Below are 71,519 nucleotides of genomic sequence, written 5' to 3'. Positions count from 1 at the left end.
GACTGTCCAGCATGTCTCCTATCAGGAGGTGGTGAGAGTAAGGTCTGTCGAACATGTCTCCTATCAGGAGGTGTTGAGAATAAGGGCTGTCCAGCATGTCTCCTATCAGGAGATGTTGAGAATAAGGGCTGTCCAGCATGTCTCCTATCAGGAGGTGGTGAGAATAAGGACTGTCCAGCATGTCTCCTATCAGGAGGTGGTGAGAATAAGGACTGTCCAGCATGTCTCCTATCAGGAGGTGGTGAGAGTAAGGGCTGTCCAGCATGTCTCCTATCAGGAGGGTGAGAGTAAGGGCTGTCCAGCATGTCTCCTATCAGGAGGTGGTGAGAATAAGGACTGTCCAGCATGTCTCCTATCAGGAGGTGGTGAGAGTAAGGGCTGTCCAGCATGTCTCCTATCAGGAGGGTGAGAATAAGAGCTGTCCAGCATGTCTCCTATCAGGAGGTGGTGAGAATAAGGACTGTCCAGCATGTCTCCTCTCTGGAGGTGGTGAGAATAAGGGCTGTCCAGCATGTCTCCTATCAGGAGGTGGTGAGAGTAAGGGCTGTCCAGCATGTCTCCTAACAGGAGGGTGAGAATAAGGGCTGTCCAGCATGTCTCCTATCAGGAGGTGGTGAGAGTAAGGGCTGTCCAGCATGTCTCCTATCAGGAGGTGGTGAGAATAAGGGCTGTCCAGCATGTCTCCTCTCTGGAGGTGGTGAGAATAAGGGCTGTCCAGCATGTCTCCTATCAGGAGGTGGTGAGAGTAAGGGCTGTCCAACATGTCTCCTATCAGGAGGTGGTGAGAATAAGGGCTGTCCAGCATGTCTCCTCTCTGGAGGTGTTGATAATAAGGGCTGTCCAGCATGTCTCCTCTCTGGAGGTGTTGAGAATAAGGGCTGTCCAGCATGTCTCCTCTCTGGAGGTGGTGAGAATAAGGGCTGTCCAGCATGTCTCCTATCAGGAGGTGGTGAGAGTAAGGTCTGTCGAACATGTCTCCTATCAGGAGGTGTTGAGAATAAGGGCTGTCGAACATGTCTCCTATCAGGAGGTGTTGAGAATAAGGGCTGTCCAGCATGTCTCCTATCAGGAGATGTTGAGAATAAGGGCTGTCCAGCATGTCTCCTATCAGGAGGTGGTGAGAGTAAGGGCTGTCCAGCATGTCTCCTATCAGGAGGTGGTGAGAATAAGGGCTGTCCAGCATGTGTCCTATCAGGAGGTGGTGAGAGTAAGGGCTGTCCAGCATGTCTCCTAACAGGAGGGTGAGAATAAGGGCTGTCCAGCATGTCTCCTCTCTGGAGGTGGTGAGAATAAGGGCTGTCCAGCATGTCTCCTATCAGGAGATGTTGAGAATAAGGGCTGTCCAGCATGTCTCCTATCAGGAGGTGGTGAGAGTAAGGGCTGTCCAGCATGTCTCCTATCAGGAGGTGGTGAGAATAAGGGCTGTCCAGCATGTCTCCTATCAGGAGGTGGTGAGAGTAAGGGCTGTCCAGCATGTCCCCTATCAGGAGGAGGTGAGAATAAGGGCTGTCCAGCATGTCTCCTCTCTGGAGGTGGTGAGAATAAGGGCTGTCCAGCATGTCTCCTATCAGGAGGTGGTGAGAATAAGGACTGTCCAGCATGTCTTCTATCAGGAGGTGTTGAGAATAAGGGCTGTCCAGCATGTCTCCTATCAGGAGGTGGTGAGAATAAGGACTGTCCAGCATGTCTCCTATCAGGAGGTGGTGAGAGTAAGGGCTGTCCAGCATGTCTCCTATCAGGAGGGTGAGAGTAAGGGCTGTCCAGCATGTCTCCTATCAGGAGGTGGTGAGAATAAGGACTGTCCAGCATGTCTCCTATCAGGAGGTGGTGAGAGTAAGGGCTGTCCAGCATGTCTCCTATCAGGAGGGTGAGAATAAGAGCTGTCCAGCATGTCTCCTATCAGGAGGTGGTGAGAGTAAGGACTGTCCAGCATGTCTCCTATCAGGAGGGTGAGAATAAGGACTGTCCAGCATGTCTCCTATCAGGAGGTGTTGAGAATAAGGGCTGTCCAGCATCTCCTATCAGGAGGTGGTGAGAGTAAGGGCTGTCCAGCATGTCTCCTATCAGGAGGTGGTGAGAATAAGGGCTGTCCAGCATGTCTCCTATCAGGAGGGTGAGAATAAGGACTGTCCAGCATGTGTCCTATCAGGAGGTGGTGAGAGTAAGGGCTGTCCAGCATGTCTCCTATCAGGAGGGTGAGAGTAAGGGCTGTCCAGCATGTCTCCTATCAGGAGGTGGTGAGAATAAGGACTGTCCAGCATGTCTCCTATCAGGAGGTGGTGAGAATAAGGACTGTCCAGCATGTCTCCTATCAGGAGGTGGTGAGAGTAAGGGCTGTCCAGCATGTCTCCTATCAGGAGGTGGTGAGAATAAGGGCTGTCCAGCATGTCTCCTCTCTGGAGGTGGTGAGAATAAGGGCTGTCCAGCATGTCTCCTATCAGGAGGTGGTGAGAATAAGGGCTGTCCAGCATGTCTCCTATCAGGAGGTGGTGAGAGTAAGGGCTGTCCAGCATGTCTCCTAACAGGAGGGTGAGAATAAGGGCTGTCCAGCATGTCTCCTATCAGGAGGTGGTGAGAGTAAGGGCTGTCCAGCATGTCTCCTATCAGGAGGTGGTGAGAATAAGGGCTGTCCAGCATGTCTCCTCTCTGGAGGTGGTGAGAATAAGGGCTGTCCAGCATGTCTCCTATCAGGAGGTGGTGAGAGTAAGGGCTGTCCAACATGTCTCCTATCAGGAGGTGGTGAGAATAAGGGCTGTCCAGCATGTCTCCTCTCTGGAGGTGTTGAGAATAAGGGCTGTCCAGCATGTCTCCTCTCTGGAGGTGTTGAGAATAAGGGCTGTCCAGCATGTCTCCTCTCTGGAGGTGGTGAGAATAAGGACTGTCCAGCATGTCTCCTATCAGGAGGTGGTGAGAGTAAGGTCTGTCGAACATGTCTCCTAACAGGAGGGTGAGAATAAGGGCTGTCCAGCATGTCTCCTATCAGGAGGTGGTGAGAGTAAGGGCTGTCCAGCATGTCCCCTATCAGGAGGAGGTGAGAATAAGGGCTGTCCAGCATGTCTCCTCTCTGGAGGTGGTGAGAATAAGGGCTGTCCAGCATGTCTCCTATCAGGAGGTGGTGAGAGTAAGGGCTGTCCAACATGTCTCCTATCAGGAGGTGGTGAGAATAAGGGCTGTCCAGCATGTCTCCTCTCTGGAGGTGTTGAGAATAAGGGCTGTCCAGCATGTCTCCTCTCTGGAGGTGTTGAGAATAAGGGCTGTCCAGCATGTCTCCTCTCTGGAGGTGGTGAGAATAAGGACTGTCCAGCATGTCTCCTATCAGGAGGTGGTGAGAGTAAGGTCTGTCGAACATGTCTCCTAACAGGAGGGTGAGAATAAGGGCTGTCCAGCATGTCTCCTATCAGGAGGTGGTGAGAGTAAGGTCTGTCGAACATGTCTCCTATCAGGAGGTGTTGAGAATAAGGGCTGTCCAGCATGTCTCCTATCAGGAGGTGGTGAGAATAAGGGCTGTCCAGCATGTCTCCTATCAGGAGGTGGCGAGAGTAAGGGCTGTCCAGCATGTCTCCTAACAGGAGGGTGAGAATAAGGGCTGTCCAGCATGTCTCCTATCAGGAGGTGGTGAGAGTAAGGGCTGTCCAGCATGTCTCCTATCAGGAGGTGGTGAGAATAAGGGCTGTCCAGCATGTCTCCTCTCTGGAGGTGGTGAGAATAAGGGCTGTCCAGCATGTCTCCTATCAGGAGGTGGTGAGAGTAAGGGCTGTCCAACATGTCTCCTATCAGGAGGTGGTGAGAATAAGGGCTGTCCAGCATGTGTCCTCTCTGGAGGTGTTGAGAATAAGGGCTGTCCAGCATGTCTCCTATCAGGAGGTGGTGAGAATAAGGGCTGTCCAGCATGTGTCCTATCAGGAGGTGGTGAGAGTAAGGGCTGTCCAGCATGTCTCCTATCAGGAGGTGGTGAGAATAAGGACTGTCCAGCATGTCTCCTATCAGGAGGTGGTGAGAGTAAGGGCTGTCCAGCATGTCTCCTATCAGGAGGTGGTGAGAATAAGGGCTGTCCAGCATGTCTCCTCTCTGGAGGTGGTGAGAATAAGGGCTGTCCAGCATGTCTCCTATCAGGAGGTGGTGAGAATAAGGGCTGTCCAGCATGTCTCCTATCAGGAGGTGGTGAGAGTAAGGGCTGTCTAGCATGTCTCCTAACAGGAGGGTGAGAATAAGGGCTGTCCAGCATGTCTCCTATCAGGAGGTGGTGAGAGTAAGGGCTGTCCAGCATGTCTCCTATCAGGAGGTGGTGAGAATAAGGGCTGTCCAGCATGTCTCCTCTCTGGAGGTGGTGAGAATAAGGGCTGTCCAGCATGTCTCCTATCAGGAGGTGGTGAGAATAAGGGCTGTCCAGCATGTCTCCTATCAGGAGGTGGTGAGAATAAGGGCTGTCCAGCATGTCTCCTCTCTGGAGGTGTTGAGAATAAGGGCTGTCCAGCATGTCTCCTCTCTGGAGGTGTTGAGAATAAGGGCTGTCCAGCATGTCTCCTCTCTGGAGGTGGTGAGAATAAGGACTGTCCAGCATGTCTCCTATCAGGAGGTGGTGAGAATAAGGGCTGTCCAGCATGTCTCCTATCAGGAGGTGGTGAGAATAAGGGCTGTCCAGCATGTCTCCTCTCTGGAGGTGTTGAGAATAAGGGCTGTCCAGCATGTCTCCTCTCTGGAGGTGTTGAGAATAAGGGCTGTCCAGCATGTCTCCTCTCTGGAGGTGGTGAGAATAAGGACTGTCCAGCATGTCTCCTATCAGGAGGTGGTGAGAGTAAGGTCTGTCGAACATGTCTCCTATCAGGAGGTGTTGAGAATAAGGGCTGTCCAGCATGTCTCCTATCAGGAGATGTTGAGAATAAGGGCTGTCCAGCATGTCTCCTATCAGGAGGTGGTGAGAATAAGGACTGTCCAGCATGTCTCCTATCAGGAGGTGGTGAGAGTAAGGGCTGTCCAGCATGTCTCCTATCAGGAGGTGGTGAGAATAAGGACTGTCCAGCATGTCTTCTATCAGGAGGTGTTGAGAATAAGGGCTGTCCAGCATGTCTCCTATCAGGAGGTGGTGAGAATAAGGACTGTCCAGCATGTCTCCTATCAGGAGGTGGTGAGAGTAAGGGCTGTCCAGCATGTCTCCTATCAGGAGGGTGAGAGTAAGGGCTGTCCAGCATGTCTCCTATCAGGAGGTGGTGAGAATAAGGACTGTCCAGCATGTCTCCTATCAGGAGGTGGTGAGAGTAAGGGCTGTCCAGCATGTCTCCTATCAGGAGGGTGAGAATAAGAGCTGTCCAGCATGTCTCCTATCAGGAGGTGGTGAGAATAAGGACTGTCCAGCATGTCTCCTCTCTGGAGGTGGTGAGAATAAGGGCTGTCCAGCATGTCTCCTATCAGGAGGTGGTGAGAGTAAGGGCTGTCCAGCATGTCTCCTAACAGGAGGGTGAGAATAAGGGCTGTCCAGCATGTCTCCTATCAGGAGGTGGTGAGAGTAAGGGCTGTCCAGCATGTCTCCTATCAGGAGGTGGTGAGAATAAGGGCTGTCCAGCATGTCTCCTCTCTGGAGGTGGTGAGAATAAGGGCTGTCCAGCATGTCTCCTATCAGGAGGTGGTGAGAGTAAGGGCTGTCCAACATGTCTCCTATCAGGAGTTGGTGAGAATAAGGGCTGTCCAGCATGTCTCCTCTCTGGAGGTGTTGATAATAAGGGCTGTCCAGCATGTCTCCTCTCTGGAGGTGTTGAGAATAAGGGCTGTCCAGCATGTCTCCTCTCTGGAGGTGGTGAGAATAAGGGCTGTCCAGCATGTCTCCTATCAGGAGGTGGTGAGAGTAAGGTCTGTCGAACATGTCTCCTATCAGGAGGTGTTGAGAATAAGGGCTGTCGAACATGTCTCCTATCAGGAGGTGTTGAGAATAAGGGCTGTCCAGCATGTCTCCTATCAGGAGATGTTGAGAATAAGGGCTGTCCAGCATGTCTCCTATCAGGAGGTGGTGAGAGTAAGGGCTGTCCAGCATGTCTCCTATCAGGAGGTGGTGAGAATAAGGGCTGTCCAGCATGTGTCCTATCAGGAGGTGGTGAGAGTAAGGGCTGTCCAGCATGTCTCCTAACAGGAGGGTGAGAATAAGGGCTGTCCAGCATGTCTCCTCTCTGGAGGTGGTGAGAATAAGGGCTGTCCAGCATGTCTCCTATCAGGAGATGTTGAGAATAAGGGCTGTCCAGCATGTCTCCTATCAGGAGGTGGTGAGAGTAAGGGCTGTCCAGCATGTCTCCTATCAGGAGGTGGTGAGAATAAGGGCTGTCCAGCATGTCTCCTATCAGGAGGTGGTGAGAGTAAGGGCTGTCCAGCATGTCCCCTATCAGGAGGAGGTGAGAATAAGGGCTGTCCAGCATGTCTCCTCTCTGGAGGTGGTGAGAATAAGGGCTGTCCAGCATGTCTCCTATCAGGAGGTGGTGAGAATAAGGACTGTCCAGCATGTCTTCTATCAGGAGGTGTTGAGAATAAGGGCTGTCCAGCATGTCTCCTATCAGGAGGTGGTGAGAATAAGGACTGTCCAGCATGTCTCCTATCAGGAGGTGGTGAGAGTAAGGGCTGTCCAGCATGTCTCCTATCAGGAGGGTGAGAGTAAGGGCTGTCCAGCATGTCTCCTATCAGGAGGTGGTGAGAATAAGGACTGTCCAGCATGTCTCCTATCAGGAGGTGGTGAGAGTAAGGGCTGTCCAGCATGTCTCCTATCAGGAGGGTGAGAATAAGAGCTGTCCAGCATGTCTCCTATCAGGAGGTGGTGAGAGTAAGGACTGTCCAGCATGTCTCCTATCAGGAGGGTGAGAATAAGGACTGTCCAGCATGTCTCCTATCAGGAGGTGTTGAGAATAAGGGCTGTCCAGCATCTCCTATCAGGAGGTGGTGAGAGTAAGGGCTGTCCAGCATGTCTCCTATCAGGAGGTGGTGAGAATAAGGGCTGTCCAGCATGTCTCCTATCAGGAGGGTGAGAATAAGGACTGTCCAGCATGTGTCCTATCAGGAGGTGGTGAGAGTAAGGGCTGTCCAGCATGTCTCCTATCAGGAGGGTGAGAGTAAGGGCTGTCCAGCATGTCTCCTATCAGGAGGTGGTGAGAATAAGGACTGTCCAGCATGTCTCCTATCAGGAGGTGGTGAGAATAAGGACTGTCCAGCATGTCTCCTATCAGGAGGTGGTGAGAGTAAGGGCTGTCCAGCATGTCTCCTATCAGGAGGTGGTGAGAATAAGGGCTGTCCAGCATGTCTCCTCTCTGGAGGTGGTGAGAATAAGGGCTGTCCAGCATGTCTCCTATCAGGAGGTGGTGAGAATAAGGGCTGTCCAGCATGTCTCCTATCAGGAGGTGGTGAGAGTAAGGGCTGTCCAGCATGTCTCCTAACAGGAGGGTGAGAATAAGGGCTGTCCAGCATGTCTCCTATCAGGAGGTGGTGAGAGTAAGGGCTGTCCAGCATGTCTCCTATCAGGAGGTGGTGAGAATAAGGGCTGTCCAGCATGTCTCCTCTCTGGAGGTGGTGAGAATAAGGGCTGTCCAGCATGTCTCCTATCAGGAGGTGGTGAGAGTAAGGGCTGTCCAACATGTCTCCTATCAGGAGGTGGTGAGAATAAGGGCTGTCCAGCATGTCTCCTCTCTGGAGGTGTTGAGAATAAGGGCTGTCCAGCATGTCTCCTCTCTGGAGGTGTTGAGAATAAGGGCTGTCCAGCATGTCTCCTCTCTGGAGGTGGTGAGAATAAGGACTGTCCAGCATGTCTCCTATCAGGAGGTGGTGAGAGTAAGGTCTGTCGAACATGTCTCCTAACAGGAGGGTGAGAATAAGGGCTGTCCAGCATGTCTCCTATCAGGAGGTGGTGAGAGTAAGGGCTGTCCAGCATGTCCCCTATCAGGAGGAGGTGAGAATAAGGGCTGTCCAGCATGTCTCCTCTCTGGAGGTGGTGAGAATAAGGGCTGTCCAGCATGTCTCCTATCAGGAGGTGGTGAGAGTAAGGCGCTGTCTAACATGTCTCCTATCAGGAGGTGGTGAGAATAAGGGCTGTCCAGCATGTCTCCTATCAGGAGGTGGTGAGAGTAAGGGCTGTCCAGCATGTCTCCTATCAGGAGGTGGTGAGAATAAGGGCTGTCCAGCATGTCTCCTCTCTGGAGTTGGTGAGAATAAGGGCTGTCCAGCATGTCTCCTATCAGGAGGTGGTGAGAGTAAGGGCTGTCCAACATGTCTCCTATCATGAGGTGGTGAGAATAAGGGCTGTCCAGCATGTCTCCTATCAGGAGGTGGTGAGAATAAGGGCTGTCCAGCATGTCTCCTATCAGGAGGTGGTGAGAATAAGGGCTGTCCAGCATTTCTCCTATCAGGAGGGTGAGAGTAAGGGCTGTCCAGCATGTCTCCTATCAGGAGGTGGTGAGAATAAGGACTGTCCAGCATGTCTCCTATCAGGAGGTGGTGAGAGTAAGGGCTGTCCAGCATGTCTCCTATCAGGAGGGTGAGAATAAGAGCTGTCCAGCATGTCTCCTATCAGGAGGTGGTGAGAGTAAGGACTGTCCAGCATGTCTCCTATCAGGAGGGTGAGAATAAGGACTGTCCAGCATGTCTCCTATCAGGAGGTGTTGAGAATAAGGGCTGTCCAGCATCTCCTATCAGGAGGTGGTGAGAGTAAGGGCTGTCCAGCATGTCTCCTATCAGGAGGGTTAGAATAAGGACTGTCCAGCATGTCTCCTATCAGGAGGTGGTGAGAGTAAGGGCTGTCCAGCATGTCTCCTATCAGGAGGTGGTGAGAATAAGGGCTGTCCAGCATGTCTCCTATCAGGAGGGTGAGAATAAGGACTGTCCAGCATGTGTCCTATCAGGAGGTGGTGAGAGTAAGGGCTGTCCAGCATGTGTCCTATCAGGAGGTGGTGAGAGTAAGGGCTGTCCAGCATGTCTCCTATCAGGAGGTGGTGAGAATAAGGGCTGTCCAGCATGTCTCCTATCAGGAGGTGGTGAGAATAAGGGCTGTCCAGCATCTCTTATCAGGAGGTGGTGAGAATAAAAGCTGTCCAGCATGTCTCCTATCAGGAGGTGGTGAGAGTACGGACTGTCCAGCATGTCTCCTATCAGGAGGTGGTGAGAATAAGGGCTGTCCAGCATGTCTCCTATCAGGAGGTGGTGAGAATAAGGGCTGTCCAGCATGTGTCCTATCAGGAGGTGGTGAGAATAAAAGCTGTCCAGCATGTCTCCTATCAGGAGGTGGTGAGAATAAGGGCTGTCCAGCATGTCTCCTATCAGGAGGTGGTGAGAATAAGGGCTGTCCAGCATGTCTCCTATCAGGAGGTGGTGAGAATAAGGGCTGTCCAGCATGTCTCCTATCAGGAGGTGGTGAGAATAAGGGCTGTCCAGCATGTGTCATATCAGGAGGGGGTGAGAATAAGGGCTGTCCAGCATGTGTCCTATCAGGAGGTGGTGAGAATAAAAGCTGTCCAGCATGTCTCCTATCAGGAGGTGTTGAGAGTAAGGGCTGTCCAGCATGTGTCCTATCAGGAGGTGTTGAGAATAAGGGCTGTCCAGCATGTCTCCTATCAGGAGGTGTTGAGAATAAGGGCTGTCCAGCATGTGTCCTATCAGGAGGTGGTGAGAATAAGGGCTTTCCAGCATGTCTCCTATCAGGAGGTGGTGAGAATAAGGGCTGTCCAGCATGTGTCCTATCAGGAGGTGGTGAGAATAAGGACTGTCCAGCATGTCTCCTATCAGGAGGTGGTGAGAATAAGGGCTGTCCAGCATGTGTCCTATCAGGAGGTGGTGAGAATAAGGGCTGTCCAGCATGTGTCCTATCAGGAGGTGGTGAGAATAAGGGCTGTCCAGCATGTCTCCTATCAGGAGGTGGTGAGAATAAGGGCTGTCCAGCATGTGTCCTATCAGTAGGTGGTGAGAATAAGGACTGTCCAGCATGTCTCCTATCAGGAGGTGGTGAGAGTAAGGGCTGTCCAGCATGTCTCCTATCAGGAGGGTGAGAGTAAGGGCTGTCCAGCATGTCTCCTATCAGGAGGTGGTGAGAGTAAGGGCTGTCCAGCATGTCTCCTATCAGGAGGGTGAGAATAAGAGCTGTCCAGCATGTCTCCTATCAGGAGGTGGTGAGAGTAAGGACTGTCCAGCATGTCTCCTATCAGGAGGGTGAGAATAAGGACTGTCCAGCATGTCTCCTATCAGGAGGTGGTGAGAATAAGGGCTGTCCAGCATGTGTCCTATCAGGAGGTGGTGAGAATAAGGACTGTCCAGCATGTCTCCTATCAGGAGGTGGTGAGAGTAAGGGCTGTCCAGCATGTCTCCTATCAGGAGGGTGAGAGTAAGGGCTGTCCAGCATGTCTCCTATCAGGAGGTGGTGAGAGTAAGGGCTGTCCAGCATGTCTCCTATCAGGAGGTGTTGAGAATAAGGGCTGTCCAGCATGTCTCCTATCAGGAGTTGTTGAGAATAAGGGCTGTCCAGCATGTGTCCTATCAGGAGGTGGTGAGAATAAGGGCTTTCCAGCATGTCTCCTATCAGGAGGTGGTGAGAATAAGGGCTGTCCAGCATGTGTCCTATCAGGAGGTGGTGAGAATAAGGACTGTCCAGCATGTCTCCTATCAGGAGGTGGTGAGAATAAGGGCTGTCCAGCATGTGTCCTATCAGGAGGTGGTGAGAATAAGGGCTGTCCAGCATGTGTCCTATCAGGAGGTGGTGAGAATAAGGGCTGTCCAGCATGTCTCCTATCAGGAGGTGGTGAGAATAAGGGCTGTCCAGCATGTGTCCTATCAGTAGGTGGTGAGAATAAGGACTGTCCAGCATGTCTCCTATCAGGAGGTGGTGAGAGTAAGGGCTGTCCAGCATGTCTCCTATCAGGAGGGTGAGAGTAAGGGCTGTCCAGCATGTCTCCTATCAGGAGGTGGTGAGAGTAAGGGCTGTCCAGCATGTCTCCTATCAGGAGGGTGAGAATAAGAGCTGTCCAGCATGTCTCCTATCAGGAGGTGGTGAGAGTAAGGACTGTCCAGCATGTCTCCTATCAGGAGGGTGAGAATAAGGACTGTCCAGCATGTCTCCTATCAGGAGGTGTTGAGAATAAGGGCTGTCCAGCATCTCCTTTCAGGAGGTGGTGAGAGTAAGGGCTGTCCAGAATGTCTCCTATCAGGAGGGTGAGAATAAGGACTGTCCAGCATGTCTCCTATCAGGAGGTGGTGAGAGTAAGGGCTGTCCAGCATGTCTCCTATCAGGAGGTGGTGAGAATAAGGGCTGTCCAGCATGTCTCCTATAAGGAGGGTGAGAATAAGGACTGTCCAGCATGTGTCCTATCAGGAGGTGGTGAGAGTAAGGGCTGTCCAGCATGTGTCCTATCAGGAGGTGGTGAGAGTAAGGGCTGTCCAGCATGTCTCCTATCAGGAGGTGGTGAGAATAAGGGCTGTCCAGCATGTCTCCTATCAGGAGGTGGTGAGAATAAGGGCTGTCCAGCATCTCTTATCAGGAGGTGGTGAGAATAAAAGCTGTCCAGCATGTCTCCTATCAGGAGGTGGTGAGAGTACGGACTGTCCAGCATGTCTCCTATCAGGAGGTGGTGAGAATAAGGGCTGTCCAGCATGTCTCCTATCAGGAGGTGGTGAGAATAAGGGCTGTCCAGCATGTCTCCTATCAGGAGGTGGTGAGAATAAGGGCTGTCCAGCATGTGTCCTATCAGGAGGTGGTGAGAATAAAAGCTGTCCAGCATGTCTCCTATCAGGAGGTGGTGAGAGTAAGGGCTGTCCAGCATGTCTCCTATCAGGAGGTGGTGAGAATAAGGGCTGTCCAGCATGTCTCCTATCAGGAGGGTGAGAATAAGGACTGTCCAGCATGTCTCCTATCAGGAGGTGGTGAGAGTAAGGGCTGTCCAGCATGTCTCCTATCAGGAGGTGGTGAGAATAAGGGCTGTCCAGCATGTCTCCTATCAGGAGGGTGAGAATAAGGACTGTCCAGCATGTGTCCTATCAGGAGGTGGTGAGAATAAGGGCTGTCCAGCATGTGTCCTATCAGGAGGTGGTGAGAGTAAGGGCTGTCCAGCATGTCTCCTATCAGGAGGTGGTGAGAATAAGGGCTGTCCAGCATGTCTCCTATCAGGAGGTGGTGAGAATAAGGGCTGTCCAGCATCTCTTATCAGGAGGTGGTGAGAATAAAAGCTGTCCAGCATGTCTCCTATCAGGAGGTGGTGAGAGTACGGACTGTCCAGCATGTCTCCTATCAGGAGGTGGTGAGAATAAGGGCTGTCCAGCATGTCTCCTATCAGGAGGTGGTGAGAATAAGGGCTGTCCAGCATGTGTCCTATCAGGAGGTGGTGAGAATAAGGGCTGTCCAGCATGTGTCCTATCAGGAGGTGGTGAGAATAAGGGCTGTCCAGCATGTGTCCTATCAGGAGGTGGTGAGAATAAAAGCTGTCCAGCATGTCTCCTATCAGGAGGTGTTGAGAGTAAGGGCTGTCTAGCATGTGTCCTATCAGGAGGTGTTGAGAATAAGGGCTGTCCAGCATGTCTCCTATCAGGAGGTGTTGAGAGTAAGGGCTGTCCAGCATGTGTCCTATCAGGAGGTGGTGAGAATAAGGGCTGTCCAGCATGTCTCCTATCAGGAGGTGGTGAGAGTAAGGGCTGTCCAGCATGTCTCCTATCAGGAGGTGGTGAGAATAAGGGCTGTCGAACATGTCTCCTATCAGGAGGTGGTGAGAATAAGGGCTGTCCAGCATGTCTCCTATCAGGAGGTGTTGAGAATAAGGGCTGTCCAGCATGTCTCCTATCAGGAGGTGGTGAGAGTAAGGGCTGTCCAGCATGTCTCCTATCAGGAGGTGGTGAGAATAAGGGCTGTCCAGCATGTCTCCTATCAGGAGGTGGTGAGAATAAGGGCTGTCGAACATGTCTCCTATCAGGAGGTGGTGAGAATAAGGGCTGTCCAGCATGTCTCCTATCAGGAGGTGTTGAGAATAATTGCTGTCCAGCATGTCTCCTATAAGGAGGTGGTGAGAGTAAGGGCTGTCCAGCATGTCTCCTATCAGGAGGTGGTGAGAATAAGGGCTGTCCAGCATGTCTCCTATCAGGAGGTGTTGAGAATAAGGGCTGTCCAGCATGTCTCCTATCAGGAGGTGGTGAGAATAAGGGCTGTCCAGCATGTCTCCTATCAGGAGGTGGTGAGAATAAGGGCTGTCGAACATGTCTCCTATCAGGAGTTGTTGAGAATAAGGGCTGTCCAGCATGTCTCCTATCAGGAGGTGTTGAGAATAAGGGCTGTCCAGCATGTCTCCTATCAGGAGGTGGTGAGAATAAGGGCTGTCGAACATGTCTCCTATCAGGAGATGGTGAGAATAAGGGCTGTCCAGCATGTGTCCTATCAGGAGATGGTGAGAATAAGGGCTGTCCAGCATGTCTCCTATCAGGAGGTGGTGAGAATAAGGGCTGTCCAGCATGTGTCCTACCAGGAGGTGGTGAGAATAAGGGCTGTCCAGCATGTCTCCTATCAGGAGGTGGTGAGAATAAGGGCTGTCCAGCATGTCTCCTATCAGGAGGTGTTGAGAATAAGGGCTGTCCAGCATGTCTCCTATCAGGAGGTGGTGAGAATAAGGGCTGTCCAGCATGTCTCCTATCAGGAGGTGTTGAGAATAAGGGCTGTCCAGCATGTCTCCTATAAGGAGGTGGTGAGAGTAAGGGCTGTCCATCATGTCTCCTATCAGGAGGTGGTGAGAATAAGGGCTGTCCAGCATGTCTCCTATCAGGAGGTGTTGAGAATAAGGGCTGTCCAGCATGTCTCCTATAAGGAGGTGGTGAGAGTAAGGGCTGTCCAGCATGTCTCCTATCAGGAGGTGGTGAGAATAAGGGCTGTCCAGCATGTCTCCTATCAGGAGGTGGTGAGAATAAGGGCTGTCGAACATGTCTCCTATCAGGAGGTGGTGAGAATAAGGGCTGTCCAGCATGTCTCCTATCAGGAGGTGTTGAGAATAAGGGCTGTCCAGCATGTCTCCTATAAGGAGGTGGTGAGAGTAAGGGCTGTCCAGCATGTCTCCTATCAGGAGGTGGTGAGAATAAGGGCTGTCCAGCATGTCTCCTATCAGGAGGTGTTGAGAATAAGGGCTGTCCAGCATGTCTCCTATTAGGAGGTGTTGAGAATAAGGGCTGTCCAGCATGTCTCCTATCAGGAGGTGGTGAGAGTAAGGGCTGTCCAGCATGTCTCCTATCAGGAGGTGGTGAGAATAAGGGCTGTCCAGCATGTCTCCTATCAGGAGGTGTTGAGAATAAGGGCTGTCCAGCATGTCTCCTATAAGGAGGTGGTGAGAGTAAGGGCTGTCCAGCATGTCTCCTATCAGGAGGTGGTGAGAATAAGGGTCCAGCATGTCTCCTATCAGGAGGTGTTGAGAATAAGGGCTGTCCAGCATGTCTCCTATCAGGAGGTGGTGAGAATAAGGGCTGTCCAGCATGTCTCCTATCAGGAGGTGGTGAGAATAATGGAAGAAAGGAGTAAAGTTGAAGAACAAATGGTAGTAGCAGTAGAGACACCAGATAATATTCTGTGTCAACAGAGGGATCATGTTGCATGTTAAGACGGTGAACTTTGTGATGTTTATTGCTACACAGTCGACCTTCTTAACATGCACAGCGCAAACAGAGAGGAAATCTGGGTAAACAGGCATTGTTTTTGGGACTCAGGGATTTTACAGTAGAGGCATTACAAGGAATCCTGTTGATGAATGCTCCATCTTCACAGGCACCTGAGCCTGTTTAGGGATGTGATTTGAACTGTGGAGTAGGAAGGAGTGGGATGGTTTTTGTATTTTTTGTATAATGTCAGGACCCCCCGTGCATTTGCCCTCTCTCACATTTGTAGGACTGTATGTTGGACTAGCTAGCCTCCATAGTTAGCAAGCTAGAAGATAGCTAGCTAACAAACCAACTAGCTAGCTATGCCAGGTAAATGTTTCTTCAACAATGCTTGGCTACACATGACGAAGTATGAGTTGTAGTTGGCTAAAGTTGAAAAAACATGCAAGATGTGCAGCAAAGATTTCAACATTTCGAACATGGGGGAGGCAGCGCGAACTTGCCACATGAAAGAGAAGAAAAATACCTCAGTGCTGTTGCACGTGACGACGACCTCTACCCTCATCACTAGCTTCTTCAACCCGGGGTCAGCCGCCGTGCCCACCACCTCCTCTGCTACCAAGCAAACATTGATCATGGTATCATGGTAAACAAGAATGAAATGTTAGCTGCCGGAGCATTGTGGGCTCTGAAAGTGGCGAACTCCCACTATTCTTATAAGTCATGTGAAGACACAAGCCTCGTTTTCCCAACCATGTTCCCGGACAGCCAAATTGCATGGAGATTTGCATGCGACGAAAGAAAATGTGCATATCTCAGTACATTTGGGTTCGAACCTTACTTCATTCAAGTCCCTCACAGTCAGAGAGTTGTTCAGACAACGGGCTTATGTAATGCTGTTTGACGAGAGCCTGAACCACCAATTGCAATCAATGCAGATGGGCATGCATGTGAGAATATATCTTTTTTTTAATTGAACCTTTATTTAACTAGGCAAGTAAGTTAATTAAGAACAAATTCTTATTTACAATGACGGCCTAATATTGGATGGAGGAGAGGTGAAAACTAAATACATTTGCTCCAAATTTATCGGACATTCCTCTGCTGTTGATATACTTAGCAAAAGGAATGACATCCTATCCGAGAACTGAAAAAAATAACCTCTGCAACTTTCAATAGATGGGCCCAATGTCAACTGGGCGTTCAACATACTCCAAAAAGACATGTTGAGAGATGTCAACAAATCACTGATTAACATTGGGTCCTGTGGATTGCACATCCTGCAGAACTGCAAAGTTGTTGACTGGGATATAGAACACACACTCTCAAGTCTTTACTGGCTTTTCACAATTGCCCTGCACATAACGAAGACTTTGTAAGAGTCACAGGTTGTAGCACTAGCATGCTACGGTTCTGCGAGCTACGGTTCTATGAGCACCGATGGATAGAAAATGGAAATGTGTCGGACCACGGACCTCTTCTCTGGCCACACATGAAACAGTATGTGAAGATGGTGAGAAAATGAGAACTACCCAATCCAAAGTGTAAGTCTTTTGACGTAGTGAATGACAGCTGTGCGGACCCCCTCTTCCCTGTGAAAGTGGACATCTTCAATGGCGTAGCCAGACAAATCTCCCCCTTCTGGACAAACCCATGCTGCCCTTCCTGGGGGAGGACATGTTCAGAAATGATGAAAGTTAGATAATTATTGATCATTTGACCACATGTTGTATGTGTGATACGATTGATACAGTACTAATAGTGCTTTTAGTCTTCAAAATGCATGGGACAGGAAGGATCATTCCTAGCTCTGTTTAAATACGTTATTTTAGTAATCAAACAATATATTGTGATTATTTGGGCTGTTTTATGGGTACATTAACATTCATGGAATAGAGCCTATACATTTTAACAATCTAGAATCAAAGTTTCCTATCAGAGTTTTAACTAAAGAACATTATTCATTACACTTGTTACTGACAACCATGTGGAGGAGTCCGTGTGTGGTGATTGTTCTGAGAGGGATCAGAGAGTTTTGTGATGGTGCTGCGCTCCAAGCCAACTTCAGAGAGCTTGACCCCAAGACAGATCGGGTGGACACACTGCTGAGGTACCATGGGTAAGGCTGAGGGTACTTGGACGAGCAGAAAAGACTGAAGGAGAGACAGTGAGTGAGTGAGTGAGTGAGTGAGTGAGTGAGTGAGTGAGTGAGTGAGTGAGTGAGTGAGTGAGTGAGTGAGTGAGTGAGTGAGTCAGTGAGTGAGTGAGTGAGTGAGTCAGTGAGTCAGTGAGTGAGTGAGTGAGTGAGTGAGTGAGTGAGTGAGTGAGTGAGTGAGAGAAAGAGAGAAAGAGAGAAAGAGAGAATGTGAGTGGGTTAGACTGAGAGGAGAGAGAGGAGAGAAATAAAGAGTCTTAGAGAGAGAACAGAGAGTGAGATAGAGAGAGATAGTGAGTGAGTGAGTGAGTGTGTTAGAGAGAGAGTGAGTGGGTTAGAGAGAGAGGAGAGAGATAGAGTGTTAGAGAGAAAGGGAGAGAAAGAGAGAGCGTGAGATAGAGAGTGTTAGAGAGAGAGGGAGATAGAGAGTGTGTGTGTTAGAGAGTGTGTGTGTTAGAGAGAGTGTGTGAGAGAGTGAGTGTGTTAGAGAGAGAGTGTGTGAGAAAGTGAGTTTGTTAGAGAGAGTGAGTGTGTTAAAGAGAGAGTGAGTGTGTTAGAGTGTGTGTGTTAGAGAGAGAGTGTGTGTGTTAGAGAGAGAGAGTGTAACCATACACATGGTTAGCAGATGTTAACGCGAGTGTAGTGAAATGCTTGTGCTTCTAGTTCCAACTGTGCAGTGATATCTAACAAGTAATCTAACAATTCCCCAACAACTACCTAATACACACAAATCTAAAGGGGTGAATGAGAATATGTACAGTCGTGGCCAAAAGTTTTGAGAATGACACAAATATAAATTTTAACAAAGTTTGCTGCCTCAGTGTCTTTAGATATTTTTGTCAGATGTTACTATGGAATACTGAAGTATAATTACAAGCATTTCATAAGTGTCAAAGGCTTTTATTGACAATTACATGAAGTTGATGCAAAGAGTCAAAATTTGCAGTGTTGACCCTTATTTTTCAAGACCTCTGCAATCCGCTCTGGCATGCTGTCAATTAACTTCTGGGCCACATCCTGACTGATGGAAGCCCATTTTTGCATAATCAATGCTTGGAGTTTGTCAGAATGTGTGGGTTTTTGTTTGTCCACCTACCTCTTGAGGATTGACCACAAGTTCTCAATGGGATTAAGGTCTGGGGAGTTTCCTGGCCATGGACCCAAAATATCAATGTTTTGTTTCCCGAGCCACTTAGTTATCACTTTTGCCTTATGGCAAGGTGCTCCATCATAATGGAAAAGGCATTGTTCGTCACCAAACTGTTCCTGGATGGTTGGGAGAAGTTGCTCTCGGAGGATGTGTTGGTACCATTCTTTATTCAGGGCTGTGTTCTTAGGCAAAATTGTGAGTGAGCCCACTCCCTTGGCTGAGAAGCAACCCCACACATGAATGGTCTCAGGATGCTTTGCTGTTGGCATGACACAGGACTGATGGTAGCACTCACCCTGTCTTCTCCGGACAAGCTTTTTTCCGGATGCCCCAAACAATCGGAAAGGGGATTCATCAGAAAAAATGACTTTACCCCAGTCCTCAGCAGTCCAATCCATGTACCTTTTGAAGAATATCCGTCTGTCCCTGATGTTTTTCCTGGAGAGAAGTGGCTTCTTTGCTGCCCTTCTTGACACCAGGCCATCCTCCAAAAGTTTTCGCCTCACAGTGCGTGCAGATGCACTCACACCTGCCTGCTGCCATTCCTGAGCAAGCTCTGTACTGGTGGTGCCCCGATCCCGCAGCTGAATCAACTTTAGGAGATGGTCCTGGCGCTTGCTGGACTTTCTTGGGTGCCCTGAAGCCTTCTTCACAACAATTGAACCGCTCTCCTTGAAGTTCTTGATGATCCGATAAATGGTTGATTTAGGTGCAATCTTACTGGCAACAATATCCTTGCCTGTGAAGCCCTTTTTGTGCAAAGCAATGATGATGGCACCTGTTTCCATTCAGGTAACCATGGTTGACAGAGGAAGAACAATGATTCCAAGCACCACCTTCCTTTTTCGAAGCTTCCAGTCTGTTATTCAAACTCAATCAGCATGACAGAGTGATCTCCAGCCTCGTCCTTGTCAACAGTCACACCTGTGTTAACAAGAGAATCACTGACATGATGTCAGCTGGTCCTTTTGTGGCAGGGATGAAATGCAGTGGAAATGTTTTTTTGGGATTCAGTTTATTTGCATGGCAAAGAGGGACTGCAATTAATTGCAATTCATCTGATCACTCTTCATAACATTCTGGAGTATATGCAAATTGCCATCATACAAACTGAGGCCATCATACAAATCATACATATGATATGAGTGATGTAAGATATGTAAACATTATTAAAGTGACATTGTTTAAAGTGACTCGTGATCCATTTATTAAAGTGGCCTGGGATTGGGCCTCAATGTAGGCAGCAGCAGCCTCTCTCAGTTGGTGATGGCTGTTTAACAGTCTGATGGCCTTGAGATGGAAGCTATTTTTCAGTCTCTCTGTCCCAGCTTTGATGCACCTGTACTGACCTGGCCTTCTGGATGGTAGCGGTGTGAACAGGCAGTGGCTCGGGTGGTTGTTGTCCTTGATAAACTTTTTGGCCTTCCTGTAACATCGGGTGCTGTAGGTGTCATGGAGGGCAGGTAGTTTGCCCCTGGTGATGCGTTGTGTAGACGGCACCACCCTCTGGAGAGCCTTGCAGTTGAGGGCGGTGCAGTTGTTGTACCAGGCTGTGATACAGCCTGACAGGATGCTCTCAATTGTGCATCTGTGAAAGTTTGTCAGGGATTTGGGTGACAAGCCAAATCTCTTCAGCCTCCTGAGGTTGAAGCACCACACTGTCTGTGTGGGTGGACCGTTTGAGTTTGCCTGTGATGTGTATGCCAAGGAACTTGAAAACTTTCCACCTTCTCCACTGCTGTCCCTTAGATTTGGTGCTCCCTCTGCTGTTTCCTGAAATCCACAATCATCTCCTTTGTTTTGTTGACATTGAGTGAGAGGTTGTTTTCCTGACACCACACTCCGAGTGCCCTAACCTCCTCCCTGTAGGCTGTCTCGTCGTTGTTAGTAATCAAGTGTAACGGATGTGAAATGGCTAGCCAGTTAGCGGGTACGCGCTAGTAGCGTTTCAATCAGTTACGTCACTTGCTCTGAAACCTATTAGTAGTGTTGCCCCTTGCTCTGCAAGGGCCGTGGCCTTTGTGGAGCGATGGGTAATGATGCTTCGTGGGCGACCGTTGTTGATGTGTGCAGAGGGTCCCTGGTTCACGCCCGTGTCGGGGCGAGGGGACGGTTTAAAGTTATACTGTTACATTGATGCTGTTGACCCGGATCACTGGTTGCTGCGGAAAAAGGAGGAGGTTGAAAGGGGGGTGAGTGTAACGGATGTGAAATGGCTAGCTAGTTAGCGGGTACGCGCTAGTAGCGTTTCAATCAGTTACGTCACTTGCTCTGAAACCTATTAGTAGTGTTGCCCCTTGCTCTGCAAGGGCCGTGGCTTTTGTGGAGCGATGGGTAACGATGCTTCATGGGCGACAGTTGTTGATGTGTGCAGAGGGTCCCTGGTTCGCGCCCGTGTCGGGGCGAGCGGACGGTTTAAAGTTATACTGTTACACAAGCCCACTACTGTTGTGTCGTCTGCAAACTAGAAGATTGAGTTGGAGGCGTGAAAAACCAAAAACCTGCAGACACTAGGCCCTCAGTGGAATGAGTTTGACACCCCTGGTCTAGGAGTATGTCAATGTGTTAGTAGGCGAACGGAGTAGGGTCCTCCCCTTATCCTACGGCGGAAGAGTTTTGATATGTTGTATTGTTGGAGCAGAAAACCATGCATACGTTTAAAAACAATATGGTACTTATCATTTTATCTATAAATGTCTTGCACAACTAACGTAATTTGTTTTGAGCACTTTACACATTTATTTTAGGATCCACCCCAGTAAACATAATGTAACGACCCTGGGTTTATAAGCGCGGAAATCGACTCTGCCGCTAGAGCATGCTTTTGCGGCACAGTCGATAGCGCGCCGGACTTCGGGCTAGGAGGTCGAGGGTTCGAGACCTGCTCCCTGCTGTTTCATTATAATAATTTGCCTAATGATGCACGAGTGGAGAAGGACCATCTAATTTCAGGCAAGTGCATTTCCGTACACATTCACTCTCCTCGCTGACTCTCCTCGATTAACTTGGACCTTTTTTCAAAAGGAGACGAGAGAGGACGCAGAAGGTGAGGAAATCTAATTGAGAAAAGGCCTTAAAGTCATGAAATTCGGTACATAGGTCCTTCTCCTCACAAGGAACACATTTGACCGATAAGGTATAGTCTAGTTTGAATTGTTGTCAGTAATTGGCCCAAGGTTGGGGGGAGACAAGTTTACTGTTGCCTTGTTGTAGGTGTTTATATTGTAAGTACTGAACATGGAATAATAGAGATATTATAGATATTGACTGCCAAAATGCTGTTCTAATAAGATATTGACTGCCAAAATGCTGTTATTAATATAAATGACCAGATATGCATATGTAATGTATAATGATACCCAACTATATTGAAAATAGTAAGTTGACAGAAAAGTCTACTGACAGCAATTATATCATAAATATCAGGGGCCTGATTTGATCATAAATTGTGCATACCGATACGTTGAAATCAACAAGTGTTGTGATTTATATGACTTGGACTTCATGTGAAGCTTATTATTCGCATTGGATTTTGCATGAAAATTTAAAATAAAATAAAAAACATACAGTATTTTTAAAGAACTGAGCTACGCTGAAATTACAAATTTCTATAAATTTGTTCCCAGATAAATGTAAATGCACTGCTGCCCTGAACAAATAAATGGAAAATGAATGCTAACATGATAAAAAAAAAAAAAATATGCTGCCAGGTAACTTTCCCCATCTCTCAGAGCTGCGGATTGTGCTGCTGGGTTCTAGATTCGCTGGGAAGTGTTCAGCAGGAAATGCCATCCTCGGCAGAGATGAGTTTGACCTGGGGAGAGCTGCTCAGTGTGTGAAGAGACGGAGAGAAGTTGCAGGGAGGCAGGTCACTGTGGTCGACACTCCAGGATGGTGGGAAAATTACCCTGTAGAGTCCACTCCTGAGCTGGTTAAACAGGAGATTATGCACATGTAACAGTATAATTTTAGACCGTCCCCTCGCCCCGACACGGGCACGAACCGGGGACCCTCTGCACACATCAACAACGGTCACCCACGAAGCGGCGTTACTCATCGCTCCACAAAAGCCGCGGCCCTTGCAGAGCAAGACTTCTAGATTTCAGAGCAAGTGACGTAACTGATTGAAACGCTACTAGCGCGTACCCGCTAACTAGCTAGCCATTTCACATCCGTTACACACAGTGTGTCTGTGTCCCCCAGGACCCCACACTCTCCTCCATGATTCATTCACAGAGGAACACAGAGAAGCACTAGAGGAACACCTGGAGCTTCTCGGTGAGAGAGTCTGGAGTCACACTATAGTGCTGTTCACCTATGGGAAAAGACTGGGACAAACAACCATTGAGCAGCATATTCAGAGAGAAGGGAGGGCCCTTCAGGGGCTTGTTGAGAAATGTGATAACAGGTATCATGTCCTAAACACTAAGAACAGGGGAGATGTCACAGCGCTGCTGGAGAAGATAGAGAAGATGGTGACAGTAAACAGAGGCCATTATAAGCTAAAGAGAGGGATACTAGAAAAGATTGAAGACAGAAGGAAAGCAGAGGATGAGGGAGTGAAACGGAGACTGATGAAGGTGCAGCAACAGAGAGAGACCATTGGGTATGTTTATCTGAAGTTTTTTACATTTTTGTAAATTTTTGCACATTTTATGGTTATTTAGCTGAAAAACTTACCTATTTTGCTCTGTGTCACAATATACTATAATTTCTGTCACAGTGCTAAGGCCTTACAACATACCCTATGTCTCATGTACATGGCAACAGTCAATGGAATATCAATTTCGCAAACAGTTTATTCCGAACAATGGCCATTTAATTCTGATAGTCATGTATGTCATCACCTAAAAAGTCTGTGTTCTATCTCTCTGCCAGGTGACTCCGTCCATCTCTCAGTGCTGACGATTGTGCGGCTCGGGGCTAGATTATCTGGGAAGAGTTCAGCAGGTAACACCATCCTGGGCAGAAAGGAGTGGCTGAGGGTAGCTGCTCAGTGCTCAAAAGTAGCAGGGAGGCAGCTCACTGTAGTCGACACTCCAGGCTGGTGAGGATATCTCCCCATAGAGTTCACTCCTAGAATGGTTAAACAGGAGATTATGCACAGTGTGTCTCAGTGTCCCCCAGGACCCCACACTCTCCTCCTGGTCATATGGGGGGATGAATCATTCACTGAGAAAGAAAGAAGAGTAATAGAGGAACACCTGGAGCTTCTCAGTGAGACAGTCTGGAGTCACACTATAGTGCTGTTCACCTATGGGGACTGTCTGGGAAACACAGCCATTGAACAGCACATTGAAAGTGAGGGGAAGGCCCTCCAGTGGCTTGTTGAGAAATGTGGAAACAGGTATCATGTTCTTAACAATGTCAATGAGGGTGATGGTACTCAGGTCACAGAGCTGCTGGAGAAGATAGAAGAGATGGTGGCAGGAAACCGTGGAGATGTGTTTCCTGTTTCAGATCAAACAATCTGCACCAATCAGGTAAGCTGACAGTATGAAGTGGCATCCTCCAAACGGTAAGAATAATTCTGACTAAGATGTACAGGGGTCTATGTAGAGTATATTTCTGGGAATCGGACATTTTATAAAAATATGTATAATCTATCCAAAATTCAAATAACACATTTATCCAGCATGAACATTGTCATTTTAATGTTTACTTTATAACCATTGTGATTAGGTTGATCAACACTGGTTCTAATTTAGCTAAATACCACACACTATTCAATGTTCTTGTTTTATTTCACAGTGAGTGGAGATGACAGATCTGACAGCCAGTTTCAAAGAACCTCTGCATATGGCTCCATTGCTGAATCTGAGATAAGCTCAGGATCCACTGGAGGAAATGGACGACTGATGATGCTGACAACCAGGAAAGAGAGCAGAGAGCCATCAGTGGCTTCCTCCTAACAGTAAGCAATAAGCTGGTAACTTCATTTCTATGATCTTATTCTGACTTCCGGTGTCCAACTCCCCATCTTGTTTTGTTGTTCCACAGTGAATGAAGATGACAGACCCATAGCCAGTCTCTGGGAAGCTGTGAATATGGTTCCAGGACATCACTCGTAGAATCTGTGCACAGTGTTTGTATCCAAGAGATAGTTTGACAACTGTCTTTAAACTCATTTAAATTATCAACAGATAAAACTGCCCACCCACATCTCGATGTGTATGGACCTTTCAAGGTACAGTTTGCAATTGGTGAATCCATTTTTGGGACTTTTACATTAATGATATGTAGTCATTGATTCTTGAAGACAGTTTGTTAAATGTGAGCAAACTTTAAAACAATCATTTTGATCTCATGGATGGTCAGTCCTTGCAGCCACAGCTGTTTTTTCATTTTACATTACTCCAACCCCATTCCTCAGCTGCTTACCAAAACGAGTAGCGGGCAGCCTGCACCTTTAAATGTTTTCTGCTATTGTAAGTTGTCTATAGGTCTTGTAGATATTGTTTCTGTAGGGGGAAACATGCAACAGACATTCCCTTTCGAGGACAAATAGTAATGTCAATAAAGCCTATCTATTTTCTATTTTTCTTTTTAAAACAAATAATAATGGCACATGGAATGTTCTTCTCCTAGGAGAATCATTGGGTTGCATGGACAAAAGAAACCAATGGTCTAAGAGCTCTCCAAATATACCCCAATATTGTTGTAGCCAGCTTGAAAGAGATGCAGAAACATTATTTCCAATTGTACTGGTATTACATGGTGACACCTAGCAACCTTGTCAAGAGGTTTGGATCTCTTGGCGTAACAGCTAAGGTGTTGGGTTGACAGCCGCAGGGTCCTGGGTTCAAGCCCCAGTCCGGACTACTACCTTCTGACTTTGCAACATTGGTGTTCGAAGTGGGAAGGCCATCGAGTGTGCTCCAAGGGTACAGGCACAAGGATGTGCTCTATGAAGGAAGGGACCTTAAAAGTTCAGTATTTTACAATTGAATGTTAGATGGTTCCTCACCATGAAAGCAGTCTACTAACCATGACAAACAGTTATTCATGATTAGGTTTTCTTTTAAAGGTTTTGGTTTTTCCATTTATGATTTGAGGTTGGACTTTCGTCCATCTCGTTAGTTGGAAGGTGTTTCACCTGTGCTGGCCGAGGTTTAAGAGTGGCTGGCCCAGTGCTCCAGTTGCCTTGAGATATGTGGAGGGTCAACACCTTTAGTTGGCTCTCCCTATTTGATTTATAGAAAAACATTCCTTTGTCTGATCTTCCCTGTTTTAATTTTGCTCCACTTTTTGGTCTGCTTCCTGTCTTTCAGTTTGGTGTGGGTTTTGTGTGGGTTTTAGTAAAATACTACTTCAGTAAAAGTCTAAAAATATTTGGTTTTAAATATACTTAAGTATCAAAAGTAAAAGTATAAATCATTTCAAATTCCTTATATTAAACAACCCAGTAGTACTTTAAAGTATTTTTACTTAAGTACTTTACACCACTGCTAAAATCCCACTTGTTTCATTTTGGTTGTGGTCAGTGACTTTTTGTTAGTTCACCCTTCTGTTTGAGCAAAAAGTATTTTATATTGTAAATCAGTGTTCTACTTTCAAAACTTTCAAAGTTTAATTTCTCTCCCAATGCCTTAAAATGTATGGATTCATATTTATCTGACAGAATGCAGTGTGTTAGAATCAATTGGAAAGCCTCATTTTCTGGCAACTGTACAACCAGGAATTTCTAAACTTTCAAGGATTTTAGGTCCATATAAAATAAGATTTTTAAAAAATAATAAAAAAATAAATTAAAATAGAATTACAACACTGTAAAACATGATCAGGGATTCAGGATGGAATATCCTTTACATTTTTCCCATGCTGTTATTTTACTATGACTTTGTTTTGGGGCCGAACTGGTGGTAGTTATGGGGGAAAAAGACGCTGCAGAGTTAATTGAAAATGTCATGGTTGATTAGCTTTTTTCATTAGGTAGGGTATTTTCTCTTGAACCATATGGTCTATCCACTACAAACCCATGGACAACATGTACACAGATGTAAAGATTAGGACAAATTTTAAATGAATATTTTTTTTAAGTCATTCAAGTATAAATGACCTGTGTAAATACCAGATTTACTGCAAATTCCAGTAACTTTGGTGAATTACTGGTAGTTTTGCAACCCTAGCCTTGAGCAGTCATGTCTGTGGGTATTAATGTTACACACAGAAAGTGAAAAAAGGAAATAACCACTTCACCCAGCTGTCTGTCTAAACTACTTGCACACATCTCAGACACCCATGCATACCCCACAAGACATGCCACAAGAGATCTCTTCACAGTCCGCAAGTCCCCAGAACAAACTATGGGAGGCACACAGTACTACATAGAGCCATGACTACATGGATATCTATTCCACATCATGTAACTGTAAAGCAGTAAAATTAGATTTTAAAAACAGATTAAAAAACACCTTATGGAACTGGGTCTGTGAAGCAACACAAACATTTGCACAGACACATGCATACACATGGATTTAGTATTGTAGATATGTGGTAGTGGTGGAGTAGGGGCCTGAGGGCACACAGTGTGCTGTGAAATCTATGAATGTATTGTAATGTTTTTAAAATTGTATAAACTGCCTTAATTTCGCTGGAAACCAGGAAGAGTAGCTGCTGCTTTGATTAGTTCTTGTTTTCTTTTTTACCATTTTAAAACCCATCTAGGTACTGATTGATGATTTCAATGTGTAAATATTTAATTTGTCTGTCCCTAATAAATAAATACACGAAGAACCAGAGCTCTGACTTATTGTATGTTGCTATTAAAAAATATATATATTTAACCTTTATTTAACTAGGCAAGTCAGTTAAGAACAAATTCTTATTTACAATGATGGCCTAGGAACAGTGGGTTAAACTGCCTTGTTCAGGGGCAGAAGGACAGATTTCTACCTTGTCAGCTCGGTGACTCGATTAACACCCTTTCGGTTACTGACCCAACGCTCTAACCACTAAGCTACCTGCCGCCCCAATTGAAGTGTTCATAGTGACCAATCTGCCATTTTCATACCGTATGCAGGATGTAAGTATGAAGGTTTACGAACCTGTGTTTGTTAGATTAACTTACCTCAATATAAAAGGTGTAGTACTGACACTTTTCCTAGTTTAGGCCCCACGTTTCATGAGCATATCTAGTATGCTACGACAGTTCAGGGCAAGCACCTTTTTCAATTCAATATTTACAGTCTATCAGAAGATAAAGTGAACGGAATTAACAAAACAAGTATAAATGCATCAAATTAATTTACAAAAATAACCTTAGGTATACTATATACTTTAGCGGTAATATCCTTATATACATCCCAGACCTGGGTTCAAATACTACTTGAAATCATTTCAACTATTTGAGCCGTCCTTTATTTGTTGTAATGGAGCCAATACAAAAGTCCCAAAAGTGCAAACAAAGTATTTGAACAAAGGTCTGACGTCCCTTGACTAGGTGACTATGAGATCTGACGTGTGAACACCCTCTCCTCCGGTTCCTTCTGGGCACTGTGGACCACCCGGCACCTGAACTCTGAGCCGTAGTCCTCTGTGGTTGGGCTCAGTTTGAGGAAGCTCCACATAGAGTAGAGGCCGTTGACGTTGAGGCTGGGTGGGGAGTTGAAGAACTGGCTGTTGGGGACCGTCTGTCCGTCCTTAAACCATGTGACAGACACTTGTTCAGGACAGAAGTCTTTGATGCAGAGGTTGAGCGTGCACTCCTCTTCCAGCAGAGGGAGTAGTGGCTCACACTTGATGAACATCACGCTTGGAGGAGTACCTGGTGAAGAAGACACATGGGTCCTATTCATTACAGTAGGCATCAAATGGAATAAAATTGCCTGAAACAGGGAGGGAGTACTTGGATTTGTCCGAGAAGAAATTATAATTTTCAGTTGCAAAAATAGTTTTGCTATGATAAGCCCAAATGAACACAACTGATGACACACCACGTTTGCGCAAAAAGTTCTCAAAAGACACTATCAACTTATCAGAGGAAGACTATCTTGAATAACAGCTCCATCAGTTATATTCTGTCTGTTGATGCCTTCTGAGCAAAATTAGGACAACCAACAAATATAATTCCATTTCCAGGATGTAAACTTGCCCTCTAACTCGTATTTCATCTACACATTTTGACAATTACCGCCATATAACCTAGCTTTGATTGTCTGAATACATTTGTGAGATAAATGTAGAAACGTAACTAAAATAGAGTTCTCAAACTGGTGCCCCCCCCTCTCCACAGTCAAAACGAGTTTGTGACCCCTGTGCTAAAAAGAACAGCATGTCTTTGGTTAGTTACCTTGTGTGTTGATATGATAGAGAACGTCTTTGTATCCTGGCCCGGGGAAACTGGAGTGATACAAGCGGCATGTGTAGACCACACTCTCGTCTTCCTGAGCTATTGTCAGTTCGATCTTACTCCACATGCTGTGCATCCGCTCGTGGTCAGAGAACGGTCCATAGTTAGTGACTGTCCTCACCTGCTCCCCATCATTTCTCGACCACTCGAGATGGAGGTCGTCCGGGTAAAACTTCTCGACCCGACAGCATAGCACCAGCAACCTCTTCACCTCTGGGATCTGAGGCATGCTGGAGATGTGAAAGAACGATGGAGTCACTGGGGAAAATGAAAAGGGAACAGTGTGTTAAGTCAAAAGTGGCACATTTCTAGATATTGGTACAGATTCAGTTGGATGGACTTTTTTGGTTGTGTTTTATGAATGACATTGTATATAAAATATGATATATAATATTAATATGTCCACTCATTTGTATTGCTCTCAAGACCCACTTCAAGCTTGTACTACTACCTGACTTTAAACACAGAACAGTTCAGCATGACGTACTGGTTACGTTATTCAATTATTATAGTTATTCCATGACATTATTCCATTACCTTTTACACTCACAGTGGTCTCCCTGGTGATCTTCCTGCCTCTGTACAGCACAACACACAGGTACTTAGCCTGGTCCTCACTGACTGACAGACAGACGGACAGGGTGGACACGTGATGCATGCTCTCAGAGTGGATGTTAGCCTGGTCACTCAGGTCATTGCGGCTCAACAGTGCCTTTGATTGGCTATTGGAAGCTGCGTTACAGTCCCTATTGGCTGTTATCTTGTACCATTTCACTTTGAGCTCTCTCAGTCGTACTCTTTTAATGGTGCATTTTAAGTTGGTCGGCTTCATGGCATAAACGATGGTGGGTTTGATGATGTCAGAGATGCTGGGAGGAACTGAGGATAAATACACAAATATTATGACAATGATCATGCTACATCAGTAGTCACCATGCTACATCGGTAGTCACCGTGCTACTTCGGTAGTCACCGTGCTACGTCGGTAGTCACCGTGCTGCGTCGGTAGTCACCACGCTACGTCGGTAGTCACCATACTACATCAGTATTCACCATGCTGTCAGTAGTCACCATGCTACATCAATATTCATCATGCTACATCAGTAGTCACCATACTACGTCAGTTTTCACCATGCTACATCGGTATTCACCATGCTACGTCGGTATTCACCATGCTATGTCGGTAGTCACCATGCTGTCAGTAGGAACCATGCTATGTCGGTAGACACCATGCTACTTCGGTAGTCACCGTGCTATGTCGGTAGTCACCATGCTGTCAGTAGGAACCATGCTATGTCGGTAGACACCATGCTACGTCGGTAGTCACCATGCTGTCAGTAGTCACCGTGCTACGTCGGTAATCACCATGCTACGTCGGTAGTCACCATGCTACGTCGGTAGTCACCATGCTACGTCGGTAGTCACCATGCTATGTTGGTAGTCACCATGCTACGTCGGTAGTCACCATGCTACGTCGGTAGTCACCATGCTATGTTGGTAGTCACCATACTGTCAGAAGTCACCATGCTACATCAGTAGTCACCATACTACGTCAGTTTTCACCATGCTACATCGGTATTCACCATGCTACGTCAGTATTCACCATGCTACGTCAGTATTCACCATGCTACGTCGGTAGTCACCATGCTACGTCGGTAGTCACCATGCTACGTCGGTAGTCACCATGCTACGTCGGTAGTCACCATGCTACGTCGGTAGTCACCATGCTACGTCGGTAATCACCATGCTGTCAATAGTCACCGTGCTACGTCGGTAATCACCATGCTGTCAGTAGTCACCATGCTACGTCGGTAATCACCATGCTGTCAGTAGTCACCATGCTACGTCGGTAGTCACCATGCTACGTCGGTAGTCACCATGCTACGTCGGTAGTCACCATGCTACGTCGGTAATCACCATGCTGTCAATAGTCACCGTGCTACGTCGGTAATCACCATGCTGTCAGTAGTCACCATGCTACGTCGGTAGTCACCATGCTACGTCGGTATTCACCATGCTACATCAGTATTCACCATGCTGTCAGTAGTCACCATTCTACAAGGTGTGCAGGCTTTTGTTCCAGCACAACAGAACACACCTGAATCTAATAATCACTTCTTGGATGCAAACGTACCTGTGTAAAAATACCTGTAGAAGACCATTGCACCACCGATGATAGAGAAGACCAGAAGAACACTAACAAGACTAGTAACTACCATCAGTGTTACAGCATTAAACCCTGGATCTGATGAGAGAGGAGTTAGAAGTACATGTTGATTAGCTGATAAAATACACTAGAAATTCACTGAAATTGACTTTGTGTATAGTAGTGTTCAGTTGAATCCTTATTAAACCACCCAACTGCGGAGAAGACCAGAAGAACACTAACAAGACTAGTAACTACCATAAGTGTTTTAAACCCTGGATCTGATGAGGAGTTAGAAGTACATGTTGATCAAATACACTAGAAATACACTGAAATTGACTTTCAGTCCAATGAAATACACTATGTGTATAGTAGTGTTCAGTTGAATCCTAATAAAAACACCCAATTGCGTTTTTTTTATTTTTATTCTCATTGTATTTATTATCTGTATTTGTCTTTATGTCTTTTGTATGCTTAATGATATATTTGAATTTATGCTCAGAGCCGCAAGCTACATTTCCCCATGGGAAAAATACAGTATAATTTGTTATGAATCCCAATATAAAGCTGATAGAGTGGTGTGTTGGCTTCCCACCTTGCACGGTCAACAAGATGCTTTTGCTGTATTTTCCATCAGGGTAGGACCTATGTTCGATGTGACAGATGTACATGGCTCCTCCGCTCCCTACGGCTGAAGCCTGGACAGTGATGTGACTGCTCACACTGTAGGTGCCGTCTGGATTAGGCACAGCCATTCCAGTGCACACATCACGCGAGATGGCCCCGCGAGCCATGCTCCCACGGGCCACCCGGGAGCCATTTTGGATCAGCCAGGTCACGGCCAGATTCTCTGGGTAGAATCCCGTGATGTCACACATCAATGTCCTTTCCTCCCCCTCCATCACCGTGGCGGTCTCTGGGAGGGTCACTGAGGGTCTGGCTGAAGGGAAAAGATGGAGTAAAGAGAGTGAATTTATTTCCCTCACTGTGGCCTAGTTCACACACAATTAAATACATTGTACACACAGCCTGAGTATGAAGTTGTGAACTAGGCCTGTGTGTGTAAGGTAAAGCCATGTCATTTTGTAAACAAGAAGATACGTCCATTAGGATACTACTGGAGGCCTATTCTCAACAATTCTACTTACGCTCACAGCAATACCAATACTATTGCAGCATCAGTGGAGGATGGTGTCACTTTAAAATTGGAGGACCGGCTCATTGTAATGACTGGAACAGTACCAAACACATTCCATTCCAGTCATTACTATGAGCCGTTCTCTTTTCAACACCCTCCACTGCCTATCATTGCGTCATTTTCTGCTGGGCTAAAATGTTCTGGTGATAAAATGTACAAAAGAAGTGGCAAACAGCTGGTCAGACAGCACCTGATACTTCCAGCTGTGAGGAAACTTTGTATGTGTTAGGAGTGATGATCACTCTGCAGCGGTAGAGTCCCTCATCAGCCACGGTCATGTTGAACAAACGAAGGGATGCATTGCCCTGAAGCAACACCGTTTGGTCGACTCGAGACCCTTCACGATGCACCTTGGCGCTCTCATTCTGGAACGTATACACTAGGTGCTTTATGGTCTCTTCATCCACCATCATCCCCCACTCAACCGTGATTTTCTTCAGCGGTACATGTTCAGGCTTCTTGAAAGAGCAGTTTAAGGTAACGTCCGTGCCAGCTAAGATGGCTATCTTCTTTGTAGACTGGGCCTTTGCACCTACAGTCCAAAACACAAACCAGTTTAGGTAATATCTTTTTATCTCAGTCATGAGAGTTTGGGGTTGAGTGTCTTGCTGCAGTATTTGAATATTAAAAAATTTCACATGAGACTGCAGCATGTAGCTGGTAGGTATTTTATGATATCACGCTGACTCACAATCAATACATAGGATACGATACTTTTTTTGTCAATCTGCACAGATATACTTACATTTTTTTTGCTGTCACCGTACCCAACCGGACACATTGGGAGAAGTGCCCCTGGGAGCACTTAGGGGTAAAGTGCCTTGCTCAAGGGGTAGGTAGTTTACAGGGATATAAGAGCCAACAACCAGATCACTCCTTGCAGATTTCCCCACAGGCAGCTCGGGGGTTTGACCGCTGCCCCATAATCAAAACTGACACGTTTTATTTTATGTATTTATTTAACTAGGCAAGTCAGTTAAGAACAAATTCTTATTTACAATGACGGCCTACCCCGGACGACGCTGGGCCAATTGTGCGCCGCCCTATGGGACACCTAATCCCATCCGGATAGGAAACAGCCTATTCTCTGCTGTTACATAAAAAACATGCAGAGCAGAAACAGCTACTGTGAGATATCTTCCCATAAATGTAGTAATGCAACGATAAAGATTAGACGTGAAAAAATGTTTAAGAACTTGTTTCGTAGCCAAGTCAAATACTGTTGCTCGCTACTAGGACTGACTTTGACCTTTGTCCCACTACTCCTAAGAAACCTGTAGTTAGAATACAAAGACAATCAAAACACTGGCCAGTTTTTCCTCTTACCTTTACAATGCAAAATAATGAGCAGAATCGTAGTGACATTTTTAATATCCCAGCTACTATTCATTGGTAATCACGTTGGGTTTTTTACTGTGACAGGTGCATTGAGACTGGAGATCAATTCTGAAAGTAAACTTTGACACAGATCTCAGTCAAGTGCGTTCCCATGCTCCAATTGAGTCACAGGAAAGTTCATAAGTTACCAAATATGGACTTTGTTACGTAACAGTGAATATTGTGATTGTGGGCGTCAGAAAGGCGCAATAGAAATAGTATTGAGAAATCATTGCCTGCATACCGTGTGGGGCTGACTGAGGAACCACATTCTAGATTCTCAGCATACTAAACTGAAAGAACACAAACCAATAAAGCGAGCAGTCTTTTATTTCAAAAACAAATATTTCTAGTAACATAACATTGTGGCATTGACAGTCTCTATGCCTATATGCTTCCATACAAATAGAACTTAACAAATCAGTGCCAAACAGGGCATGTCATTATAAATGCATTTGCAGATTATCTCGTAGGTTCCCTTTAACCTACCATCGACCTCTTTCTCTCAACCGACTCACGACCACCTCTTTCTCCCTCTCAACCGACCACCTCTTTCTCCCTCTCAACCGACCACCTCTTTCTCCCTCTCAACCGACCACCTCTTTCTCCCTCTCAACCGACCACCTCTTTCTCCCTCTCAACCGACCACCTCTTTCTCCCTCTCAACCGACCACCTCTTTCTCCCTCTCAACCGACCACCTCTTTCTCCCTCTCAACCGACCACCTCTTTCTCCCTCTCAACCGACCACCTCTTTCTCCCTCTCAACCGACCACCTCTTTCTCCCTCTCAACCGACCACCTCTTTCTCCCTCTCAACCGACCACCTCTTTCTCCCTCTCAACCGACCACCTCTTTCTCCCTCTCAACCGACCACCTCTTTCTCCCTCTCAACCGACCACCTCTTTCTCCCTCTCAACCGACCACCTCTTTCTCCCTCTCAACCGACCACCTCTTTCTCCCTCTCAACCGACCACCTCTTTCTCCCTCTCAACCGACCACCTCTTTCTCCCTCTCAACCGACCACCTCTTTCTCCCTCTCAACCGACCACCTCTTTCTCCCTCTCAACCAACCACCTCTTTCTCCCTCTCAACCAACCACCTCTTTCTCCCTCTCAACCAACCACCTCTTTCTCCCTCTCAACCAACCACCTCTTTCTCCCTCTCAACCAACCACCTCTTTCTCCCTCTCAACCAACCACCTCTTTCTCCCTCTCAACCAACCACCTCTTTCTCCCTCTCAACCAACCACCTCTTTCTCCCTCTCAACCGACCCACGACCACCTCTTTCTCCCTCTCAACCGACCCACGACCACCTCTTTCTCCCTCTCAACCGACCCACGACCACCTCTTTCTCCCTCTCAACCGACCATCGACCACCTCTTTCTCCCTCTCAACCGACCATCGACCACCTCTTTCTCCCTCTCAACCGACCATCGACCACCTCTTTCTCCCTCTCAACCGACCATCGACCTCTTTCTCCCTCTCAAGCGAACTTCGTCAAGCTTTTTGATGACAGCGTGGGACTTCTTGGACGAGGCTGCGTAGGCCTTCAGCAGCTTCTCGAACAGAGCCTCAGTGTTGGGGTGGGTGCTGAGGAAAGCTTTCTCCAGCACGTACATGTCCACTCCCTTGTCCTCAGGCAACGCCGATATGTAGCTCAGGCCAAAGTCAATGAGGACCAGCTCCGTCTCTCCGCCCGCCTTCAACAGCATGTTGGAAGTGGTCAAGTCTCCATGGACAACGTCCTCATCGTGCATTTTGGCCAGAATCTGACCCATCTTCTTAGCGAGCTGGTCCAGGCGTTCCTCTGGGCTTTTCTGGGCAGAGGAGAGCTGTGTGGAGGCGATGTGGTCTCGTACGGTGATGGAGCCGACGATGTCTTCAAGGAAGATGCAGTGGGAGGTGTAGTCTACAAAGTAGACGACTGGTGCAGATATTCCTGAAGAGAGAGAGAGATATATATTGGTGGGGATGAGAGAGAAGGGAGGGTATAATTAGACACTAATACAGATCAGGAATATACAGGCTTGTATCTTATCTGATATGTACACTACATGGCCAAAGGTATGTGGACACGTGCTCGAACATCTCCTTCCTCCTTCTGGGAAGGCTTTCTACTAGATGTTGGAACATTGCTGCGGGGACTTCCATTCAGCCACAAGCGCATTAGTGAGGTCAGGCATTGATGTTGGGTGATTAGGCCTGGCTCACAGTCGGTGTTCCAAGTCATCCCAAAGATGTTTGATGGGGTTGAGGTCAGGACTCTGTGCAGGCCAGTCACGTTCTTCCACACCGAATACCAACAAAGCATTTCTGTATGGACCTCGCATTGTGCATATGGCCATTGTCATGCTAAAACAGGAAAGGGCCTCCCCAAACTGTTGCCACAAAGTTGTAAGCACAGAATCGTCTAGAATGTCATTGTAAGCTGTAGAGTTAAGATTCCCCTTTACTGGAACTTAGGGGCCTAGCCCGACCCATGAAAAACAGCCCCAGACCATTATTCCTTCTCCACCAAACTTTACAGTTGGCAATATGCATTCAAGCAGGTAGCGTTCTCCTGGCAACCCATTTCATTAAGCTCCCGAAGCACAGTTCTTGCGCTGAACTTTTCAGAGGCAGGTTGGAACAAATGATTTTTACGCTCTACACGCTTCAGCACTCGGCAGTCCCGTTCTGTGAGCTTGTGTGGCCTACCACTTCGTGGCTGAGCAGTTGTCGCTCCTAGACGTTTCCACTTCACAATAATAGCACTTACAGTTGATCTGGGCAGCTCTAGCAGGGCAGAAATTTGAAGAACTGACTTGTTGGAAAGGTGGCATCCTATGACGGTGCCACGTTGAAAGTCACTGAGTTCTTCAGTGAGGCTATTCTACTGCCAATGTTTGTCTATGGAGATTGCATGGCTGTGTGCTCAATTTTATAGACTTGTCAGCAACGGGTGTGGCTGAATTAGCCGAATCCACTAATTTAAAAAGGGGTGTCCACATACTTTTGTATATATAATGTATAATCTGCGCTAGAACAGTATAGGCCTAGCATCCTGTATTGAAAAGAATTGACAGCTGTCCAGTTCTGGACACCTGTGCAGTGAGAAGCAGCTCTGTAACTAACATTTATTTCAAGATTAAAAATGATTGCATAGAACACCTGTAGTCACTCACTACATCTTGTCCAAAGATTGCTCCCTCTGATTTTCAGTTGAATTATTCATGACAGTGCAGACTGCATACAACAGTTAATTTGGCCTATGCTGTAGGCCTGTTTTACATTCAGCAATTAGCAAGAACAAGCCTGCTTTTTTCCCCGAATAGGCTATTAGGCCTAGTATAAAAAATAAATGTCCTATAGCTTTTGCTGGGATTTCATGAGAAGAGGAATTGCCTACTGAGAGGCGCGGAGAGGCGTGCATAGGCCTATATACTATTGCTCACAGAAACAGCTGGAAGAGAGAGAATAGTCATGTGTAACTGACGTAAGAAGTTAAATGTTAGGCCATTCATTAGCTAAATATTAGTGCTATAGGCTAAATATTTATCTGTGAAAGTGCCTGAAAATAAAGTTAACAGATTATGAAATGGCAGATCTGTGCATTCCTCCAGGCCACACTCTGGTCCCCGGGCACGCAAATCTCCACTTTTGATTAGGACCATTTTAGACAAGAACATTATTCTACCTGGGCTATATACAAAGTGAAATGAGGATTATATTATTGTTATCAAGTGAGTGCACAATTGTCTATAGGCTATAAACTGCAGTGATGTAGTCTAATTTCAATAACCACTCAAACATCCTGTTTTGAAAAGAAATAAGTACATTAGCAGGCCACTCATATGGTGTGTTTTGTCAGGATGTAGTCTATTGATGTTAATGTAGCAGTATTGCTTCCGTCCCTCTCCTCGCCCCTACCTGGGCTCGAACCAGGGACCCTCTGCACACATCAACAACTGACACCCACGAAGCACCCAAAAGTCGCGGCCCTTGCAGAGCAAGGGGAACAACTACTTCAAGGTCTCAGAGCGAGTGACGTTACCGATTGAAACGCTATTAGCGTGCATCACCACTAACTAGCTAGCCATTTCACATTGGTTACATTAAGACTAGATATAGGCCTATTCACTACAGTATTAAGCCTAACATTGAGTTGATGAATTATGGGCTAATATGCATACGCTTCTAATTTAGGCTATACATCTCGAGCCTATCAGTCTTCATTGTTCTGTTGCACAATTATGCCTCTCCGCTGCCTCGGCTATTCCTCTTAAATCATGTACAGTCCCAGGAAAAACCAGACTATACAAACGCTTGTTGGACACTTATTTCGACTTATTTTCTTTAGACTACTAATAGCCTATTGGAGGAGATGCAGGCTTGCTCTTGCTTGCTGAACATGGCATAGTATAATTTTATATGGAATCTTTTCTTAATTTATATAGACTAATCAACGATGATCATGCTCGGTCCTGGGCCCCCCACACACACACCTGGACAATATGCCATTTTAGTCGAGACAAAAAAAATGATGCCACCTGTCGTGGAAATTCATACCGAGGGAGACATTTCTTAAAACAATCATCTTTATTTAATATCGATTATTATTGCAATAATGAAGCCGTCAACTGCACACTCAAGGTATCTTGTAAAACCATACACCCAGATTTGCTGCAGGGTGCTACAGGTTAGACCATAAAACACAGCATTAGTAGGACAGAAATATCTCAGTTTGTTAAGTAAATAATTGTTAAATATCCAACAAATCAGGTAAATATGTAATTTTTCTGTCACACATCATAACCCGCAAAGTAGAATAGTAGCCTAGGCCATACAGTATCGGCAAGCAATGCACTTTTATGAATACCCATGTAGTTACCTACCGTTTGTAAAACAGACAATTTACCATTAATCCCTGTCATTTGGTTAGCCTACATTATTTTCTGTTAATGCATGTATTAATTACAGTAATTTAGTTTTCATTTTCAGAGTGGAAACGTTATTTGCAGAGTGAGGAACCTGCTACAATTGTGAGAAACACGTGTTGGTATATTTAAGACCATAATTTACTCGCTCAACGTCAGCAATGAGCACATGTCTGGTTTCTCTGTCCTGTTAATGTAGACGGAGCGCAGGAGACTGAGTACCATAGAAGTAGGTCCACCTGGCCTGCTCCTCGCAAATTTCAACATGTAGGGAAGTGCCCAGGTCTGTTTCTCAGTCATTCTCTCTTCACCTCAAACAGAAAGTCAACGATGTCCGTTCTTTTCATCCATTCAAATTTTAGTAGTTCCTCACAATCTTTCCAACACTCTCCCCCTCGATAATCAGCTTCGCTAATAATTAGGCTATGACATGTTGAGTATATTGGTTTCTATTTTAATGATTGTCAATTTCATGTTCATACTATAGCAGAGCGGTCACCTTCATACTTTTCTTGTCAATTTATTATCGTATGGCCTACTTTCGGAAAGGCTAAATTAGGCCTATAGGTTTATTACAATACTTTTTTAAGGAAAGGATAAATATTTTCTCATGTGTCTTGACTACGCTGGTGGTTGATTGACTGGTGCTTTGACTGGGGTTTAAGTTAGATTATTCTCTCTATTCTAGAGGTCAACCGATTGGAATGGCTGATTAATTAGGGCCGATTTCAAGTTTTCATAACAATCGGAAATCGGTATTTTTGGACACCGATTTGGCCGTTTTTTTTGGTTTGTTTTTTACACCTTTATTTAACTAGGCAAGTCAGTTGAAGACATTCTTATTTTCAATGACAGCCTAGGAACGGTGGGTTAACTGCCTCGTTCAAGGGCAGAACAACAGATTTTTACCTTGTCAGCTCGGGGGATTCAATCTTGCAACCTTAGTTAACTAGTCCAACACTAACCACCTGATTACATTGCACTCCACGAGGAGCCTGCCTGTTACGCGAATGCAGTAGAAGCCATGGTAAGTTGCTAGCTAGCATTAAACTTCTTATAAAAAAACAATCAATCAATCGATCATAAACACTAGTTAACTACACATGGTTGATGATATTACAGTTTTATCTAGCGTGTCCTGCGTTGCATATAATCGATGCGGATCGTTGCTCCAATGTGTACCTAACCATAAACATCAATGCCTTTCTTAAAATCAATACACAGAAGTATATATTTTTAAACCTGCATATTTAGCTAAAAGAAATCCAGGATAGCAGGCAATATTAACCAGGTGAAATTGTGTCACTTCTCTTGCGTTCATTGCACGCAGAGTCAGTGTATATGCAACAGTTTGGGCCGCCTAACTTGCCAGAATGTTACGTAATTATGACATAACATTGAAGGTTGTGCAATATAACAGGAATATTTAGACTTACAGATGCCACCCGTTAGATAAAATATGGAACGGTTCCGTATTTCACTGAAAGAATAAACGTCTTGTTTTCGAGATGATAGTTTCAGGATTAGACCATATTAATGACCTAAGGCTCGTATTTCTGTGTGTTATTATGTTATAACTAAGTCTATGATTTGATAGAGCAGTCTGACTGAGCGGTGGTAGGCAGCAGCAGGCTCGTAAGCATTCATTCAAACAGCACTTCCCTGCGTTTTGCCAGAAGCTCTTCGCTGTGCTTCAAGCCTATCAACTCCCGTGTAACCGATGTGAAATGGTTAGCTAGTTAGTGGGGAGCGCGCTAATAGCGTTTCAAACGTCACTCGCTCTGAGACTTGGAGTAGTTATTCCCCTTGCTCTGCATGGGTAACGCTGCTTCGAGGGTGGCTGTTGTCGTTGTGTTCCTGGTTCGAGCCCAGGTAGGAGCGAGAGGGATGGAAGCTATACTGTTACACTGGCAATACTAAAGTGTCAAATACAAATGGTATTGAGAGAAATAGTCCTATTATTCCTATAATAACTACAAACTAAAACTGCTTACCTGGGAATATTGAAGACTCATGTTAAAAGGAACCACCAGCTTCATATGTTCTCATGTTCTGAGCAAGGAACTTAAACGTTAGCTTTCTTACATGGCACATATTGCACTTTTACTTTCTTCTCCAACACTTTGTTTTTGCATTATTTAAACCAAATTGAACATGTTTCATTATTTATTTGAGGCTAAATTGATTTTATTGATGTATTACATTAAGTTAAAATAAGTGTTCATTCAGTATTGTTGTAATTGTCATTATTACAAATAAATAAAATAAATAAATAAAATAGGCAGATTAATCGGTATCGGCGTTGAAAAATCAGTCAACCTCTACTCTATACGCCTATATGTACATTCAGAAAGCTGTCTAAAGTTGCCTTTCTGGACGCCATTTCTTTAATAACAATCAAACGCTCCTGTCATGATTTAATCTTGTAAAATGCCTATTTTCAGTAGCTTAGGCTACATTATTTATCTCATTACCGCGTCTTCTCTTTGAAGAACGGTCGAATGACCGCTGCAATATTTCCGGAAAAGTGGGAGACAACTGATTGGATTTCGTGTTTTGTGCACGAAATAGGTTCTCTATTTAAAGAAAATATATTATATATATATATAGATTAGTTGAAGTCGGAGGTTTACATACACCTTAGCCAAATACATTTAAACTCAGTTTTCCACAACTCCTGATATTTAATCCTAGTAAAAATTCAGTCTTAGGATCACCATTTTATTTTAAGAATGTGAAATGTCCGAATAATAGTAGAGAGAATAATTTATTTCAGCTTCACATTCCCAGTGGGTCAGACGTTTACATACACTCAATTAGTATTTGGTAGCATTGCCTTTAAATTGTTTAACTTGGGTCAAACGTTTTGGGTAACCTTTCACAAGCTTCCCACAATAAGTTGGGTGAATTTTGGCCCATTCCTCCTGACAGAGCTGGTGTAACTGAGTCAGGTTTGTAGGCCTCCTTGCTCACACATGCTTTTTAAGTTCTGCCCACACATTTTTTATAGGATTGAGGTCAGGGCTTTGTGATAGCCACTCCAATACCTTGACTTTGTTGTTCTTAAGCCATTTTGTCACAACTTTGGAAGTATGCTTGGGGTCATTGTCCATTTGGAAGACCCTTTTTTTATTTTTATTTTATTTTTATTTTACCTTTATTTAACTAGGCAAGTCAGTTAAGAACAAATTCTTATTTTCAATGACGGCCTAGGAACAGTGGGTTAACTGCCTGTTCAGGGGCAGAACGACAGATTTGTACCTTGTCAGCTCGGGGATTTGAACTTGCAACCTTCCGGTTACTAGTCCAACGCTCTAACCACTAGGCTACGCTGCCGCCCCGCGACCAAGCTTTAACCTCCTGACTGATGTCTTGAGTTAATACCTCAATATATCCACATAATTTTCCTTCCTCGTGATGCCATGTATTTTGTGAAGCGCACCAGTCCCTCCTGCATCAAAGCACCCCCACAACATGATGCTGCCACCCCCGTGCTTCACAGTTGGGATGGAGTTCTTTGGCTTGCAAACCTCCCCCTTTCTCCTCCAAACATAACAATGGTCATTATGGCCAAACAGTTCTATTTTTGTTTAATCAGACCAAAAAGTACAATATTTGTCCCCATGTGCAGTTGCAAACCGTAGTCTGGCTTTTTTTATGGCGGTTTTGGAGCAGTGGCTTCATCCTTGCTGAGCGGCCTTTCAGGTTATGTTGATATAGGACTCGTTTTACTGTGAATATAGATACTTTTGTATCTGCTTCCTCCAGCATCTTCACAAGGTCCTTTGCTGTTGTTCTGGAATTGATTTGCACTTTCGCACCAAAGTACGTTTATCTCTAAGAGACAGAATGCGTCTCCTTCCTGAGCGGTATGACGGCTGCGTGGTCCCATGGTGTTTATACTTGTGTACTATTGGTTGTACAGATGAACGTGGTACCTTCAGGCATTTGGAAATTGCTCCAAAGGATGAACCAGACTTGTGGAGGTCTACAATTTTCCTTTTGAGGCCTTGGCTGATTTCTTTTGATTTTCCCATGATGTCAAGCAGAGGCACTGAGTTGGAAGGTAGGCCTTGAAATACATCCACAGGTACACCTCCAATTCACTCAAATTATGTCAATTAGCCTATCAGAAGCTTCTAAAGCCATGACATGATTTTCTGGAATTTTCCAAGCTGTTTATAAGCATAGTCAACTTCGTGTATGCAAACTTCTGACCCACTGGAATTGTGATACAGTGAATTATAAGTGAAATAATCTGTCTGTAAACAATTGTTGGAAGAATTACTTGTGTCATGCACAAAGTTGATGTCCTAACGACTTGCCAAAACTATATTTTGTTAACAAGAAATTTGTTACGTGGTTAAAAAACAAGCTAAGGACTCCAACCTAAGTGTATGTAAACTTCCAACTTTAACTGTATGTATGTATGTGCAGATAGGCCAACATACAAGGAAGACATCTTAATTTTGACTCCGTTAATGTTGTCAATACAAAAATTTGACAGATCCTCTCTAACATGGCATTTCTTAATTTGTTGATTAAGTAGGCAAATCACCTGAATAGTAATAGTAACGAAAGTGCCATAATAATAACAAAGTGTAATGGCTTGTTTCAAATTGATATTCTACTTAATAAAACCTATGAAAACAAGTGTACAAAGCATTTGGATCAGTTATGCGTCGTTCCTCGGCAGTTTAGCCTAAAAGGTCCAGGCACATTAGCAGACCAGTAATATGGTGCATTTGGTCAAGATGTATCAAGATGTAACAGAAACATGCTAATGCAGGGATTTCTAGTTTAACGCATATGAATTATGATCATGTGCGAGCAGGAACATGTATCCACAGTTTCCCCATTCGGCTTCTGTGTTTTAAATGTGCTCTATGCAAAAGTCACTCCACCATTTCTTGGTTGCTAAAATTCTAATAGCCTCATTTCAGTTTGTGACAAAACAAGCAAGTATAGTGTAGAGAATCACTGTACCATTTAAACCGCTGTGAAATATATTTTCCATTACAAAAACAAACATAAAAGAAGCTAATTAAACTTAAGAATGGGAAGCGTTGAAATAGCACACAGAACAGATCTACTGCTTCTTAGACTTGCTTTCAATGAATGACAGAACTATAACACACATTATATGTGAATTTGGTCAGGTCTCACAACAAGTTACATATTGCAGCTTTAAATGGGTTCAGAAATTAGGTAAAGTTAGGTATTGATAAATGGTCGCGCTATTTGCTAGAATCAACATTGAGTCAGCATCAGTCAATACTTTTAAAAATGTAAATTCTGAAAACGCTTACCTGTACCTGCTTGTCCTGTTCAACTGTGGCCCTTACACGGGGTGCTGAAATTCATACTTTTAATAAAATGTTATTGAATATAACAACCAACGTTTTCCTAATTGTATTGCTCAACTTAGCATGAACGCACTACTTACGTTGTTTTTGGGAGGTATCTGTACTATTTATATATTTGACAACTTTTACTTTTAACTACATTCCTAAATAAGTGCTTTTTTACTCCATACATTTTTCCTGACACCCAAAAGTACGTAGGACACTTTGGCAATTAAGGTCACAGTTATGAAAACTTAGGACAGTAAAGAGGCCTTTCTACTGACTCTGAAAAACACCAAAATAAAGATTCCCAGGGTCCCTGCTCATCTGCGTGAACGTGCCTTAGGCATGCTGCAAGGAGGCATGAGGACTGCTGACGTGACCAGGGCAATAAATTGCAATGTCTGTACTGTGAGACGCCGATGACTGCGCTAAAGAGAGACAGGACGGACAGCTGATCGTCCTCGCAGTGGCAGACCACGTAACAACACCTGCACAGGATCAGTACATCCGAACATCACACCTGCGGGACAAGTACAGGATGGCAACAACAACTGTCCGAGTTACACCAGGAACGCACAATCCCTCCATCAGTGCTCAGACTGTCCTCAATAAGCTGAGAGAGCTGGACTGAGGGCTTGTAGGCCTGTTGTAAAGGCAGGTCCTCACCAGACATCACCGGCAACAACGTCGCCTATGGGCACAAACCCACCGTCGCTGGACCAGACAGGACTGGCAAAAAGCGCTCTTCACTGACGAGTCGCGGTTGTCTCACCAGGGGTGATGGTCGGATTCTCGTTTATCTTCGAAAGGAATGAGCATTACACCGAGGCCTGTACTCTAGAGCGGGATCAATTTGGAGGTGGAGCGTTCGTCATGGTCTGGGGTGGTGTGTCACAGCATCATCGGACTGAGCTTTTTGTCATTGCAGGCAATCTCAACGCTGTGCATTACAGGGAAGACATCTTCCTCCCTCATGTGGTACCCTTCCTGAAGGCTCATCCTGACATGACAACGCCACCAGCCATACTGCTTGTTCTGTGCATGATTTCCTGCAAGACAGTGTTCTGCCATGGCCAGCGAAGAGCCCGGATCTCAATCCTATTCAACACGTCTAGGACCTGTTGGATCGGAGGGTGAGGGCTAGGGCCATTCCCCCCAGAAATGTTCGGGAACTTGCTGGTGCCTTGGTGGAAGAGTGTGGTAACATCACACAGCAAGAACTGGCAAATCTGGTGCAGTCCATGAGGAAATGCACTGCAGTACTTAATGCAGCTGGTGGCCACACCAGATACTGACTGTTACTTTTGATTCTGACCCCCCTTTGTTCAGGGACACATTATTCCATTTCTATTAGTCACATGTCTGTGGAACTTGATCAGTTTCTCTCTCAGTTGTTGAATCTTATGTTCATACAAATATTTACACATGTTAAGTTTGCTGAAAATAAACACAGTTGACAGTGAGAGGACATTTCTTTTTTTGCTGAGTTTATGTCAGAGAGTAGACCAAAATATAAGTTGTCTGCTTTCCTTAATATAAGGACGTTTTTTTTTGTTTAAAAAAAAAAAGTTACAATAAGGAGGCTTTATACAGGGGGTACCAGTACCGAGTCAATGTGCAGAGGTACAGGTTAGTCAAGGTAATTTGTACATGTAGGCAATGGTAAAGTGACTATACATAGATAATAAACAGCGAGTAGCTGCACTGTGGCCATTTGATTAGCTGTTCAGCAGTCTTATGGCTTGGTGATAGAAGCTGTTAAGGAGCCTTTTGGACCTAGACTTGGCACTTCGGTACTGCTTGCCATGCAGTAGCAGAGAGAACAGTCTGACTTGGGTGACTGGAGTCTGACAATTTTTGGGGCCTTCCTCTGACAGCTCCTGGTATATAGGTCCTGGATGTCAGGAAGCATTTACATTTCCTTTTGACACTGAAGTATATTTAAAACCAAATACTTTTAGACTTTTACTCAAATAGTAATTTACTGGGTGACTTTCACTTTAGTCATTTTCTATTAAGGTATCTTTACTTTAATTCAAGTATGACAATTGTGTACTTTTGCCACCACTGGTTTTGCTGTATGTCTAGCCCGCATTTTCCATACATGTGCTTCATTTTTCAACTGGCTAAAACACAGATAGTAAAATGAGCCAGATATTTCACCTGATGTACAGTGCATTCAGAAAGTATTCAGACCCCTTGACTTTTTCCACATTTTGATACGTTACAGCCTCATTCTAAAATTTATTAAATTGTTTTTTTCTCCTCAATCTACACACATAATGACAAAGCAAAATCAGGTTTAGTATTTTTTTGTGTGCTAATTACAAATATCAAACTGAAATATCACATTTACATAAGTATTCAGACCCTTTACTATGCTGAGGCAACTTTGGCAGCGATTACAGCCGAGTTTTCTTGGGTATGATGCTACAAGCTAGCCACACCTTTATTTGGGAAGTTTCTCCCATTCTTTTCTGCAGAACCTCTCAAGCTCTGTCAGGTTGGATGAGGAGCATTGCTGCACAGCTATTTTCAGGGCTCTACATAGATGTTTGATCGGGTTCAAGTCCGGGCTCTGGCTGGGCCGCTCAATGACATTCAGAGACTTGTTCCGAAGCCACTCCTGCGTTATCTTGGCTGTGTGCTTAGGGTCGTTGTCTTGTTGGAAGGTGAACCTTCTCCCCAGTCTGAGGTCCTGAGAACTTTGGAGCAGATTTTCATCAAGGATCTCTCTGTACTTTGCGCCATTCATCTTTCCCTCGATTATGTCTAGTCTCCCAGTCCCTGCCACTGAAAAAAAAGCATCACAGCATGATGCTGCCACCACCATGCTTCACCGTAAGGATGTTGCCAGGTTTCCTCCAGACGTGAGGCTTGGCATTCAGGCCAAAGAGGTCAATCTTGGTTTCATCATGCTCAGAGTCTTTAGGTGCCTTTTGGAAAACTCCAAGTGGGCTGTCAGGTGCCTTTTACTGAGGAGTGGCTTCCATCTGGCCACTCTACCACAAAGCCCTGATTGGTGGAGTGTGGCAGATATAGTTGTCCTTCTGGAAGGTACTCCCATCTCCACAGAGGAACTCTGGGGCTCAGTCAGAGTGATCATTATGTTCTTGGTCACCTCCTTGACCAAGGCCCTTCTCTCACGATTGCTCCATTTGACTGGGGGGCCAACTCTAGGAAGAGTCTTGGTGGTACCAAACTTCTTCCATTTAACAATGATACAGGCCAGTGTTCTTGGGGACTTTTAATGCTGCAGACATTTTTTGGTAACTTTCCCCAGATCTGTGCCTTGACACAATCCTGTATACAGACAATTCCTTCAATCTCATGGCTTGGTTTTTGACTCTGACATGCACTGTCAGCTGTGGAACCTTATATAGACAGGTGTGTGCCTTTCCAAATCACATCCAATCAATTGAATTTACCACAGGTGGACTCCAATCAAGTTGTAGAAAAATCTCAAGTATGATCAATGGAAACAGGATGCACCTGAGCTCAATTTCAAGTCTCATAACAAAGGGTCTGCATACTTAGGTAAATAAGGCATCTGTTTTTTTTATTTTATTAAATGTGGCAACATTTCTGAAAACCTGTTTTCACTTTGTCATTATGGGGTATTGTGTGTAGATTTGAGGGAAAAAATAATTTAATACATTTTAGAATAAGGCTGTAAAGTAACAAAATGTGGAAAAAGGGAAGGTGTCTGAATACTTTCCAAATGCACTGTATAGGCTAAATGTGAAGCATCCACTTGGCGTTTCCACTCACTACAAAAATGATGATGAGAGGAAGCTTATTTGCAGGCAGTGAGAGAAGATGGAACGAGATGGATTTTGGCTGACATTCTGCAACATTTCTAAATGATTAAACATTTGATGTCCATAGTTTTATGTTCCCAAAACTACAATCTCCAAGACTGTACCCTTTGCGAAAGTTTTCAAAAAATTACGATGTTTAGGAGCGCAAGGTCGAATTACGTTATTGCACACATGAACTTCAGACATTCCATAACGGAAATATGCAACTGAATGCTAGAATGCGCCAATAGGATCTCACAAACTCGTGCATGGCTCTGCCCACCTCCTTGCTTGTTCTGCGCACTATGATTCATTTGCTCCCATTTGATATGACATCCTATCGTCTAGGTCTTTCTTGGCTAAAAGCTAACAAGGTGGAGTCTGTGTACTTCCGTTTGTACCACAGCAAGGTAAAGCAACGCACGAGTTGAAAATATAACGCACTGCAGTACACCACAACTTAAGAGTTGCGGACTGCTCCATAAATTAATGACTTTCGACGGAACGCAATGCATCTGGTGGACATGAGGCGTAGGTCAAGGCCGCTACGTCTCCAGTTGAGCAACACAAATTAGGAAAAAGTCCGTGGTTGATTTTGATACGTTTAAAAAAAATAAAAGTATGAATTTTGCGCGACCAGTTCTCCGCCTTGATATAAGAGAACGGAGTTGAGTTTTCCTCAGCTACATCTTGCGCTAACACTACTCACCAGCTTTTCGACAGCGAAGTATTGAGCGCACCTCTTGCACGGTTCTGCGATGTGTGAGTTTTTCATCCAACAACGGGTGCCTGTACGATTTCGGAAACCTTTCTTTTACAATGGTTGGCTTGCCCAAAAATGACCCTCGATATACACGAGCTTCTGCACCCTGTTTTATCAGTTCTATTTTCTTAAGAAACTGCGGTAGGGCCACGCTGGTCCCGTCAACAGCCATGTTTACAAATCGCTGTATCGTCCCTGTTCCTGACAGTTGGCACAATTACATATATTTAAAACTGCTGCCACCTTCTGTTTCGGCGTAAAACTGACGAGGATCATAATTGATCATTTTCAAGCCATCAGTCGAAATCTGTAAAAATAATGGAGATAACGCAAGCCAGGTCACATCAAACATGTAATTCACAACTGGAAATTATAGCCCATACTGCCTACTGTGAGGTTAGTTATTAGACTGAACATTTTTATGACACACAATACGTGTTTTTTCCCTACTTCTGTCATTTATATGGGCTTTGCAGCCAATAATTTATTTACATGTACTACTGTGAGGGTTTTTATTTATCCTGCTTGTTGCTCTCAAGATCCCAAGGCATTAAGAAGGCATTCTTTCTTATCCCAAGGGTTCTCAGTTAAGCACTGCTTACAGTGGGTCCATGTGATCTACAATCCTGACGTTTCTAAATGCTAAAACAGATCATCAATAACCATCGCTTGCAATACGGTTTTTGAAACATATGGAACATATCTTTCATATTAGCAAAAATAGTATTTCAAATAAAAAAGATACTTACTGTAAAAGGTCAACCGACGAACTACACTTCCGATCCACTTCCTCCCTAGTTACACTTACTCACAGGTGTTTGAGCACCATAGATAGCTAATTAACACAGGTGGTTGCTTCCGTCTGCCTTCCGTAAACAAGCGCTGTAACACGGAGTGCAGTGCCTTCGGGAAAGTATTCAGACCCCTTGACTTTTTCCACAGTTTGTTACATTACAGCCTTATTCTAAAATTGACTTTTTTTTAAATCCTCAGCAATCTACACACACTACCCCCTAATAAAAATGCGAAAACAGGTTTCTAGACATTTTTGAAAATGTATTATGAATAAAAAACAAAAATATCTTATTTTACATACAGTAAGTATTCAGGGTGTTTGCTATGAGACTTGAAATTGAGCTCAGGTGCATCCTGTTTCCATTGATCATCCTTGAGATGTTTCTACAACTTTATTAGAGTCCACCTGTGGTAAATTCAATTGATTGGATGTGATTTGGAAAGGCACACACCTGTCTATATAAGGTCCCACAGCTGACAGTGCATGTCAGAGTCAAAAACCAAGCCATCAGGTCAAAGAAATTGTCTGTAGAACTCAGAGAAAGGAGCAATCGGGGTAGAAGGGCCTTGGTCAGGGAGGTGACCAAGAACACGATGGGCACTCTGACAGAGCTCTAGAGTTCCTCTGTGGAGATGGGAGAACCTTCCAGAAAGACAACCATCTCTGCTCCCCTCCACCAATCAGGCCTTTATGGTAGAGTTGCCAGATTAAAAAGGCACATGACAGCCCACTTGGAGTTTGCCAAAAGGCACCTAAAGACTCAGACCATGAGAAACAAGATTCTCTGGTATGATGAAACCAATATTGAATTTTTTGGCCTGAATACCAAGCCTCACGTCTGGAGGAAATCTGGCACCATCCCTACAGTGAAACGTGGTGGCAGCAACATGCGGTGGGGATGTTTTTCAGCGGCAGGGACTGGGAGACTAATCAGGATCAATGGAAAGATGAACGGAGCAAAGTACAGAGAGAATGACCCTAAGCACACAGCAGTGACAACGCAGGAGTGACTTTGGACAAGTCTCTGAATGTCCTCGAGTGGCCCAAATACAGGTGTACCAATACCAAAGAAGACTCGAGGCTATAATCTGAATACTTATGTAAATGTGATATCAGTTTTTTTTTATATATATATAAATTCACTGAGGATGGTCCTCCTTCCTCCTCTGAGAAGCCTCCACCCATGTACAGTAGGCCTAAAAGAACATGCAATACTTATGTAATGTTTTAGTCTGCCATCTGCAGAATTGTAATAAAGCCTGAATAATCATTAAAGATACCACTGTTTCTTAGGGTTTACATATTATCCTGGAATTTTGCCAGATTCATTAGCAATATATTGCATATCAAACATGTATATGTACATGAAGAATATATATATTGTTTATGACCTTTCTCCAAACATGAATGTAGTTTTTAACAGCTAATGTTTTATATGGGACATTGAATATATTTATGATAAACAAATTAGCATTTTCTTTTAGCTGCTTTACCTTTACTATATACATTTCCTCCATATAGGCACACATATGAAAATAGACAATTAGTACATACTGTTGCACCTTGATAGTTTTACCTTATGTCAAAACCATGATCAATTGTGTCACATCATCCAAGGATTATTCAAATGTAAACTAAATTAATCCTATACTCACATAAAACATGTTAAACTCATATACTCCAAACATTTTTCTTCCCTAGGTTAAGTTTTGTCACGTGCACGAGTACAGTGAAATGCATTGCTCCAGGCTTAGTTCCAGCTCACCTGTGTCCAGCAAGAGGCGGTGGTCAGTACCCTTCTGATCGGGGCCTTGCTGGCTTCCCTGGTCGGTGGGAGGCTGATTGACCGCTATGGCCGAAGGAATTCCATCCTCCTCAGCAACGTCCTTATCCTGGCAGGGAGTCTGGTCCTGGTTAGCACCTCTTACTTAGCGCTGGTGGTGGAAAGAATCACGGTGGGCTTCGCCATATGCATCTCCTCCATGTCCTGCTGTATCTTTGTGTCGGAGATGGTCACCGACAAGCATAAGTTTATTTTTGGACCTAACGAAGTCGGTATCACCGTGGGCATTCTGGGAGCTTATGCCATGAACTATATCCCGTCTGATGCCAGACATTGATGGAAATATATGTTTGGGTCAGCCATCGTGCTGACTTTGGCTCAGTTTGTCTCCATTTGGTTCCTCCCGTCCAACGCTGGAGCACCTGCAGAATGCCAAAGGGCAGGCGCTCAAAGAGGCCTTATTCGCTTCATTGAGGATCACAAAGTAGAGAATTCGGCAACCGTTTCCAACAGACTTGATAACGCACAGTACAGCATTGTTCACCTCTTTCAACAGATGGATAACATGAGGATCAGGACTATGAAAATGTAGTGTTGGTCCCATGTTTCATGAGCAAATTTGTTTACATCCATGTTAGTGAGCATTTCTCCTTTGCCAAGATAACCCACCCACCTGACAGGTGTGGCATCAAGAAGCTTATTAAACAGCATGATCAATACACAATACACCTTGTGCTGGGACAATAAAAAGCCACTAAAATGTTCTCACACAACCCAATGCCACAGATGTCTCAATTTGAGGGAGCATGCAATTAGCATGCTGACTGCAGAAATGTCAAACAGCTGTTGCCAGATAATTAATTGTTCATTTCTCTAACATGTAATTTTAGAGAATTTGGCAGTACTTCCAACCAGCCTCACAACTGCAGCCCAGAACCTCCACATCCGGCTTCTTCACCTGCGGGATTGTCTGAGACCAACCACCCAGACAGCTGATGAAACTGTGGGTTTCCGCAACCGAAGAATTTCTGCAAAAACTGTCAGAAATCGTCTCAGGGAAGCTCATCTGCAGCAGCTAATGGACTACTGCAGTTTGGCATCGTAACCGACTTCAGTAACAAATGCTCACCTTCGATTGCCACTTGCACATTGGAGATGTGTGCTCTTCACAGATAAATCCCGGTTTCAACTGTACCGAGCAGATGGCAGTATGGCGTCATGCGGGCATGCGGTTTGCGGATGTCAACGTTGTGAACAGAGGGCTCCATGGTGGCGGTTGGTTTATGGTACGGACAACAAACACAATTGCATTTTGTCGATGGCAATTTGAATGCACAGCTACCATGGGATCCTGAGGCCCATTGTCATGCCACTTATCCGCCGCCATCACCTCATGTTTCACCACGATAATGCACAGCCCCGTTGTCGCAAGGATCTGTACACAATTCCTGGAAGCTGAACATATCAGATTTCTTCCATGGCCTGCATACTCAGACATTTCACCCATTGAGCACGTGTGGGATGCTCTGGATCGACGTGTTCCAGTTCCCGCCAATATCCAGCAACTTTGCGCAGCTATTGAAGAGTAAGACAACATTACATAGGCCATAATCAACAGCCTGATCAATTATATGCAAAGGAGATGTGTCGCGCTGCATGAGGCAAATGGTCTTCACACCAGGTTCTGAACCACGGTCATATTTTTTTTAATTTAAGTTTGTGATCAGATTCACATCTATTTCCCCAGTCATGTGAAATCCATAGATTATGGCCTACATTAATTTATTATAATTGAATGATTCCTTATTTGAACTGTAACTCAGTAAAATCTTTGAAATGGTTTCATGTTGGGTTTATTTTTTTGTTCAGTATAAATGCTGGGCTGGAAGCAAGGGGAAATCATGTGCGAGTTGAGCTAAATATAGGAGATGATTCAGACAGCAACATGATATTCTAGTTCAGCTAAATAGAGGAGATGATTCAGACAGCAACATAAACATGATATTCTTATGGAGGGGCAGTGGTCATTCAGATGGAACTGTTAGTAGGCAAAGGTGTGTGACGGCCAACACGCTGCTCGTCCAATTTATTTAAACTAGGCAAGTCAGTTAAGAACAAATTCTTATTTACAAAGACGACCTACCCCGGCCATACCCTAACCCGGACGACACTGAGCCAATTGTGTGCCGCCCTATGGGACTCCCAATCATAGCCGGTTGTGATACAGCCCAGCATTGCACCAGGGTCTGTAGTGACGCATCAAGCACTGAGATGCAGTGCCTTAGACCCCAATCAGCATCCAAACAACCAGTTTTATTATCACTGTTACAATTAATTTTAAAACATAGCAAAAACGCATACTGTAGAAGTGACATCAAAATAATACAATAATTAAGGAAATTGATTTCTGTAAAACCTTACAATCAGGAGACAATCTGTGTGAACATACCAACTCAATCAGATATACTTGATAAAATGTGTTTATTTACACAAATATTTTCAGATACTAGTCTACATACGGACAAAAATATATACAGTGATGTAAGGACTCATACAACTTCATTATGTCGATGTATGCATGTATTTCATATGTTGAGAGATTTCAAATGAAAAAAGGATGCATATGTACAGCTATACTCAAACAAGATTCCCATTTCTGGCACTAACACAGGAAAAATTAAACCGTTTAAGTTCAATACATCCTTCAGTGTCTAGCCAAACAGATGATCGATCACGAAACTTAGCCTCGAAACAAACTAAATACACAAAAAAAAATCCTCAGGTTCGAACAGCAGAGAAAAAATTTCAAGACAACTTAACCAGGACTCAGGTGCTTTCGTATTCTGTTGTGATCTTCTAACAAATATTTTCTCCCCCATATTATCTCCACATAACTCAGTGTACCTCTCCAAGAAAACAAAGGTTTGGTCAGTCTCCTCTTTTTCCAAACGATTGAGTAAACTTTGGTTTTTTACAACTTAAATTAATTCAAGGGTAAAGCAGCAAGTTTGAGAGAAACGTTTCAAATTAACCGAACGGATGGCTTTGTCTGGATTTCGAAGGGTTTGGATGACAATACTGGCATCAAACCGTTTCCACAGTAAATTAAACCCATCCAGCACCATAGCATTTCAGTACAAAAAAGGAAAACTGTCAGGGAACCCTTACATCAAAAAGACTAGGTATCCAGTTCGGTAGAAAGGCAAGACATACTATTCAGACTAAAGTGTCATTAGTATAGGTGGAGTGAGGCAGCTTCAGTGTTTCAACACACGACTGGAGCACAGAACAGCACCAAACACTTTCAAATGCCGTCTTTATAATGGTGGTATGGAGTTCTGGATTGACCTAAACACAGGGGATTGCTTAAGGTGTTCAGCCAGGTCTTGTTTGACAACATTGCATTAGTAAACTACAGATTCTGCGTCTTTTGGTATGAATGTTACCGTCCTTTCCTGTTGCCTTCCGCTAACTACTTCGCGTGACCATTGTCAGTGATGTACAAACAAAATGTGTTGCAAGGGGAGGGACCCCCATCACCAGTGGATTCGTAACTTATTCTTGGCTTGTAAGACACAGCCACACACACACAGCCACACACACACACACACACAGCCACATCGTCACTTCAAGATGACAGGAATACCTGTATGTGTCAATTACACAGAACATTCATTTCATATGTCTCTTTACCTCATGTTCATTAAAGGAGATACAAACTAACATTGTTCAGATGAGACTGCCTTCAGAGGTTGGCATTCCTGGATCTCAGGGCAGTTTGAGTGAGTGAGTAGAGGTGGTGGCGCAGGCCGGCAGAGTGAGTGGGCCCTGATGGTTGCAATCACTGGGGGGGACCAGCAGCGGCGGGCACGGGGATGCTCAGGGCGTTGGTGGCAGCAGAGAGAACAGGCGAGCCGGTGAGGGTGACCAGGGCAGTAGCGACTGGCAAGGCAGAGATGCCTAGAGAGAAAGACAGGGAATTTAGCTTAACTAAGCATGCGGGTTACTTAGAAAACACTCCAAGGGAGTTCTGATGATGCAGTGACTACATTAACTAATGAGTTACATAGGAAAGATGACAATGTATACACTCAAATATGGTGAGAATTGAGCTCTTCTGAAATGTTTTGCAATAAAATTACAGTATGTCAATTATGACAATGTGATAGTCATTATTTTACTACCCATCTTACATTTACATTACATTTAAGTCATTTAGCAGGCGCTCTTATCCAGAGCGACTTACATTTTTTTTTTTGTACTGGCCCCCCGTGGGAAACGAACCGACAACCCTGACGTTGCAAGCGCCATGCTCTACCAACTGAGCCACACGGGGCCCTCTTTAAAGGCCTTCCATCTTTAAAGGCCTTTGCTGAATGTACGATTTTAGCCGTCTTATGCCATCCCGGAAAATATGTGCACGCCGCAGGCAAATTCTTAGGTCATAAACAACAGTCGGATGTCTTAGGTTGACCAGTGTGACAGGGTCTATGTCTGCTGAATAAGTAACACAGAACCCAAACCGGCTGCGCGCGTGAGCCATATTGCAAACGTGTATTTTGTCCCCCCACACCAAACGCGATCACAACACACAGGTTAAAATATCAAAACAAATTCTGAACCACATTCATTTGGGGACAGGTCGAAAAGCATTAAACCTTTATGGCAATTTAGCTAGCTAGCTTGCACTTTGTCATATTTGTCATATTTTGCTAGCTTGCTGTTGCTAGCTAATTTGTCCTGGGATATAAACATTGAGTTGTTATTTTACCTAAAATGCACAAGGTCCTCTACTCCGACAATTAATCCACACATAAAACAGTCAACCGAATCATTTCTAGTCATCTCTCCTCCTAGGTTTTTTCTTCTCTTGACTTTATATTGCGATTGGCAACATTCACAAATTAGGTGCATTACCGCCACCGACCTCGTTCGTCTTTCAGTCACCCACGTGGGTATAACCAATGAGATGACATGTGGGTACCTGCTTCTATAAACCAATGAGGAGATGGGAGAGGCAGGACTTGCAGCACGATCTGCATCAGAAATGGAACTGACTTCTATTTTAGCTCTTGGCAACAAGACGCTCATTGGCGCACGCGAGCAGTGTGGGTGCAATAATTGAATAATATAGATTTCTACATTTATTTTGCAATGCTCGCGCACACGACGGGAGCGGTGTAGTCAGCCTGTAAGTAACACTACGTGCAGTCGTAGTCTTGTGTGGCTGGTGTTGAGCCGATCCCGGTAACTGACCAATTAATTGTCTGATTAATTGAAACGTTTCCATGCTGTGCAAGAAGAACGATTTCCCTAATAATCTTGCTTGCATAACATCTGAAATCAGGTTACCTGATTGGATTTTGAAAAACTCACAAAAATCACCAATCAAAATAAACATTCTACCACAGCGACCATGTTATTTTGGGGAAGTTGCTTATGAACTCAAACATATAAAGTTTTTATGTGAAAACTATTTCTAAGATGCATACTTCAGATTTTCCCGAACTCACTTGACTCGTGCATAAGCAAATAGAGGCTTGCACTGCTGGCAGATGCACAGATCAAACACACAGCAGCAGTTGACCTAGCCTCTCAAGCCAATTGCATAATGTGACGACAGAACTATATCAAATCGTACAATCTGGCCAGGTTGATAAAGATATTAATTTGGTAACGTTGCACAGTGTGACGTTATAATCGTAAAAGATAGAATCTGACGTACAGTCTACAAAGGCCTTTAGAGGAATGACTAACATCAATGACGGCATACTGAGGACATTTGCCTGGACAAATATAGCAGGTGACCAAGCTTCATTGAATCTTTACACAGACCAAATTGGCTTCTTGAATCCATTTCATTTCCGAGCTCGGCCTCCCACTGACAAAACATCCTCCTCAACACTGAGTAATGGGAGTTCAGACGAGGAGCCGGGAGGGCATTCAGGCTGATGATTGGTGTGTGCGCGCTCACCAGTGATCATGTTGGCTGTGCTCACGGCTGTATTTCCACAGGGTAGGTTAGCCGACCCTGGCATGCGACCCTGCTCTTTCACAATGGGATCTGTGTGGACAAGAAAACACATATTGAACAAACCTCTAGTGTCATGACTGTCCTGTGAGGATCCAAATAGGTCATATCAGGTTTGCAATGAATGACTTCAACCAGACCCCCCCCCAACACACTTCTCCAATGTTCACCAAAGGAACGTCCTTTGTTTCAACAGACCTTTTCCAGCTGAAACTAACACGTTCAAAAGCAAATACCGGAACAATATTTCTAACATAGAACGTAGGGAATGTCAGAGGCGATCTATAGAACACTAATGCCATTTTGTTTGTTATTTTGTGATGTCATTAAAAATGTTAAAGGAAATACTGTAACTAGGAAAGATTACCCACTACATGTGTGAAATGTCCATCCTATGCGTTGTGCATAAAAAATGATTAGTGTTTTTGTTGAGAGGGATGTGATTTTAGGAGCCATAAGATAATTGTTTTACATAAACTTTGCACAGCGACAAGTCACGCCCGAGTAAGGTCAGAGAGCATGTCAGCCTGACAGAACAGCGCTTTTAAACAAACTGTATAAAATTATGGGTTAAGAATGAACCTACTAGACCAGAAAAGCGTGAAGCTGCACTTTTAAAATGGTCTGAACTCTGAATCTCAACACGAGTTAGAGACGATAAACTCACCTCCCGGACAATCACTGGTACGACTGATTAGCTGTCCTAAGTAAATTATCTTTGAAAGCCAATTTAAGTAGGACAATCCTACTATTCTGCTCAAACCATCGTATTACGCTACTCTCACCCCCCCACTGGGAACCATCGACCCGGCTGGCTAGCCCATCTTCTAAGTATCATGTTCAGGAGCGAATGGAAGGAAAATAAACTGTAGTTCTGTTCAGTACTACACGACAAGTCACCAGATACCAGACAACTACAGAGAAGAACAGTAGAAGACTTAATGGAACCATTTTTGGACAATCAGTGCCTTACAAGCGTGCCGCGAAAAGGCCCAACCCCCTTTCCAAGGCGGCCCAGTCCCGAGAGAGATACTGAACGAACCAAGGCATTTCACGTAAACATATTTATGATTTCTTACTCAGAGGGAGGCAATTGTCTGCAAAGTATAGGATTACTACAATGAAAACAATATTTAACAATGACGGCCTACCCCGGCCAAACCCTCCCCTAACCGGATGATGCTGGGGCAATTGTGTGCCGCCCTATGGGATTCCCGATCACAGCCGGTTGTGATACAGCCTATATGTACCAAAGTTAAGTGTGTCTGTCCCTCTCTGCCCCCCCCAACAGTCTTGAGTCCCTAGTCTCCAGCTACTGCAAGTAGATAGTCATACGCAACTACTGATGACCACACTGAACTGGGCCATGTTCATTAGATACAAAATGGATGAAAACTGAGTAAAACGAGGTAGAGCTACCTGAAGAAACATTTGTTTTTCTTTGCCACTACAAAACGTTTTGCTAATGTGCCCTAATGAACACGACCCTGATTAGCAAACAAACAAACAATATCAAAGCCAACTAAATGTGAAGAACCAGAACATCCGTCTCCCTTAACTTCTTACGGCTGGGGGGCAGTATTGAGTAGCTTGGATGAAAAGCGTGCCCAGAGTAAACTGCCTGCTACTCAAACCCAGATCCTAGGATATGCATATTATTAGTAGATTTGGATAGGAAACACCCTGAAGGTTCTAAAACTGTTTGAATGATGTCTGTGAGTATAACAGAACTCATATGGCAGGCAAAAACCTGGGGAAAATTCCAACCAGGAAGTGGAAAATCTGAGGTTTGTAGGTTTTCAAGTCTTTGCCGATACAAGATAGTGTAAGTTTGATCCGATTGCAATGCCTAAGACTTCCACTAGATGTCAGTCTTTAGAACCTTGTTTGAGGCTTCTACTGTGAAGGGGGAGAGAATGAGAGCCGTTTCAACTAGAGGTCTGGCAGACTGCCCTGAGCTCAGAATCGCACACGCCCGTGAGGCGTAGCTGCGTTCCATTGCATTTCTAAAGACAAAGGAATTCTCCGGTTGAAACATTGAAGTTTTATGTTAAAAACATCCTAAAGATTGATTCTATACATCGTTTGACATGTTTCTACGAACTGTAACGGAACTTTTTGACTTTTGTCTGGACCTAGTGCTCGCGCCTCATGAATTTGGATTTGTGAACTAAACGCGAACAAAAAAGGAGGTATTTGGACATAAATGGACTTTATCGAACAAAACAAACATTTGTGGAACTGGGATTCCTGGGAGTGCATTCTGATGAAGATCAAAGGTCAGTGAATATTTATAACGCTATTTCTGACTTTTACTGACTCCACAACATGGCGGGTACCTGTATGGCTTGTTTTTTTGTCTGAGCGCCGTACTCAGACGATTGCATGGTGTGCTTTTTCCGTAAAGTTTTTTGAAATCTGACACAGCGGTTGCATTAAGGAGAAGTGGATCTATAATTCCATGCATAACACTTGTATGTATCAATGTTTATTATGAGTATTTCTGTAATTTTATGTGTCTCTCTGCAAAATCACTGGATGTTTTGGAAGCAAAACATTACTGAACATAACACGCCAATGTAAACTAAGATTTTTGGATATAAATATGAACTTTATCGAACAAAACACACATGTAGTGTAACATGAAGTCCTATGAGGGTCATCTGATGAAGATCAAAGGTTAGTGATTACTTTTATCTCTATTTCTACATTTTGTGACTCCTCTCTTTGGCTGGAAAAATTGCAATTTTTCTGTGACTAGGTGCTGACTTAACATAATCATTTGGTGTGCTTTCATCGTAAAGCCTTTTTGAAAATCGGACACTGTGGTGGGATTAACAACAAGTTTATCTTTAAAATGGTGTGAAATACTTGTATATTTGAGGAATTGTAATTATGAGATTTCTGTTGTTTGAATTTGGCCCTGCACTTTCACTGGCTGTTGTCATATCTATCCCGTTAACTGGATTTCAGCCGTAAGAAGTAAAAAAATATATATATTTTAATTTAAGCTGCGAGTTGCTTTTAAAGAGAAACCTTGTTGCAATGCAAAGTAACCCCAGTTATAACAAGCCTTTTATTTGCTGTTAACTGCAGCTTGGCCTATAGAGCCATATAGAGGACCACAGGTTCAAAGACATAATAAAAACAACCACAGAACAAAGCACACAGGGTTACAGTTGGGACCATCTTTCGTGTCAGCAGCAGCCACAACTAAATCATTTTCTGATCTAATCAATAAACCCACAGCAGTTCCATTCCAATCATTATTATGTGGGCAACTTTCAGAGAATATTCTAAGAACATCACCAACCTATAAATTAATCTCACAGAACTTTCCGAGTTACTAAGGTAGACTCAGCGTTATGACATTGTCATGAACAGCACCGCAGACATTCAAATGAGCGTGATGCGAAACTGTGCTCTCATACAGTCAGACATTATCTGGCCATGTACGCTTCACGTCATCACAACGTGGTATCTACGGGACCAGAACAGCGAAGGAGTTTAGCCTTGCACTTCAACGCTCTTAGTTGTTGCGGAAATCAAACAGCTATTGCGGTTTACTTCATGCATCGCTGAGTCTACCTTTAAAAATCTTCAACATTCACACTCACAGAAGTAGGGGTGATCCATGGCCTCGCGGGCAGTCAACCGGGCCTGATGGTCATAGCGCAGCAGCTTATCCAGAAAGTCCAGACCCTCAGGACTGATCAGTTGCTGGTTCTCACTGTGGACGAAGCGCTCCCACCGCTTACGAGAGTGTCTGGAAGGGGAGAGCTAGTTAAGAGCAGCTTTGTGTGTTTAGATTTAGGAATTGGTTTTACTAAGTGCCCAAAACAAGTGCAGAAAACCACACATTAGTAAAGACAGACAACCACATACCTTCCCAGAATGTCATTGAACCGAGGCTCCAACTCGATGTTGTACTTGTCAATGTAGTCGTACAGGTCTTCCGTTCCCAACACCTTGGCTATTCTCACCAACTGACAAAGGGGAAAAAATTATGGGGAAATATCATTCATGAATAGAACTGACAGGATTCCCGATAGTACCTGACATAATCAAATCTGTTGTATACAATCCATTTCCTTCGGAATGTTCTGGAACCTTTCACCCTCCTGAACAGGCCCAAGTTATTCTCGTCACTTGTAATGAGTAGGGCCCTTGCGACATGGTGGACAACGTTTTGGAGTGTTTACCTGGTCGTAGTTGTCGTGGCCATGGAAGAAAGGCTCCTTCCTGAAGACCATGCTGGCCAACATGCAGCCCAAGCTCCACATGTCCAGACTGTAGTCATACATCTGGAAGAAGACAGTCAAATCAGTGAGTTAGAGAAAAGCAAAGATGGCGGAATGGAAGAGGAGCCTGCAACAGCCCCTTAGGGAAATATTGGGACTATCTAATGAAATGGATTTGAATGACCAATGTGAGATTTGCCTGTTTAGTTTTCACATTGCCGTGTTGAGCATGGTTCCAGTAACTACGGTGGATGCTTAACCAGCTCAGCAGTTTGGTTCAATGGTGTGAAAAGGGTATGTGTGCATGTAGCTGTGATCTACACAACAGAAAATAATATAGACTGAGCTTGACAACGTACCTGATAATCGACCAGAAGCTCAGGTCCTTTGAAGTAGCGAGAAGCCACTCGGACATTATACTCCTGTCCCGGGTGGTAGAACTCAGCCAGACCCCAGTCAATAAGGCGCAGCTGGAAGAACACAAACACAGACAGTCGATACCGAGACAAGCAGAACAGGGTTGTGTTCATTAGGACAAACATAAATAAAGAGACAAACAGGGAGGGACTACTTGGGCATTGTAATGTCATTGTGCAATATCTGCTTGTATTACAGCTCCAATAATACATCATAACATGATTCATCAAGAGTTAAAATATTTCCATTTAAACTAGCGTAATTTCTTTTTGTCACATTAAATGTACTGATGACAAAGATCTTGTCTACGGGTAAATCAGATGGAGGGAAATAACCGTGCCTCTGCCGCATTGGTCATAAACACTCACCTTGCGGTGTTCGTGATCAATCATCACGTTGTGGGGTTTTACGTCCCTGTGCATGATTCCCATGCTGTGGGAGTAGTCCAGGGCCTGCAGACAGAGCCAAAATGGCTGCAAGTTAACAAGGAGGCTGGGGATTTAATCAACAAAGAAATGCAGATAACAAAACAGACGTTTTCTTCCCGTCTGGGCGCACAAACATGTTGATGGACAAATAGACGGTTAATATGTAACCGTCGGACAAACAAGGGGCTTATACTCTAAGCACCCGAATGTTCTTGTTTTGGGAGAGGAAAATGCTGACTCATGTCTAGCAGTCTCTGGGCCTTCCAATACATTTTAAGAGCACAAATAAAATGGGGCAGTACACCCAAATTACAACATTACGAGACCCACCTTGAGAATCTCGAACATGTAGAACCGGATGTCATAGTCCGTTAGGGTCTGGTACAATTGCTGCAAGTAAAAACGGATGAATCAATACCGTGATTTAACCAAACCCTGAAGAGTCCATGCATATATCTGTTTAACCAACCTGAACCCATCATCTAATACAAAGAGCACATATTATTCAAATCACAAGCTATCAACTTGGGCATCTGACTGGTAACACTTAGGCCTATTACGGAACACAAAACGTGACACAACCCTTCGTTTTGATCATCATGTACCAGTGATTAAGGATAGAACCACAAGACAAGAAACATCCTGGCCCCCGAAGACAGCACAGCACCCGTTTACATACACTTAGGTTGGAGTCAATAAAACTCATTTTTCAACCACTCCACAAATGCCTTGTTAACAAACTATAGTTTTCAAGTAGGTTAGGACATCTACTTGGTGCATGACACAAGTAATTTTTCAAACAATTGTTTACAGACAGATTACTTCACTGTATCATAATTCCAGTGGGTCAGAAGTTTACATACACTAAGTTGACTGTGCCTTTAAACAGCTTGGAAAATTCCAGAAAATTATGTCATGGCTTTAGAAGCTTCTGATAGGCAAAATGACATGTACCTGTGGATGTATTTCAAAGCCTACCTTCAAACTCAGTGCCTCTTTGCTTGTCATCATGAGAAAATCAAAATAAATCCACCAATACCTAAAAAAAAATGTTATGTTGACCTCTACAAGTCTGGTTCATCCTTGGGAGCAATTCCCAAACGCTTGAAGGTACCACGTTCATCTGTACAAACAACAGTACGCAAGTATAAACACCATGGGACCACGCAGCCATCATACCTCTCACGAAGGAGACGCGCTCCGTCTCTTAGAGATTAACATACTTCGGTGCAAAAGTGCAAATCAATCCCAGAACAGCAGCAAATGACCTTCTGAAGATGCTGGAGGAACAGGTACAAAATTAGCTATATCCACAGTAAAATGAGTCCTATATCGACATAACCTGAAAGGCCGCTCAGCAATGAAGAAGCCACTGCTCCAAAACCTCCATAAAAAAGCCAGACTACGGTTTGCAACTGCACATGTGGACAAAGATTGTACTTTTTGGAGAAATGTCCTCTGGTCTGATGAAGCAAAAATATAACTGTTCAGCCATAATGACCATTGTTATGTTTGGAGGAAAAAGGGGGACGCTTGCAAGCCGAAGAACACCATCCCAACTGTGTAGCACGGGGGTGGCATCATCCTGTTGTGGGGGTGCTTTCCTGCAGGAGGGACTGGTGCACTTCACAAAATACATGGCATCATGAGGAATGAAAATATGTGGATATATTGAAGCAACATCTCAAGACATCAGTCAGGAAGTCGGGTCTTCCAAATGGACAATGACCCCAAGCATACTTCCAAAGTTGTGGCAAAATGGCTTAAGGACAAGAAATTCAAGGTATTGGAGTGGCCATCACAAAGCCCTGACCTCAATCCTATAGAACATTTGTGGGCAGAACTGAAAAAGCATGTGCGAGCAAGGAGGCCTACAAACCTGACTCCGTTACACCAGCTCTGTCAGGAGGAATGGGTCAAAATTCACCCAACTTATTGTGGGAAGCTTGTGGAAGGCTACCCAAAACGTTTTACCCAAGTTAAACAATTTAAAGGCAATGACACCAAATATTAATTGAGTGTATGTAAACGTCTGACCCACTGGGAATGTGCTGAAAGAAATAAAAGCTGAAATAAATTATTCTCTCTACTATTATTCGGACATTTCACATTCTTAAAATGAAGTGGTGATCCTAACTAATCTAAGACAGGGGATTTTTACTAGGATTAAATGTCAGGAATTGTGAAAATCTGAGTTTAAATGTATTTGGCTAAGTTGTATGTAAACTTCCGACTTCAACTGTACACACTGGAGTACGGGGAAACAACTTGCACGCCAAAAAAGTTTTTTAATAGGGCTTTGTTTCTGAATAGAGATGTACACTGTCAAGAAACGGAAGAAAACAGACTGCAAAGAGGACTGACTACCTGAACTTGTCCAATAAGAAACGCAAAACGTTTTGGTATGGTGTAATGAATACGACCCCGGGGTTATGCTACGTCTTACCTTGAAGTCAGTGTTGTTGACATGTTCAAAGACCAAGGCCGGTGTCCGAGACTGAAAGAAAAGAAGGGGTTGTTGCATTAAAGTTATGGCAGCCCCTCTAAAACCGTAATACAGTTCACACCTCTTTCCCCACCATTCCTACTCACCACTGGGTCTTTGACGATGTCTACAAGGGAGATGACGTTGGGGCCTCCGCGGAGGTTCTCCAGGATCTTAATTTCACGCTTGATTTTCTTCTTCTTGACGGGCTATGGACACAATTAAAGACCAATTGTATTGATTGTTTGGGTGGTTTTACTTCGAATATGATTCCAACAAGCCAATGTGAGTCTGTATCGACTGGCAAATCTATGATCTGAATGATATTGATTTCTCATCGTGGCCTTACCTTGAGTATTTTCACCACAACCTTCTCATTGTTGGTGATGTTGATTGCTTCAAACACTTCACTGTACTTCCCACGTCCCAGCTTCCGCACCAACTGGAAGTCATCTTGATTTCTGCGGTCAGAATTGTTTTTGTCAATTACACAATTCAAGGAAACTGGAATTAAACTGCAGAGATTCAATGTGCAAAGAGAACGTCATAAGTTTGTTTAGCAAGCACCAACCAACATTTTCTGACTTAATTTAGAGACTGGGAGTGTGTGTGTGTGGTCGCTGCGTACCCCCATTCCACCACATGGGACTCATAGTCCCAGTACTCCCTGGGCCGTTGTGTGTTGACATCGGTGTACACGCGGGCCCGACTCGGCACGGGTCCTGACATGTCCGACAGCTTGGCAGAGGAGAGGGGGTGCACTTACTGCAGAGAAGGATGAGGAGGGAAGAGAGTAGGCAGGATAAGAGGGAAGGTGGGGGAACAGGTCAGGGGCCTCTTCCTGACAGGGCAGGTGGTAAGGGGGGGCTTTGGCTGTAGGGTGGGGGGCACCAGGGGAGGACAGCTGAGACAACAGGGGGAAAGGAAGAAACAATGTCAGTTATATTTGAGACCATCACCTAGGCCAGATCAAATACGTATCATTGACATGGATTTAAAAACTTCCTGCAGAACTGATGGCCAGTGCAGACAATCAGTTTCTACAGGTGTGTGTGTGTGTGTAATGCAATTTGATGCACTGTTACAACACTGCATTTGTTGTTGCAAACTAAATTAAAGGCCTGATTACCAGCAGGCTGTTTTAAAATGTGTCACTGCATCGCCCCTAAAGTATTGACAATGTTTAATTACTAAAGCTGGTGGGGATAAGCTATGCAACTATGGATTTAGTTTAAAATACAAAATCCATTCTCTTACTGCCGTGATCATCAAAGTTTGATGGAATTCATCATTACCATCAATCACCACCTTCCGGAGACACCTGAAACCCCACCTCTTCAAGGAATACCTAGGATAGGATAAAGCAATCCTTCTGCCCCCCCCCCCCCCCTTAAAAGATGTAGATGCACTATTGTAAAGTGGCTGTTCCACTGGATGTCATTAGGTGAATGCACCAATTTGTAAGTCGCTCTGGATAAGAGCGTCTGCTAAATGACTTAAATGTAAATGTAAAATTACCACACACACACAAAAAAGTAAAAAAAGGTGTGAAAATACTGTCACATTTGACTTTTTATACTCTAACAGAAGTTCCCATTTGTTCAGAAAAATGTTCATACTCATATTGGCTTCTATTGATAAATGATCTCTATCCATATTTCATGCCAATAAACTATTTCCTCTGCAATAGTCAAGCCTTCGTTTATCTTTGCCAACAACAAACGGTCATAACTCTGGTGCCTGTCAAACATATCCTCTAGCTCTGTATAGAGGTTGGCATAGATATGGTTTTTCATTAATTTAAACCTTTATTTAACTAGGCAAGTCAGTTAATACTGCCCCTGCAGCCATAAGAAGTTGAGTAGCTTGGATGAAAGGTGCCCAGAGTAAACCGCCTGCTCCTCAGTCCCAGTTACTAATATATGCATATTATTATTAGTATTGGATAGGAAACACTCTGAAGTTTCTAAAACTGTTTGAATTATGTCTGTGAGTATAACAAAACTCATATGGCAGGCAAAAACATGAGAAAAAATCCAAACAGGAAGTGGAAATTCTGAGGCTGGTCAATGTTAAACTCATCGCCTATTCAATTCCCTGTAATATATGGATCTGTTTGCACTTCCTACGCCTTCCACAGATGTCAACAGTCGGTAGAACGTTGAAGTAAGTTTATACTGTGTTGTGGGGCCGGATGAGAGGGAAATGAGTCAGTGGTCTGGCAAATTGCCAGTTCCTGGTTCCGCGCATTCCTCATGATATCGCTTTGCTTTCCATAACTTCTACAGACAGAAGGAATGCTCCGGTTGGACCGTTATTGGATATATATCATAACAACATCCTGAAGATTGATTATCTACTTAGTTTGACCAGTTTATTCTACTTGTAATATAACTTTTTGAAGTTTTCGTCCGACGTTTGCCTGCAATTGCGCGAGCGTTTGGAAACGTGTACATATGTAATGGACATAAGTAATGGACATTATCGAACAAATCAACGATTTATTGTGGAACTAGGATTCCTGGGAGTGCATTCTGATAAATATCATCAAAGGTAAGGGAATATTTATCCTGTAATTTCTGGTTTCTGTTGACTCCAACACGGCGGCTAATTTGGCTATTGTTCTGAGCTCCGTCTCAGATTATTGCATGGTTTGCTTTTTCCGTAAAGCTTTTTTGAAATCTGACACAGCGGTTGCATTAAGGAGAGGTATATTTATAATTCCACGTGTATAACTTCTATTATCATCTACATTTATGATGAGTATTTCTGTTGAAACGATGTGGCTATGCAAAATCACTTGATGTTTTTGGAACTAGTGAATGTAACGCGCCAATGTAAACTCAGATTTTATTTATATAAATATGAACTTTATCATACAAAACAGGCATGTATTGTGTAACATGAAGTCCTATGAGTGTCATCTGATGAAGATCAAAGGTTAGTGATTAATTTTCTCTCTTCTTTTTGTGACTGCTATCTTTGGCTGGAAAAATGGCTGTGCTTATTGTGGTTTGGTGTGACCTAACATAATCGTTTGTAGTACTTTCGCTGAAAAGCATATTTGAAATCGGACACTTTGGTGGGATTAACAACAAGATTACCTTTAAAATGGTATAAGACACATGTATGTCTCAGGAATTTTAATTATGAGATTTTTTATTTTGGCGCCCTGTACTTTCACTGGCTGTTGTCATATCGATCCCTTTACCAGGATTGCAGCCATAAGAAGTTAAGAACAAATTCTTATTTACAATGATGGCCTACCCAGGATGACGCTGGGCAAATTGTGTACCGCCCTATGGGAATCCCAAATGCGGCCAGATGTGATACAAAAAAAATAAAACGTGAGTACTATGAGCGTATTTGGGGCTTACCTGGTTCGTAAGTGACCCAGGAATATGTAGTTTTACCTAGCTTTGAGGTGTCTGGTACAACTAGCACTACCTCTGATAGTATGTAGCTGACCTAGGCTTAAAGTAAGTGCTTTTAGCAACAGTCCGTGGGAAGCCAGAAGTCATATACAATTCCATTTCAACTTATTGTGCTGGTGGGCAGGATGGTTGGTCATTATGAAGTGACACAAGGTATGCAGAGGCAGTGGGTCTACAACAGGCCCACATTTGGAAAGTATGTTTAATAATATGATAATTTAGATATTTTGTCTCAAACTCCCACCTGTCATAAAGACCAAGCTCCTACTCCTCAAAGTTACCTCAGCAGCCGGGCAGAGCCTAACTGTGGATCCGGGTCAAGACACCATTGTAACAGAGTGCATTTGTTCTGCTTCGAGCAACTAGCAACCACTGAGTGACAATTGCCTTTAGATTTCAGTTTAATATTAACTCCAGCCGACATGCTACAGGCGAGTTCCACATCCACTACATTCTAAAGTTAGCATAGTTTTATTCGAAAAATATGTAGCAATGAATAATCTTCTCTGCAATGGATGCAAGACACCTTTGGGGAAAAGTGGTGTTGCTGCCCTCTGGCTAAGATATAGCTAGCTGACGGTAGGTAACAGTAGCTAATGCCATGTTTGACAACAAACATGTGCATCTAGCTTTTGAGGAATAAGAAATGTTTGTTTGCTCAGTGCCACATGAGTAGTTACGATAGTTAGCTAGACTAACGTCTCCCGAGTGGCGCAGCGGTCTAAGGCACTGCATCGCACTGCTAGAGGCGTCACTACAGACCCGGGTTCCATTCCGGGCCGTATCAATAACCGGCCGTGATCGGGAGTCCCATAGGGCGGTGCACAATTGGCCCAGCGTCGTAAGGGTTAGGGGAGGGTTTGACCGGAGGGGCTTCACAAGTAGGCTTGCATTGTAAATAATAATTTGTTCTTAACTGACTTGCCTAGTTAAATAAAAGGTTCAATAAAAACATTAAAATAAAAACGTTAACGAGATCAATGTAACAATTGTAGGTTGCAGCGTATCCCCGTTCCTGGCGATCCCAAGGGATGCACGTTTAGATTTTTTCCCGAACACTACACAGCAAATTCAAATGATCAAAGCTTAACGATCAGTTGATTAATTGGTTCAGCTGTGTGGTGCTACTAGGGCAAAAACCAATACGTGCACCCCTTGGGGTCCCCAAGACCAAGATTAGGAAACGCTGAGGGGTTGCTTCAAAGATTAGCTATACTAGCTAACGTTAGCACTTTCACACATCTAGCTAGCTAACGCATGGCTGGTTTGCGCAGTTTGGCAGCAATAACTACATTGGACAGTTTTGTTATCCAACTACAGTAGCTAGCTACCGGTAGTCTCATCCAGCCCAGCTAGTTAACGCGTTAATCACCAATCCCAATGGCAAGCTTGAAAACTAGCTAGATAGCGAACCGACTGCTTGTTTCATAAAATAATTTGAACCAGAGTCCAAACTTTCATTGTATAGTTACCTCTTTGATCAAATCTGTGACCCAACTCCTCTTTTCGGAGCGGAGTGAAGGCAGGGTCCCTTCCTTTCCTCTCGCCGGTGTACTTGCGTATGATTTTTGCTGTCTCAGGGACAATATGGCCGACTACCGCGCTCACCGCTGTTCTTCTTCGTTTGGCGGATCGCAACCAAATGAAAGGTGCTTATGCCACCATCTACTGTACTGGAGTGTGAGGTTGGTCTCGTCCTTATTCTGTGGATTTTAAATGGTAGTTGGCAACCAACTTTAAGGTGCATAACCGCCACCAACTGGACTGGAATGTGGACCAGAGACAGTGAAGGTCTAAATCCAACCCAATAATCTAATCTCCCCAAGGAAACAAAATACATAATTAAATACTACATCCCCTGAAGATTTCCCCAGCAGTTCACTTAATCCTGGCTCTTCAACCCCATTACTCCTCAAATCAAATAATAATCGCTCCCTTTCTCTCACATATTTCTGTCACTGAAATAGAACATATTCCACTGTCTCCATCTCCTCTTGACAATGATCACACCTCCCAATTGGATGTTTCCCCAGCAATTTCAATGTACTTGTGTGTCCCAGTCTCAGCCTTGTGACTACACTTTCCTCCCTTCTCTCTCGCCCTGAGGACCTCCTTGCCCCCACCTTTTCCTGGATCTTATATAGGTGTCTTCCCTTTCTCTCCCTGTTCCACAACTCTTGCCACTTATTTTTAACCACTGCTCTTATTAAAACTTGAAGCCCCACCTGAGGGACCACTGCTCTACTTCACTAATCGATTCTTGAACTCTTTTGCCTGTATTGGTAATATTTCTACCTCTCTTCCACATCGCTCCATCATCCGCAAACAATGTCCTCACAATGTCAGGTCTCACCTGAGAATACATCGTCAATCATAATAGAGAACAACAAAGGACTAATGACACTTCTCTGGGGGGTACCTCCACCCTCACTTGTATTGATTGCACCCAAAAAGAAATAATTTATCTAGTTAAAAACCCTTCCTCCTACCCCCATGTTATCCAGCTTGATAAATAGGCCTTCCTTCCACATCATGGGGGGAATATGGTAATAGTGAACTTTTACAACCCGTGTTAGAGACTGGAGTTGCACGCCTTTGGGAAAGTAGAAGGTCAAGATTGGAGACGAGTAATGTGGTGTGGGGATTTTAATGCTCATAGTACGCTCTGGGGAGGGTTACGGAGTGATGTAAACAGACAAGTGTTGGAGGAACTACTGGATGAGAAAGTGCTTGTTCGTCTTAATGATTGTCGGGGAACCAGGATTGATCCAGTAACTTGAAATGAATCTGCTCTGGACTCTACTTTGATCTCAAGTTCCAGGGTAGACAGATGTAGTTGGGGGGTTTTGGAGGAATCTACAGTGGGTAGTGATCACGATCTAATCATGTGTACTGTAGGCTTGAGGGAGGAAGAAACAGTAGGAAATTGATTGAGGAGATATCTATTTGGGAAAGCAGAGTCGGTCAGTTTCAGGAGTTGAGTGAACAGGAGCTGGGTCAGGTAGATCTCAATTCAGATATAGGAAGAGTCAATGATGGAATAAGAGGTGTAATGCTAGGGGCCACAAGGCAGGTGATTCCTATAGGTACAGGGGGGAGAAAGAGTAATGCAGTTCCCTGGTGGACTGAAGAGTGTAGAGAAGCAGTGAAGTGTAGGAACAGGGCTTTCAGAATGTAATTACCAGCAACTGATTCAGTATAAACAAGCACAAGCAGTAAGGGTGATCATTAGGACAGCTAAGAGGGAGTATTGGTGCCGGTTCTGTGGAAACATAGGCAGGACCACTCCTGTGGGAGAGGTATGGGGGATGATTAAGAGGATGAGTGGGGTCAAGAGATTGGGATCTCCCTGTGCTGAAAAGTGGGGAGATTGTTGCAGTGAGAGATATGGAGAAGGCAGAGATGTTAGCCCAGGCTTTTGTGAAGGTGCATAGCTCAAATAATCTGACAGAAGAGGGGCAGCGTGGGAGAGAGAGGGTCTCAGGTGTTCTCAGGTGAGACCTGACGTTGTGACATTGTGAGGTCTTGTTTGCGGATGATGGAGCGATGTGGAAGAGAGGTATAAATATTACCCATACAGCCAGAAGAGTTCAAGAATCGATTAGTGAGTGTGCAAAGCTGTCATCAAGGCAAAGGGTGGCTACTTTGAAGAATATCAAATATCAAATATATTTTTATTTCTTTTACACTTTTTTGGTTACGACATGATTCTGTATGTGTGATTTTATAGTTTTAACGTCTTCACTATTATTATGCAATGTAGAAAATAGTAAAAATAAAGAAAACCCCTTGAATGAGTAGGTCTGTCCAAACTTTAGACTGGTACTGTATATGGATCCCCTGCTTTATAAAGGTAGCACATCCCCCTCCTCCCCCTGCTACCCTGTCTCTACAGACTGCAACATAACCTTGTAATACAACATCTGGAGTAGGTTTCTGGAGACATATCACATCAGGTTTGGCTGGTAACTCCTCAAAAATTGTTTGAACTCTTACCCATTAGCCATCACACTTCTGGCATTCCATTGAAGGATTAACACCATAATGCAAATTAACCAATACCTGATTCCTGGCTGGACTGATTCTCAATTTTATTGAGGTCATCCTGTACATTTTCCCATGTCAGTCCTGT

At 44.5% G+C, this 71,519-nt stretch overlaps 3 protein-coding genes and 1 gene segment (V, D, J or C); 1 reads left to right on the top strand and 3 right to left on the bottom strand.

Annotated features, from left to right (window-relative positions):
* The first annotated feature begins 21,573 nt into the window (after positions 1-21,573).
* Positions 21,574-23,365, top strand: LOC129816046 (GTPase IMAP family member 8). Its single transcript, XM_055870227.1, is given in 3 exon segments — positions 21,574-21,825; positions 22,055-22,474; positions 22,721-23,365. Coding segments are annotated over 3 exon segments (1,317 nt in total).
* A 3,251-nt stretch (positions 23,366-26,616) lies between these two features.
* On the bottom strand, positions 26,617-34,279 carry LOC129815671 (Ig mu chain C region-like). The segment is given in 7 exon segments: positions 26,617-27,639; positions 28,165-28,482; positions 28,762-29,103; positions 30,359-30,469; positions 30,966-31,310; positions 32,895-33,994; positions 34,195-34,279. Coding segments are annotated over 6 exon segments (1,500 nt in total).
* A 120-nt stretch (positions 34,280-34,399) lies between these two features.
* Positions 34,400-47,979, bottom strand: LOC129815672 (EKC/KEOPS complex subunit TP53RK-like). The gene is made up of 2 exons (XM_055869675.1): positions 47,719-47,979; positions 34,400-34,884 (listed from the first exon to the last, which is right to left on the bottom strand). Exons 1-2 carry the CDS (start codon positions 47,942-47,944, stop codon positions 34,400-34,402), a joined length of 711 nt encoding a protein of 236 aa, XP_055725650.1. The 5' UTR covers positions 47,945-47,979.
* Positions 47,980-52,815: 4,836 nt separating this feature from the next.
* On the bottom strand, positions 52,816-68,997 carry LOC129815670 (casein kinase II subunit alpha-like). Of its 3 annotated transcripts, none has more exons than XM_055869672.1 (13): positions 68,860-68,995; positions 64,582-64,857; positions 64,303-64,414; positions 64,061-64,162; positions 63,915-63,965; positions 61,799-61,858; positions 61,409-61,492; positions 60,983-61,093; positions 60,585-60,686; positions 60,268-60,368; positions 60,000-60,148; positions 56,326-56,415; positions 52,816-54,311 (listed from the first exon to the last, which is right to left on the bottom strand). In XM_055869672.1, exons 2-13 carry the CDS (start codon positions 64,680-64,682, stop codon positions 54,193-54,195), a joined length of 1,182 nt encoding a protein of 393 aa, XP_055725647.1. In that variant the 5' UTR covers positions 64,683-64,857; positions 68,860-68,995; the 3' UTR covers positions 52,816-54,192. The 3 variants fall into 3 exon arrangements, with proteins under 3 accessions (XP_055725647.1, XP_055725648.1, XP_055725649.1); XM_055869673.1 differs by having other exon boundaries at positions 64,582-64,718; XM_055869674.1 differs by lacking the exon at positions 56,326-56,415 and having other exon boundaries at positions 68,860-68,997.
* Positions 68,998-71,519: the final 2,522 nt, after the last annotated feature.

This window comes from Salvelinus fontinalis, chromosome 18 (genome assembly GCF_029448725.1).
Source record: "Salvelinus fontinalis isolate EN_2023a chromosome 18, ASM2944872v1, whole genome shotgun sequence".
NCBI lineage: Eukaryota > Metazoa > Chordata > Actinopteri > Salmoniformes > Salmonidae > Salvelinus > Salvelinus fontinalis.
The sequence above is the reverse complement of the archived record's forward strand: the minus strand, read 5'-3'. Positions and strand labels throughout refer to the sequence as shown.

Excerpts from the sequence above, each read along its gene's own strand:
- LOC129815672 (XM_055869675.1), bottom strand. The coding sequence starts at position 47,944 with ATGGCTGTTGACGGGACCAGCGTGGCCCTACCGCAGTTTCTTAAGAAA. Across the intron at positions 34,885-47,718 it reads ACTTCGCTGTCGAAAAGCTG|GAATATCTGCACCAGTCGTC; the intron begins GTGAGTAGTGTT and ends CTCTCTCTTCAG.
- LOC129815670 (XM_055869672.1), bottom strand. The coding sequence starts at position 64,682 with ATGTCAGGACCCGTGCCGAGTCGGGCCCGCGTGTACACCGATGTCAAC. Across the intron at positions 61,493-61,798 it reads ACATGTTCGAGATTCTCAAG|GCCCTGGACTACTCCCACAG; the intron begins GTGGGTCTCGTA and ends CTCTGTCTGCAG. Across the intron at positions 60,369-60,584 it reads GCCACGACAACTACGACCAG|TTGGTGAGAATAGCCAAGGT; the intron begins GTAAACACTCCA and ends CCCCTTTGTCAG.